General features: G+C 33.6%; 3 protein-coding genes and 1 long non-coding RNA gene across 5 annotated transcripts in view; 2 read left to right on the top strand and 2 right to left on the bottom strand.

Annotated features, from left to right (window-relative positions):
- Positions 1–4,114, top strand: part of LOC131641619 (respiratory burst oxidase homolog protein E) — a 6,946-nt gene extending 2,832 nt beyond the window's left edge. The window contains exons 3-14 of the mRNA XM_058911922.1: positions 377–425; positions 529–642; positions 874–1,296; positions 1,497–1,880; positions 1,968–2,063; positions 2,148–2,263; positions 2,353–2,523; positions 2,709–2,868; positions 2,950–3,138; positions 3,242–3,370; positions 3,468–3,546; positions 3,746–4,114. Of these exons, the coding sequence (XP_058767905.1) occupies positions 377–425; positions 529–642; positions 874–1,296; positions 1,497–1,880; positions 1,968–2,063; positions 2,148–2,263; positions 2,353–2,523; positions 2,709–2,868; positions 2,950–3,138; positions 3,242–3,370; positions 3,468–3,546; positions 3,746–3,855 (2,020 nt within the window). The 3' untranslated portion in view covers positions 3,856–4,114. The remainder of the gene's footprint in view (positions 1–376; positions 426–528; positions 643–873; positions 1,297–1,496; positions 1,881–1,967; positions 2,064–2,147; positions 2,264–2,352; positions 2,524–2,708; positions 2,869–2,949; positions 3,139–3,241; positions 3,371–3,467; positions 3,547–3,745) is intronic.
- A 32,484-nt stretch (positions 4,115–36,598) lies between these two features.
- On the bottom strand, positions 36,599–39,308 carry LOC131641620 (uncharacterized). The gene is made up of 11 exons (XM_058911924.1): positions 39,132–39,308; positions 38,855–39,016; positions 38,530–38,770; positions 38,092–38,220; positions 37,909–38,002; positions 37,688–37,826; positions 37,448–37,605; positions 37,249–37,369; positions 36,990–37,160; positions 36,850–36,909; positions 36,599–36,751 (listed from the first exon to the last, which is right to left on the bottom strand). The coding sequence occupies exons 1-11, from the start codon at positions 39,306–39,308 to the stop codon at positions 36,599–36,601; spliced, it is 1,605 nt and encodes a 534-aa protein (XP_058767907.1).
- Positions 39,309–46,334: 7,026 nt separating this feature from the next.
- On the top strand, positions 46,335–55,874 carry LOC131641622 (uncharacterized). 2 transcript variants are annotated; one of them, XR_009295578.1, is made up of 3 exons: positions 46,335–46,546; positions 48,431–48,604; positions 55,177–55,874. It is a non-coding gene; the product is annotated as an uncharacterized LOC131641622 (long non-coding RNA). The 2 variants fall into 2 exon arrangements; XR_009295577.1 differs by lacking the exon at positions 55,177–55,874 and having other exon boundaries at positions 48,431–50,482.
- LOC131641621 (probable flavin-containing monooxygenase 1) lies at positions 50,199–54,393 on the bottom strand. Its single transcript, XM_058911925.1, has 5 exons — positions 53,844–54,393; positions 52,904–53,144; positions 51,975–52,153; positions 51,530–51,879; positions 50,199–50,682 (listed from the first exon to the last, which is right to left on the bottom strand). The coding sequence occupies exons 1-5, from the start codon at positions 54,306–54,308 to the stop codon at positions 50,340–50,342; spliced, it is 1,578 nt and encodes a 525-aa protein (XP_058767908.1). The 5' UTR covers positions 54,309–54,393; the 3' UTR covers positions 50,199–50,339.
- Positions 55,875–72,089: the final 16,215 nt, after the last annotated feature.

The following is a 72,089-nucleotide window of genomic DNA, read 5'->3' as shown; positions in this document are numbered from 1 at the left end:
ATATCTATATTTGTTTACTTAATGTTTTAAACGGAATTTGGTAGGAACTTTGCATAAAATATAAAGCGCTCAAACATTTAACTTTTGAACTGAGATTCATACCTATAAGTGTTTGTTTATTTCTTTCTTTTTTGGGGTTTGACTTGTGTATCTCTTTGTTTATAAGATGATGACTTGTGCATCTCTTTTCTTTAATAATATAAGATGATGACTTGTGCATCTTTTACCTGTGCATCATTTGAATTGAGATATTATAAAAGTGTGTGTAAACTGTAAAATTGTTCATGTCAATGTTACTCCATCACCTATGGGAGAAAAGGAACTTAATTTTAAAATCATAGCTTAAACGTTAAATTAAAACGTCAATTTGCTTCAGGGCAGACAGTAATGAAGATGGAAGAATCACTAGGGAGGAAGTACAGGAGGCAAGGTTTACTAGTACTTTTTTATGGCTGAAATAATCATCAAGATAACAATTACATTATTTTGATCATTCATTCTGATTTCATTTTTATTTTTAATCAACAGCTTATAATGTTAAGTGCTTCTGCAAACAATCTGTCCAAACTAAAAGAACAGGCTGAAGGATACGCCACACTAATAATGGAAGAATTGGATCCGGAAAACCTCGGTTACATCGAGGTAAGTGAGGAAAAATAAAAGTCATTGAAAACTTAATAAAACCACATTTTACTTCATAAACATTTGTATATCTATCTAGTTAAGTCAGTTCAGTTGGTAGTTGTGCAGAGACATTTGACTGCACGGGCAAGTTTAAACTCGCGACATCTCATTTATTCACGTTTTGTGTATGCACAATTTTCATTAGTCTTTTTTTATCATTTCATAATTTTATTCCTTTCATTTTTTCAGCTGTGGCAGCTAGAAATGTTGTTACTAGAAAAGGATAGATACATGACCTACAGTAGACAACAGAGCAGTGCAAGTGTAAATTGGAGTCAAAATATGTCAAGTTTAAGGCCAAAAAATAAGATCCACAAAATCCGCAAGACACTCCAATGTCTTGCATTAGAGTACTGGAGAAGGGGATGGATTTTGTTACTATGGTTGATTACCATTGCTTCTCTTTTTACTTGGAAACTTTACCAGTACAAAAACAGATCAAGTTTTGAAGTTATGAGTTATTGCTTACCAGTAGCCAAAGGCGCCGCAGAGACACTCAAGTTCAACATGGCTCTCATTCTTTTACCTGTTTGTCGAAATACATTGACATGGCTTCGCTCCACAAAAGTTAGGAAAATTGTCCCATTCGACGACAATATTAATTTCCATAAGGTAAACAGAGACTCTCAACACATTTTGTCACGTCTAAAATATGATCTAACAACAATAAATCTAATCGATCTTGGATATACTCTAAATAGTCTTCATTATAATTGCATTATAAGTGCATTAACAATGAAAAACTCCGAAGAGAAGTGTATAATTTTTCCATTAGCATTGTGATTTGATTTTATCTCTATCCATATTTACAGATCATTGCATTTGCCATAGTTATCGGAATAACCATTCATGCAGGCAACCATCTCGCATGTGATTTCCCGCTTCTCGTGAATTCATCTCCAGAAAAATTCTCAATAGTAACTTCTGATTTCAACAACAAAAAGCCGACATACAAATCACTTTTGCTTGGCGTTGAAGGTTTAACAGGAATCACAATGGTTACTTTGATGGTTATATCGTTTACTCTCGCAACTAGCCAATTTCGAAGAAATGCAGTAAATCTTCCTTCGCCCATTAACAGATTGACAGGATTTAATGCATTCTGGTACTCGCATCATCTTCTCGGTATTGTCTACATTCTTCTGTTAATTCATGGATCTTTCTTGAATTTGACACATAAATGGTACCAGAAAACGGTAAGAACTTCGACCACAATCTTCGTAGGTATGGAATAGTGAACGATGATGAATGTACAATAACATTTTTTTGACTTTTGATGTTAGACATGGATGTATATATCTGTTCCGTTGTTGCTGTACATTGCAGAACGTACTCTACGAACTCGTAGATCGCAACATTATGCAGTAAAAGTTTTGAAGGTAATAAAAATAAATCCACACTCCATTTTCTACTTTTGGTTTGATAATAACTTCCATTTAATCTTTCTAAATTTGACTTAGCAGGTTTCAGTGCTACCAGGAAATGTCTTCAGCTTAATCATGTCAAAGCCTAATGGATTCAAGTACAAAAGTGGCCAATACATATTTCTACAATGCCCAAAAATTTCTCCATTTGAGTGGTGAGTGAGGTTCTTCTTTTAGGTCCATTTTTAATCATCGTAAATTTTACGATGCACTAGTACAAGCAAATAAGATCTTGATTTTTTAGGCATCCATTCTCCATTACATCGGCACCAGGAGATGATTACCTAAGTGTTCACATTCGAACCGTCGGTGACTGGACACGAGAACTTAAGCTACTTTTCACCGAAGATGACCAATTGGCTCCGGTAAACTTCAAAGCAACATTCGAAGAACTGATAAAAATGGATCAATTAGGGTAAGTATAGGTCAGATAAAAGTTAAAAAAAGTTTCATAATAGAACTACGATATAAGAAATTTATCAGAGTTTTCAGGTCGCATCAACCATATTTGATTATAATTCTTCACAATATCAAATATTACGACATGACTTTAAAGCTTCAACTCAATTGTAAACCATTCTAACTAGAATTTTGTTACAGACAGCCGAAGCTGCTCGTAGATGGCCCATACGGAGCTCCAGCACAAGATTACCAGAATTTTGATGTATTGCTCCTCATAGGATTAGGAATTGGAGCAACCCCCTTCATTAGTATTCTCAGAGATCTTCTCAGTGACACGAGAACAATAGACGAACAAACGGTACAATCCATACTCTTAGTTTTTTTATAATGTTGATTACATTCTGTCATCAACTGTGAACTTTAACAAGGCCAAGTGCAGGACTCAAACACAGAAACAACAAAATCAGATGAGAGTTTCAATAGCTTCACCTCTTCAAATGTAACGCCGGGAAGAAATAAGAGATCACAGAGGATTATAAAAGCTTACTTTTATTGGGTTACCAGAGAACCTGGATCTTTTGAATGGTTTAAAGGAGTAATGGATGAAGTCGCAGCAATGGACCACAAAGTAATATTCAATCTTAATTATATCATATTAAAATTTAATCTTCTATCATGAACTTGCTTAATAACTAATTCTCATTCTGTGTTTATTCCTAACCACTTGTCAGGGCCTAATTGAACTGCACAACTATCTCACAAGTGTTTATGAAGAAGGTGATGCAAGATCAACCTTAATCACTATGATCCAAGCATTAAACCATGCTAAGCATGGTGTTGACATTCTATCAGGCACTCAAGTGAGATCTTCGATACTTTAAGAACTATTATTGTTCGAGTTCATAGTGATTTCATCTCAAGCACGAACATAACCGATTTATTGTTTTTTGATTGTAGGTGAGGACACACTTTGCTAGGCCTAATTGGAGAGAAGTTTTCACAAAAATAGCTTCAAAACACCCGAATTCTACCGTAGGTAAATTGCTTGCAAAAAGTGCAGAACTATTTCTCTCAAATTATAATATTGCACTTGCAATTACAATTGCAAACTACAATAAAGACGAGATTGAGAATGTGACAAGAAGATTGATGCGCACTCGTAAACCCACATTTAATTCTGTTACTTGATGATATTAGTAAGTTTTTAACAAGAGAATGATGCATAATATTTGCAGGTGTGTTCTACTGTGGGATGCCGGTGCTTGCGAAGGAGCTAAAAAAACTATCACTTGAGCTCAGTCATAAGACAACCACACGCTTTGAATTTCATAAGGAGTACTTTTGAAATTGGAGCTTAAAATTAAAATGCTTTGTTTATTCTTATGTAACTATCAGTTAAATAATTCAAAGCAGAAAATTAAGAAATATTTGGGTCATCATAGGAGGAAAATAACCATGTAATTTGAGTATATGTAATAGAATACAAATACTTAAACAATATAGTAAGAAATCTAATAACAGAGAAAAGAATACAAAGATTTCAGTGTCTAGAAAACACCCTTCAATTTCATGATTGTTTTATACAAAGCAAATTTTTATTTTCATACATGGTGGTTCCCTATTATCATATTTGTTTCCCAAAATCATATCTCACAACTCCATTGGGAATTAACAAAACTATACACACCCTATTTGTTTCCTAAAATCATAATTCAGTTGAGATATTCAATGGAGCAATTAAAGAGCACACTTATTCCAGCCAAAATATAAACAAGAGCAGCACAAATGGATTGAAAGACTTGGCAACAAACACATAGACATAATGTTAGAGATAATTCATATCCAGAAGCATTGTTAGTCAGAAGTAGAAGTTTTTGAAGTGACTGTTGTAGAAGTGGTGTTTACTAGCTTCTGGAGTTTAGTTTATTTGTTAGCTTAGCTATTAAGCATAGTTTTTGGTGTGCCTAAGTGGCAGTTTACTTTGTCTATTTAAATAAGTTTGTAGCTAGGGTTTTCAATAATATTGTAATGTCTTTTTGTGAATAGAGTTTCTTTCTCAACAAGTTTGTTGTAAGCGTTTTTCTCTCTCTCATCTTTCTCTTTCTTCTTCCATCTTCATCTTGTTCATCTTATTTCGCTGTGCACCAACAATTGGTATCTAGAGCTCCGGTTCAGATCCACGAAAAGGGAAACACGAGTGTACGTAAGGCGTGTGTGATTGATTTCGTTGTTCTTGAATTCGCGTTGAATTCACGATCGAAATCATAGCGGAATCACATTTCTTGATTTCGAGAGATCGGGAAACTCAAGTGTTTGGTGAGATCTGAGTGATTTCTTGCACAATATCAAAGATGAATGGTGGAAACAGTGGTTTGAATACGAAACTTTTGGTGTTTGATGGAAAGAATGGAATCGGTGGATGATTTAAATGAGTGTGTTGCTTAGCGCTCAAGATGTGTTTGATCTCGTCTACGACGGTTACGTGTCGATTGCAGCGGATGCAATGGAAGCGCAAAGAAATGTGCAACAAGAAATGAGGAAGAAGGATCAAAAAGTGTTTTTCTACAACCATCAGTGTGTGGATTCGAATGTGTTTGATAAGATCTCTGATTCGACGATAGTGAAGGCTGCGTGGGATACACTAGTACGATGCTATGGCAATAACGCATCAGTGAAGAATGTGAAGCTTCAGTCTCAACGTAAGCAGTATGAGAATCTCAACATGAAGAACAATGAAAAGGTACCTAATTACATCTCTAGAGTGATTCTGATCACAAATGAGATCAAATCTTGTGGAGAAACTCTTTACGAGCAAGTAATCATTGAGAATATATTGGGATCTCTTTCTCCTCAATTTGATTACATTGTTGTAGCAATTGAACATTCTAAGGATATGAGCACCATGGGAATTGAAGAGCTGCAAAGCAATCTAGAGGAGCAAGAGTTGCGTCTGACTGAGAGAACCTCAGAAAGAGAGGTTGAGCAGACTCTGAAAGCTTCTTTTGTCAAGAAGGACCAGAAGCAGTCTTGGTCAGAAGCCAAGAAAAGACATGGGGGGTCATAGAAGTTAGGAGCTTCTAACTCTAATGAGAAGAAACATCTGAAGGAAAGGGAGAAGTTAGACAAGAAGAGGGTTCAATGCTACTGCTATAAACAGTTTGGCCACTTTGCTAAGGACTGTTGGTGAAACAAGGAAAGGAAATCAAAAGAAGCAAATATAGCTAGAGGAGATTCTGATAATGAACCCGTGCTATTGATGGCTTTTGATTCTGAGGGTAGTTATTTCATAGACTGGTGGTATATGGACAATGGCTGCTCAAATCAGATGTTGTAACATACTAAATTTGTGGAGGAGGTCCAGAAACTAACATTGTTCCAAGTTCTGTATATGATTCAGAACAAGTTCAAAGACCATAAAGAATGAGACAAATACCCAAAAGGTTTGCAGAGTTCGACATGTTACGCGTTACTGAAATAGAATCTGAAGCAAAGTCATTCAATGTGCTGTTAGTAGACTTTGAATTTGTGAGTATAGATGAAGCACTCAAGAAGAAAGTCTGGCTGAATGTCATGAAAGAAGAATTTTAGGCTATAGAAATAAACCAGACTTGGGAGTCGACTGAGCTTCCAAAGGAGAAGAAATCCATCAACATCAAATGGGTTTTCAAGGTAAAGTTGAAGCTAGATGGATCAATTGGGAAACAGAAAGCGAGGTAGTAGTTAGAGGTTTTCTTCAAAAACTTCGGCTAGATTACTTTGAGGTGTTTGCACCTGTAGTGAGACATGAAACAATCCAGCTGGTGATCGTTGTAGCTGATAATAGGAATTGGTCTATGATACATCTGAATTTTAAATCTGCATTTCTGAATGGTCCTTTACAAGAATAAATCTATGTGTCACAACCTCCTGGATTTGTGAAAAAGAATCAAGAAGAGATGATGTACAAGTTGCATGAAGCCTTGTATGGATTGAAGCAAGCGCCCAGAGTTTGGAGCTTGAAGATTGATTTTTTTCAAGAAGCAGGGGTTTTAGAAATATGAGATGGAATATGGCGTTTATGTTCAGCATACTTCTGAAGGCAAATTAATTCTGGTATGTCTTTATGTTGATGATATACTGCTGACAGGTAGTTATTCTTATGAGATAGTCAAGTTCAAGAAGATGTTGATAAATGAATTTGAGATGAATGACCTAGGAAAGTTGGTATACTTTCTAGGGATGGAGGTTTTGTACTTTGAGAAGGATATCATTCTGCATCAGCTGACGTATGAACTTGACCTTCCTAAGAGATTTGAGCTGACAAATTACTAGTCTGCAATCACACTTGCTAAGACGAATCACAAGCTGGAATCTGATTTAAAGGGTGATGATGTATATGCTACTGATCGGAAAAATAGCAAGTGTACTATTTTCACCGGTGTAGTTATAATGGGTTTTACCCCAAGTATCGATCACGAGGATTGCGTAGGAAACACAAGTTATTATGCGGAGTCAATTAAACAAAAACACATATGGTGTTGCTTTAAATGGTTACCGAAATAGATTAAAACACGATATAAAAGCTGAAATTAAAGTTGAGCTTTTGATATAAATTTAGAGTAATGCCAAGGTAGGTGTATGATCAGCCTTATAATGACTCTGTAAAAAGATCTCTTTAACAAGTTCATATGATGCAACTATTTGTCCTTAAGGGTGTTTTCCTAAGTCCTTAGTGAAAACCTTTTGGTTTGCAATCACAATGCCTAAGTCCTTAGAAACAAAGGTTTGTAAACCAATGATGTAAGTAATCAAGAATATTCAAATAACCTTACGGTATCCCTAGTCCTAGGTGATACTACAAGATTTAATTGTTTAAAAACCTTAACAACCGTAGTCCTACAGATTGTTAACCGTAGATCAATCTTGTTTTGCCGACAAAGAGAGCATTAAAAACATTAAACAATCAAATTGCAAAATACGAATACTTGATTAACGAAATACGATATTCAGAGTCGTTACAATTCAAATCAGGGACACCCCCTGGCATTGGGGGGTTTAGCCTCTCATAATATTCAAGAAACCAAAATCAAAAAGTTTAGACATTACAAAGATTAGGAGAACTCTGATCTTCAATGGTGTCCACCGTTGAATCTCTTCGTCTTCCAAAACCTTGATGAAGCTATCTTTATCTGCTCTGGGATTCTATCGTACGATCAAAAGTGCCTTCTCCTTGTCTCTCAATCCTCTTTTAATCCCTCTAGGTTTTAAGATCTCAGTCGGAATACCCAAACTGCCCCCGGAACTTTAAAATTGTAAAAACAAAAAAACTCAGAAATTCTGTCCGCACAGCTGACACGGCCGTGTCACTTGACACGGGCAGACCGTGTCACCTTCTGGTCTTAGGAGTGCAGTTCTTCAGGAGGCCTGACATGGCCGTGTCAGGCGACACGGTCAGACCGTGTCCGCCTCTGCCTCCTTGCTCATTTTTGCTTCTTGCTTCCTTTTTGCGCACCTCTTGGATATGCGATCTTCCTTCAATCCAAAGCTAACCTGAAACCATTACCAAACGAGATCAAAAGCACCTAATTGACAAGGAAAATGCACAAAAACAAATTGCAAACAAATAAACTACAACTAGATAGATTTAAAGAAAACATTAGAAAACAAACACAAAGTGTTACCAAACATGACGATTGTGTGTCGAATTCATGATGAAATTAAGTGTAAAATGGTGACCGATCACAACCCCAAACTTATCTCATTGCTTGTCCTCAAGCAATGCAAGTGAGCAAACAAAGTTCACCTTGAATTTCTTTTTGTACCACAACATAGCCGATATCATTCGTAACTTGAATCTCTTCCTTGAGTCAGCTTTTGGGACTTATCGCACCTTGTTGTCCATCACACTTCATATCAAGATGTATTTCACCTGCAAACTTGTCACACTTCTCACAAATTCTCTCGTGGTTAGAGTGTTTTTCGCTCAGATCATAATATGCGATATCAACCCTTGACTTTGCGAACGTCCTACTTCCACTACACAAAAAGGAATCATTCAATTTGAGGGCTTTTTGGGTTGTAATGGGGCTGAGGTGGAGGTTGGATAAACAAGGAGAGGGTACGCAATGGGTTTTCTGCACTTATGTTACTTTTCTCGCTTCTTTTTTTTCTGTATGTGTGGGGGGTTTCTTCTTAGACTCTCTGTTTTCACCGAAATTTCGAGTGTTAGAATCACCGAGTCTTTCACTTCTTTTTGGGCAAGTGTATTAAACTTCTTTTTTTCTTTCTTTTTTTTCTTTGTGAGGTTCACCCACTTCTTTTTCCTCTTTTGTTTATTTTTCTGTACATTTGCCCCTTTACTTTCATACATACATATAAACCACCCCAAACTTACAATTTTCACACGGTTTTGAGATAAGAGAAAAAAACGATAAGTGCTACCCGGAAATGGTGATTATGAAGGATGGAGATACAACAAAACAAAACAAGGGGGAATGGCTTAATGGGGTAAACGAGGGATATGACAAAAGTAAACAAAACAACAATGGCGGAAAATAAGGACAGGGGAACAAAGAAAAACAAACAACTGCCTCTTGTGTGATTTCACAATTGTATTATGTTGGTAGGATAGACGCAAAATTAGGGAGATAAAGACATACCTGATTTTACTCTTATGGTGATCTCTGTAAGTGTTTGGCCTTTTATAATCCTCACCAAGTAGGTTAAGTTTGCAGCTTCCACACACCCTTCATGTCGTGTGACTTCTCTTTCCGGCTTGATTTCGTCACTTAACTGCTCAATTCCGTTTACCATGTTGCGTCCGACATATTCGGCTACATCTACTTCCAAAGTGCCTTGGGAAATTAGCTTTTGGTTGTGTCGTCCCTCCATTCACCACTCATTAACTCATGCCTTCGACACCAATCTTCATCCTGTTACACTTTTGATACAACTAAAAAAAACTTCAGACGATAACAAATTAAAATGAAATACTAAAACAAGAAAACAATACTGATAAAATCCCTCCCCCACTTGCACTAAACATTGTCCCCAATGTTTTCGTACTCGCCGGAGAAGACTTACAGAACACCCTACTGAGGAGGAGGAGGAGGAAAATGCAACATCAATTGTTGCATCATGCTATGCATCTTCGTCATCATCACGCCTTGACGGGTTTGTTCAGCTCCTTGACGGTGTAACTCCAGACCTTGGCGCGCTTGCTCACCTCTGAGATCGACAAATTCGCCATGTATCCAATTCCATTCTTCACTCGTGAAAGATGAAGATTGGTTACCACCTTGTGATGATTGACCCGTCTCTCCTTGTAGGTGTTCACTCTCTTCATTCCGCTGAAACTGATAATTGCTCTTAAAAATTTCCCGATAGCGCCAATTCTCCTCACTAAGGGTGGACGTTCGTTCGTGTCAGGCACTGTGTTCAGAAAATTTTGTCCTTCTCGGATTTTCTGCTCTTTTCACTCCTTGATAGCCGTGTTTCAAAAACAACCTACAAAACAAAAATAATAAACAAGGAAAACTGGTAAGAAAAAAAATAGTGGGTTTCCTCCCACTAAGCGCTTCGTTTAACGTCGCATGGCTCGACGGACGTCCACCTCATTAGGTGAGACGCAAATGATCAATAGATCCAGCTTCTTGCCCAGCATAATAGGGTTTCAACCTCTGTCCATTGACTTTGAATATGTCCCCATTGGCTTGGTTTTTAATTTCAATCGCACCATGTGGGAATACCTTGTGCACAACAAACGGCCCTGACCATCTTGACTTCAATTTTCCAGGAAACAGCTTCAGCCTCGAGTTAAACAACAACACTAGTTGTCCTTCCCAAAAGTCCTTCTTGATGATTCTTTGATCATGCCACTTCTTTGTTTGTTCTTTGTACATCTTTGCATTTTCATAAGCTTGATCTTGAAATTCCTCTAACTCATGTAGTTGAAGGACACGAGACTCACCGGCTTTCACAATATCGTAGTTAAGGAATTTAGAGGCCCAAAATGCCTTGTGTTCAAGCTCGAGTGGCAAATGGCAAGCTTTACCATAAACCAACTGATAGGGTGACATGCCTATGGGTGTTTTGAATGCAGTCATGTATGCCCATAATGCATCTTCAAGCTTCATAGCCCAATCTTTTCTTGAGGCGCTCACAGTCTTCTCGAGAATCTGCTTGATTTGCCTGTTCGATACCTCTACCTGACCACTAGTCTGAGGGTGGTAAGCTGTTGCAATCTTGTGCTTCACATTATACTTCTTCAGTAGATTCTCCATCAACTTATTCAAGAAATGAGTACCTTCATCGCTTATGAGTGTTCGGGGAACACCGAATCTGGAGAAAATGTTGTTCTTGAGGAAATTCACCACCACCTTGGCATCATTTGTAGGAAGAGCAACTGCTTCAACCCATTTAGATACGTAGTCCACCACTACAAGGATTTAGTTCTTCCCATGGGATGGTGGAAAAGGTCCCATGAAATCAATACCCCACACATCAAACAACTCCATTTCAAGTATACCCTTCTGAGGCATCTAATTTCTTTTTGAAATATTCCCCGTTCTCTGACACCTGTCGCATTCTTTCACAATGCTTTGAGCGTCTTTGAATAATGTGGGCCAATATAAACCAGATTATAAGACCTTTACAGCCGTTCTATCACCACTGAAATGTCCGCCATATTCTGAGTCATGGCATGCTTTTAGCACATCCCGTTGTTCCTCCTCGGGTACACATCTTCTAATCAAACCGTCGAGACCCTTCTTGTATAAGAAAGGATCATCCCATAAGTAGAACCTGCAATCATGTAAAAACTTTTTTCTACGGTTATAGTCAAAATCATCAGGGATAATACCACCTACCAAATAGTTCGCATAGTCGGCGAACCAAGGTACACCAATAACAGCGAGGATATGTTCATCTGTGAACTCATCCTTTATTGGGCGTGTAGCTTATATCTCTTCAATAGGTGACATTCGAGATAAGTGATCGGCCACAGTGTTTTCAGACCCTTTCTTGTCACGAATTTCCACATCAAACTCTTGAAGGAGTAAGATCCACCTTAGCAGTCCCGGCTTAGAGTCCTGTTTAGCAAAAAGATACTTCAAGGCAGCATGGTCAGTATAAACAATGACTCTAGAACCCAACAGATATTGCCTGAATTTATCAAAGGCATAAACAACCGCTAACAACTCCTTTTTAGTAGTTGCATAGTTCATCTGTGCTGGGTTCAACACATGACTGGCGTAGTAAATAACATGTAACAATTTTTCTTTACGATGTCCCAGAACCGCCCCTACTGCAATATCACTTGCATCACACATGATCTCAAAAGGTAGAGACCAATCCGGGGCTACAACAATTGGTGCCGACACTAATTTTTGCTTTATTGTATCAAATGCTACGGCACACTCTTTATCGAAAATAAAAGCTTTGTCCTTAACTAAAAGTGTAGTTAAAGGTTTTGCTATTTTTGAGAAGTCTCTTATGAACCTACGGTAAAAACCCGCATGCCCTAAGAAACTTCAGATACCTTTTTCATTCAGGGGAGGAGGTAATTTTGCTATGACTTCTATCTTGGCTTGGTCAACTTCTATTCCCTTATGAGAAATTTTGTGGCCCAAAACTATACCTTCACGCACCATGAAGTGACACTTCTCCCAGTTGAGGATTAAGTTGGTCTGTTGGTATCTTTCTAAAACAAGAGCAAGGTTAGTTAAGCAATTATCAAAAGACTTACCAAAAACCGAGAAGTCATCCATGAATACTTCCATATGCTTTTCAAGCATATTGGAAAAAATAGATTGCATGCATCGTTGAAATGTGGCCGGTGCATTACATAACCCGAATGGCATTCTTCTGTAGGCAAAAATACCAAAAGGGCATGTAAACGCGGTCTTCTCTTGGTCCTCTGGTGCAACAGCTATCTGATTATACCCCGAGTAGCCATCGAGGAAACAATAGTAGTCATGACCCGCTAACCTTTCTAACATCTGATCGATGAAAGGTAATGGGAAGTGATCTTTTCTTGTCGCCAGATTTAGTCTTCGGTAGTCAATACAGACTCTCCACCCTATAACTGTCCTTGTGGGAATCAACTCATTCTTTTCATTCTTAATCACTGTAGTTCCACCTTTCTTTGGCACCACATGAACTGGACTCACCCATGAGCTGTCAGATATTGGATAAATCATCCCTGCGTCCAAAAGTTTTACCACCTCCTTTTTAACCACTTCCTTCATCGCTGGATTAAGTCGTCGTTGAGGTTGGACAACCGGTTTGTGATTATCTTCCATTAGGATTTTGTGCATGCAAATTGTTGGACTTATTCCCTTCAAATCTTCAATGGACCATCCAAGAGCACTCTTGTGCTTTTTAAGAACTTTGACAAGCTTATCTTCCTGAAGGAATTCAAGGTGGGAACTTATGATGGCCGGGCACTTGCTCTCAGTGTCTAAAAAGACATATTTGAGGATGTCCGGTAATTGTTTGAGTTCAGCCCCCTTCTTTGATTCATCTTTACTTCCTTCCACTAACGGTTGCCTTAGCTCCTCCCATCGATTATGGCGAGAATTTTCAACAAGTGATGTTGTTTCCATCATGGCTAAAACTTCACTATCTTTTTCATCAACTATCTCTTCTTCTTTAAAGATTGATAAACTCAAAATTCTCTCCAAAGGTAACTTTTGTTTTGTCAAAGAATTTTCTTCATCACAAATTTGATCAATTACCTCAATGTGTTGACTTGTGGCAATGTTATGTTTGTACTTCATGGTGTTTCGCACATCAATCTTTAGTTCCTCATCATAAACTTTCAAGGTCATTTTACCTTCCTCTATGTCGATCAAGCATCTCCCGGTCTCTAAAAATGGTCTCCCCAAAATGATTGGTATCTCTTCATCTTCGGGCATCTCTAGAATAACAAAATCTACAGGGAATACGAACTTGTCGATTTTCACCAACACGTCTTCTACCACTTCGTACGATCTTTTCACCGATTGGTCAGCAAACTGAAGTGTCATTCGTGTATCTTGTACTTTACCTATCCCCAATCTTTTGTAGATGGATAATGGCATAAGACTTACACTTGCTCCCAAATCAATAAGAGCTTTCTTGAAAGACCTATCACCGATGGTGCATGGAATAGTTACTGAACCTCGATCTTTCTTCTTGACTGGAATTTTCATGCCCTGCAAAATAGCACTACAAGTTTCAGTTAGAATAATTGGATCACTCTCGATGGTCCGCTTCTTTGAAATTATATCTTTCATGAATTTCGCATAGGTTGGCATTTGCTCAAGTGCCTCTAAGAAAGGAATGTTCAGCTCAAGTTTCTTGAACATCTCCAAGAACTTCTCAAAATTCTTCTCATGTTGTTATTTCTTCTTATTTCTTATGGGGAAAGGGAGTTTAACCGCCGGTTTAGGTGTAACTATTTTTTCTTTTACTACCCTTTCATCCCCCTTGACCTCTTGACTTACAACCTCATTCTCTTTAATCTCTACATCCACTTCAATCAACATATCCTCTTCATCAGAATTCTTCTCAGGTTTGTCATTGGATTTATTGCTTCTGGTAGTTACAGCGGTCACATGATTATTGTCTCTGGGATTCGTAACCGTAGCACTAGGTAGAGCACCCTGTGGTTAAGAGTTAGTCATTTGTTGTGCAATCTGACTCATTTGGATTTCCAGATTTTTGATAGAGGCCCCTGTGTTCCTCATACTGCTCCTAGTTTCTTCCTGAAATTGAGAATTTTGAGCTGCCATTTTTTCAATAGCTATCTCCCATTCTGCCTTCTTCGGTGCCTGTTGTTGAAATTGTTGAGGTGCTTGAGATTGGAACTGTTGCGGGTGGTGTTGAAATTGTTGCTGGTATGGAAGTTGTTGTTGGGGAGGTCTATACTGTTGTGACTGAGCTGGAGATTGAAAATGGGTTGGTCCTTGCTTTTGAAAGTTTCCTGGTTGGTCCTTCCATGCGAAATTAGGATGATTTTTCCAACCTGGATTATATGTATTGGCGTATGGATTATTTTGCCTCAACATATGAATCTGTTCCACCTGTTCTTGCGTTGCCACACAATGCATAGCAAAATGCGGTCCACTACATATTTCACATACAACTGAGGCGGCTGGCTCAACTTGTGCTACCTTCTGTTCACCAAGATTCATCTTCTTTAATCTTCTTTCTACTTCAGCTGCAATTTGTTCTTCCATTTTAACCACCTGATCAGCAAGCTTCAAATCAATTTTACTTTCCGGTTGGCTCATTGCACGGTCATATAACTCAATGTGCTCATTAGCGGCAATAGCTTCTATGATCCTCTTGATACTAGTGGCTGTTGAAAAATCAGTTGGGCCACCGGCTGCCGTGTCTATCAGCTGTTTTGTCTTGACTCGTAGACCATTAACAAAAGTCTGCATTTGCTCTGTTGGGTCCATATTATGAGTAGGACATGCAACCAAATATCTCTTAAACCTTTTGTATGCATCTCCCAACGATTCCCCTTCTTTCTGCTTGAAATTTACAATATCATATCTTTTTCGGATGAAAACTGATGCGGGGAAATACTCGTTAAGAAAGGTTGTTTCCATCTGTTGCCATGTGGTGATACTTCCAGCTGGAAGTGAGTAAAACCACTCTTCCGCATCTTCGAATAAAGTAAAAGGAAACATCACGAGTCTCTTTGCTTCTTCGGAATGGCCCTCTATCTTCAATGATGTTGTTGTGGTGAGGAACCTCTGTAAATGCTTATTTGCATCTTCATTGATTCTTCCAGCAAAAGGCCTGCTTTCTAACTGACGGATAGTGGAAGGATGTAGTTGGAAGTGTGCCACGTTAACCGGTTGATTTACTATGGTCATTCTTCCAAGCGGTGCATTGGCCCTTCCATAATCACCTAAAAGTCTCTCTGGAGGAGGTGGATCAGCTGTCATAGTTTCAGGCTCAGAATCTGACTGCTCGGACTGAATAGATAGTGCTTCTTCGTCTTCCGATTCTGAAACTACAAATGATTCTTCTTTCGATGCCATTCTTTTCCGCTTAACTTCTCGGAGTCGTGCTCGCAATAATCTTTCGGGTTCTACGTCAAAAAGAAGTTCAACTGAGGCCTTACCTCGCATACAAGATTAGACAATTATTAGTTGAGAGGAAACAATAAAAATAAATAAATAAATTAAAATTAAAATTTGCAAAGGAAATAAAATTTTAATTGCAGAGCAATAAAATTTTAATTGACTGAATAATAACTTATATTTTGGCAATCCCCGGCAACGGCGCCAAAAACTTGATCGGAAAAATAGCAAGTGTACTATTTTCACCGGTGTAGTTATAATGGGTTTTACCCCAAGTATCGATCATGAGGATTGCGTAGGAAACACAAGTTATTTTGCGGAGTCAATTAAACAAAAACACATATGGTGTTGCTTTAAATGGTTACCGAAATAGATTAAAACACGATATAAAAGCTGAAATTAAAGTTGAGCTTTTGATATAAATTTAGAGTAATGCCAAGGTAGGTGTATGATCAGCCTTATAATGACTCTGTAAAAAGATCTCTTTAACAAGTTCATATGATGCAACTATTTGTCCTTAAGGGTGTTTTCCTAAGTCCTTAGTGAAAACCTTTTGGTTTGCAATCATAATGCCTAAGTCCTTAGAAACAAAGGTTTGTAAACCAAAGATGTAAGTAATCAAGAATATTCAAATAACCTTACGGTATCCCTAGTCCTAGGTGATACTACAAGATTTAATTGTTTAAAAACCTTAACAACCGTAGTCCTACAGATTGTTAACCGTAGATCAATCTTGTTTTGCCGACAAAGAGAGCATTAAAAATATTAAACAATCAAATTGCAAAATACGAATACTTGATTAACGAAATACGATATTCAGAGTCGTTACAATTCAAATCAGGGACACCCCCCTGGCATTGGGGGGTTTAGCCTCTCATAATATTCAAGAAACCAAAATCAAAAAGTTTAGACATTACAAAGATTAGGAGAACTCTGATCTTCAATGGTGTCCACCGTTGAATCTCTTCGTCTTCCAAAACCTTGATGAAGCTATCTTTATCTGCTCTGGGATTCTATCGTACGATCAAAAGTGCCTTCTCCTTGTCTCTCAATCCTCTTTTAATCCCTCTAGATTTTAAGATCTCAGTCGGAATACCCAAATTGCCCCCGGAACTTTAAAATTGTAAAAACAAAAAAACTCAGAAATTCTGTCCGCACAGCTGACACGGCCGTGTCACTTGACACGGGCAGACCGTGTCAGCTTCTGGTCTTAGGAGTGCAGTTCTTCAGGAGGCCTGACACGGCCGTGTCAGGCGACACGGTCAGACCGTGTCCGCCTCTGCCTCCTTGCTTATTTTTGCTTCTTGCTTCCTTTTTGCGCACCTCTTGGATATGCGATCTTACTTCAATCCAAAGCTAACCTGAAACCATTACCAAACGAGATCAAAAGCACCTAATTGACAAGGAAAATGCACAAAAACAAATTGCAAACAAATAAACTACAACTAGATAGATTTAAAGAAAACATTAGAAAACAAACACAAAGTGTTACCAAACATGACGATTGTGTGTCGAATTCATGATGAAATTAAGTGTAAAATGGTGACCGATCAGCTACAACTTAAACAGTTGGTAAGCTCGCTGAGATATCTCTGTAATACCAGACCTGACATTTGTTACACAGTTGGAATGGTGAATGAGTTTGAGATGAGTGATCTTAGAAACATGATATATTTTCTAGGAATGGAGATTATGTACTTTGAGAAGGGTATAATTTTGTATCAGCTGAAGTATGAACTTAAACTTCTAAAGAGATTTGAGTTAACCATGAAGGATAGAAAAACACTTAGAAAAGGGGGGGTTGAATAAGTGTAGCTTTAAAACTTGTAAGATTAAAACAATTTCCACAATGATTTTTATCCTGGTTCGTTGTTAACTAAACTACTCCAGTCCACCCCCTTGGAGTGATTTACCTCACCTGAGGATTTAATCCACTAATCACACAAGATTACAATGGTTTTCCACTTAGACAACTTCTAAGTCTTCTAGAGTATACTGATCACAACCTGATCACTCTAGGAACAAACTGCTTAGATACCCTCTAAGACTTTCTAGAGTATTCTGATCAACAACCTGATCACTCTAGTTCTTACAAATTATTGTAAACAAATTCTAAGAGTTACAATGCTTCTTATAAAGTTATTATCACAACTGTGATTTTCTCTTAAGTTTAAGCTTAATCTCACTAAAATATTACAACAGCAATAAGTGAGGTTGAAGATGAAGTTATGAGAGCTTTTGAATTGAACAGCGTTTCAGCGTTTTTGGATCGAGTGTTATATTCAAAGTTCGTAACCTTGCTTCTCATCAGAACTTCATATTTATAGGCGTTTGAAAAGATGACCGTTGGGAGCATTTAATGCTTTGCGTGATCCGTACAGCATTGCATTTAATGTTTCACTCTTTTGTCAACTACCTCGAGCCTTGCTTTAGCTGTGTCTACTGACGTTGCCCTTAATAGCTTTCAACATTCCTTTTGTCAGTCGGCGTAGCCTCCCAACTAGTACTTGCTTCTGATCTGATGTTTGTGTAAACAACGTTTGAATATCATCAGAGTACAAACAGCTTGGTGCAGAGCATCTTCTTGTCTTCTGACCTTGAAGTGCTTATGAGCGTGATACCATGAGAACTTCAGTGCTTCTGCTTCTGATCTCAAGTTCTTCTGATGCTTCCATAGACCATGTTCTGATTCTGCTTGACCATCTTCTGATGTCTGGCCAGACCATGTTCTGATGTTGCATGCTGAACCTTCTGAGTCAGTGCTTCTTGCGCTGATTTTGTGCATACTCTTTATATAATTCCTGAAATGGAAATTGCATAGTATTAGAGTACCACATTATCTCATACAAAATTCATATACATCGTTATCATCAAAACTAAGAATATTGATCAGAACAAATCTTGTTCTAACAATCTCCCCCTTTTTAATGATGACAAAATCATATATAAATGATATGAATTTGCAATCAGAATATCAGACGGCTAAAGACAATTACACAGCTATAGCATAAGCATATAAACATAGTGTGTGAATATGTCTCCCCCTGAGATTAACAATCTCCCCCTGAGATAAATAATCTCCCCCTGAAATAAATACTGGAAGAAATTTATAAATAAAGGACTTCCCTGAGTATTTTCCATTTCAGTTGAGACGATCACATATGCTTAGATCTTCAGAACATTCATAGCTTCTGATTCTTGCTTCCATAGGACAGCTTCAGAGCTTGAATTTCTTCTTGAATCATTGCATGCTAGATTGTATCAGAACATTGTTGAATGTATCAGAGCATCATCAGAGCATCTCTACATCCTGAAATGTTACAGCACAAACTAAACGACAAAAGTCAGAGCATGAATGAATCAGAACATATAGTATGAATCAGAGCAAAAACAATAATGTTTCAGAGCATATTTAGAACTAAAACATGCATCAGAACATATAAGGAATAAGAATGAGTTAGAGCATATTCTATCATCAGAATATCATAACATTATTCCTTCTTGCTTCTGATCTTGAAGCTTCACAGCACTCAGCTTGCTTCAATTTCCATGAGCTTGATTCCATACATAATTGCTTTTCCCCATGTCTTTGCTTCTCATGTTGAGCTTTTAAGAAGATCTTCACTTCCTGCAAAACACTCAAAGACACAGAACTTGCAATTTCTTGTTAGAAATATGGATACTTTCTCCCAGCAACTGATAATAAAAATCAGATCATTTATCATATTTTCTCCCCCTTTTGTCATAACATCAAAAACATAAAAGATTCAGATGAAAAACAAAACAGTTATGAGAGAAAAAAGGATAATTTTCATTGATTGCAAAAGAGAGAATTATCAGAAAGTACAAGGAAGATGCATAGAAGACAGATGCAAGAAACAAAGAGAAACTACTAAGACACAAAAGGACTAAGACGACCCTAGCTTAGACATAATCTTGGTCAGCATGTCATGAATCCCAGCATTGCTCTCAGTCTGCCTCTCCATGAAAAAGCGGAACTCAGCATTGGTGTCCTCTTGCTTGTTCATACGAGAAGCTAGCTCAGCTTGGTTCTTCTGAATAACCTCTAGAGTCTTCACCAGAAGAGGGGGTTCACCAGAAGAAGCTTCACAACTTCTGTTCAGAGGGACAGCATTCTGAACTGCAACTTCCATTGTAAGATCATCATATTGATTTTCCTCAACAGGAATAGACTTAGCAGGATGATCTTCAGCATCAGCTTCTCCCATATCAACATCTTCTTCATACTCAGGAGCAGGAAGATCAGAATCTCCATTCTCAAGAGCTTGAAGAATGGCAGCAAGATTCCTTGGGGCAGAAGGACCCTCAACTTCTGGCGGGTCAACAACTTCTGGAATGACCAAATTGGGGTCTTCCTCGGAAGGATTTTCCCTTAGAAAGTCAAACAAGGACTTGAAGTCTCCAGTCAGAACTGGATACTTAGGTCTCCAGACCACAATATCCCTGCAAGGATTGTCCAGCAACTCATCAACAAACATCTTCTCCTCAAGAATTCTCCTGTTTCTGATGGGATGATAATAGACACCATTATCAACTTCAAGAAGATATCCAGCATAACCAGGTGCAGCAGCCACTAGTCTCTTCTGATAAGTTCCAGTCTCAACAGATCAAAAGCATTGATGACATGCCTTTGAATGGCTCCAAAGAATCTGAACGTTCCAATAGTCTTTAGAGAGTCCATCAAATCACTTTCTATCAGAATGTCTGAGATCATTCTGGCGAAAGGAATAGTATTTCTTTGAAGATGAGGATACTTCTCACGTTCTTCATCCCTTGACTCTTCAATAGCCATCTTCAGATTCTGAAACAGAATGTTGGAGATGTTCAGCTCAATTCTTCTTCCAATGCAGAAGAGAGTATATTTGTGATCAGGACTGATGTACATGGAGGATAATGATCTTCTTCTATGATGAAGAGATCCCAGAATGATTTCAGCCCAGACTTGATAGAACGCCCTCAATGTACCAGTTTGGTGAGATTGAAGACCAGTTGCATAAGATATTTGTCCTTCAACCTGTGGCCAACTAACCCTGGCAGGAAGTGGACCAGTACATCCTTCTTCATCATCCAGGTTGTACAACTTCCTTATCAACTTCTCGGTAATCACAACTTCATGCCATAACACGAAGGAGATGATTGCAGTTGGAGTAACCGTTGCATGAGCCCAGAAATCTTTTACAAGGGCCGGATAAATTGGTCCAACCAATCTATCAAGGTAGCTTGACCATCCTTGTGCCATTGTCTTTGCTTCAGGTTTGAAACCATGTGCTCTCAGATTTTCAAAGTCCACTGAAGACTCACAAAGAGCTTCCATCTCTGCAGTAGGAATGGAACAGGTCTTCAAAGGAGCAAAACCACGCTTGCTCAAAACCAGTTGAGTGGAAGACATTTCTGCTTGGTTTGAGGAACTTGATGAAGGATTTATGATGATATGCTAAGTTTCAGACACAAACTAGGGTTTTTGCGATGAATGCAAAAAGAGATGGATGAATGAAGAGAGAGAGTGAAAAAGATGAAATGAAGATGAAGGGGAGTATATAAAAGGTTGGAAAGAAAAAAATAACTGCAAAATGGTTTAAGTGAAATGATTAAAAAAACTGACATCAATTTGCATTTAATGAGATATGACGTTAGGAGAGATAAAGTGACAAAATGAAATGATTTGCACAGTTACCTAGGGCGGCGTCTCCTCAACTGCACGCATGCTTGTCCAAAAATAGTAAACACGTGTTCATTTTCTGGAAAACTAGTGACAGCTGTTTTACTTTAAAAGAGATTCTGAAGCAACTTAGATAATGAAACGTTAGTAATAACAGAATCAGAACTTCTAATTGATCAATATCAGAACTTCTTATATACACATAATCCCAACACATTTCAGAGTTTAACCATACATGAGATCTTCTCATCTTCTCATTCTGGGCATAAATCCATACTGATATTCTTCAGAATGAACTTAAACCTATCTTCAGCAAGGGGTTTTGTAAAGATATCACTATATCAACCCATTGATGGTCTGTATCCACAAAGTTTAAAGAGAGAACACCCTTCTGAACATAGTCCCTAATGAAATGATGTTTAATCTCAATATGTTTAGCTTTGGAATGTAAGATAGGATTCTTAGATAAACATATGGCAGAAGTATTGTCACAGAAGATAGGAATGTTACTCTCATATATTTGATAATCTTCTAGCTGACTCTTCATCCAGAGCATTTGTGTGCTACAACCAGCAGCAGCAACATATTCTGCTTCTGTTGTTGAGAGGGCAATGGTAGCTTGCTTCTTGCTGTACCAGGAGATCAGATGACTTCCTAGGAATTGACAACTTCCAGAAGTACTTTTCCTTTCAATTCTATCTCCAGCATAGTCAGCATCACAAAATCCTACTAAGTTGTATTCTTTAGATTTTCTGTAGACTAAACCAACATTAGTAGTACCTTTCAAATACCTCAGAATTCTCTTAACAGCAGTTAAGTGAGATTCTCTAGGATCTGATTGGAATCTAGCGCACAAACAAACACTGAATAGAATGTCAGGTCTAGAAGCAGTTAAATATAGAAGAGATCCAATCATACCTCTGTACAACTTCTGATCTACCTTCTTACTTACCTCATCCTTACCTAGAACACACGTTGCATAGGAGTTTTGGCTTCTTTGCTTTCAGAAAGATTAAACTTCTTCAGAAGTTCTTTCACATACTTCATTTGATGAACATAAGTTCCATCAGAAGTTTGATTGATTTGAATCCCAAGAAAATACTTGAGTTCACCCATCATACTCATTTCAAATTCAGCCTGCATAGACTTAGCAAACTCCTTTCCAAGTGAAGCATTAGATGTTCCAAAAATAATATCATCAACATAAATTTGACAAATTAAAATGTCCTTCTTAGATGTTTTACAGAAGAGGATCGTATCCACTTGTCCTCTAGTGAAACCATTATCCAGAAGGAAAGAACTTAATCTTTCATACCAAGCTCTAGGAGCTTGCTTCAATCCATACAATGATTTCTTAAGTTTGAAAACATATTCTGGAGACTTAGAGTCTTCAAAACCAGGAGGTTGGTGGACATAGACTTCCTCATCTATATAACCATTTAAGAAGGCACTTTTAACATCCATCTAATACAGAGTGATGTTATGCTGAGTGGCAAAAGAAATTAATAAGCGAATAGATTCTAACCTGGCCACTGGTGCAAAGGTTTCAGTATAGTCAATTCCTTCTTGTTGACTATATCCCTGAGCCACCAGTCTGGCTTTGTTTCTTACCACTTCTCCCTTCTCACTAAGCTTGTTTCTGAAAAGCCACTTTGTACCAATGATGTTGAATCCTTTTGGTCTAGGAACAAGATCCCATACATCATTCCTTGTAAACTGATTTAGTTCTTCTTGCATGGCAATTATCCAGTTTGGATCTTCTAGAGCTTGATCAACAGAAGTTGGCTCGATCAAAGAAACAAGACCTAATTGACATTCTGCATTGTTCTTAAGGAATGCTCTGGTTCTGATAGGATCATCTTTCTTTCCAAGGATCACATCTTCTGAGTGAGCTGAGGTGAGTCTAGAAGATCTTCTGACTGTTGGTTCTTTAGAAATTCTGAGATTCTCTAAAGATGCAGCAACTTGATCTTCTGATTCTTTGCTTCTGAGATTTTCAGCTTCTGAAACTTTGCTTCTTGGTTCTACAACTTCTGATATATCAATATCTATATCTGCAAAATTCTCAAACTGCTTTGGCTTTTCAAGACCAAGCTTATCATCAAATCTGATATTGATTGATTCTTCTACAACCAATGTTTCAGTATTGTATACTCTGTAGCCTTTAGAGCGTTCAGAATATCCAAGAAGGAAACATTTTTGTGCCTTAGAATCAAACTTACCAAGATGATCTTTAGTATTCAGAATAAAACACACACATCCAAAAGGATGAAAATATGAAATGTTGGGCTTTCTGTTCTTCCACAATTCATAAGGAGTCTTATTTAGAATAGGTCTTATAGAGATTCTATTCTGAATATAACATGCAGTGTTTATTGCTTCTGCCCAGAAGTGCTTAGCCATATTGATTTCATTGATCATGGTTCTGGCCATTTCTTGTAGAGTCCTATTCTTTCGCTCTACAACTCCATTTTGCTGTGGAGTTCTAGGGCAAGAGAAATCATGGGCAATACCATTTTCTTTGAAGAACTCCTCAAAGAATCTGTTCTCAAATTCACCACCATGATCACTTCTGACCTTTATGATTTTGCACTCCTTCTCAGATTGAATCTGAGTGCAGAATTCAAAGAACACTGAATGAGACTCATCCTTGTGTTTTAAGAACTTTACCCATGTCCAGCGGCTATAATCATCTACGATGACTAATCCATATTTCCTCACTCTGACAGATGCTGTTTTGACTGGTCCGAACAGATCAATGTGCAGAAGTTCTAACGGCCTTGAGGAAGAGACAACATTCTTAGATTTGAATGCAGGTCTGGAGAACTTTCCCTTCTGACATGCTTCACAAAGAGCATCTGATTTGTATTTCAGATTTGGGAGTCCTCTGACCAGATTTAGTTTGTTAATCTGAGAAATCTTTCTCAAACTAGCATGTCCTAATCTTCTGTGCCAGACCCATTGCTCTTCAGAAACAGACATAAGGCAAGTTACCTTCTGCTTCTCAAGATCTGAAAGATAAATCTTATAAATGTTGTTTTTTCTCTTGCATGTAAATAGGATTGAGCCATCCTTCTGACTTACAGCCTTGCAAGACTTTTGATTGAAGATTATGTCATAACCATTGTCACTTAATTGACTTATGGACAATAAGTTATGCGCTAATCCTTCTACAAGAAGTACATTAGTTATGGAAGGAGAGTTACCAATACTTATGGTTCCAGAGCCAATAATCTTGCCCTTCTGATCTCCTCCAAACTTGACTTCTCCACCAGACTTAAGCACCAGGTCTTGGAACATAGACATTCTTCCCGTCATGTGTCGCGAGCACCTAGAGTCCAGGTACCATGACACTTTGTGCTTTGTCTTCTTTGCTACTAAGGATATCTGCAACAGAAATTATCTTCTCCTTAGGTACCCACAGTTTCTTGGGTCCTTTCTTGTTAGTTTTCCTCAAGTTCTGATTGAACTTGGGTTTAGCATGATAAGTAACAGCAGGAACAGCATGATATTCTTTAGGTTTGGCAGCATGATATTTTTTAGGTTGTGTCACATGCTTCTTGGTGTGTGAAGTGTTAAAACTTTTGGCATGTGAAGTGAGCCTAATATCATGTGAGTGGCCATATTTGAACTGATCATACAATGGCTTGTATGTGATTTTCAAATCATCAACATGTTCAAATTTTTGTGAGGTATCACCCTCATAGCCAACGCCAATCCTTTTGTTTCCAGAAACACCATATATCATAGAAGCAAGATGACTTCTGCCAATACTTCTAGATAGAAACTTCCTGAAGCTCGAGTCATATTCTTTCAGAATATGATTGAGACTAGGAATGGATTTTTCTGATTCAGAAGGAGATCCAATATCTTTGGATAATTTTAAAACTTTTTCCTTCAGTTCAGAATTTTCCACTTCCAGCTTCTTAGTTTCAAACTTAAATAGCTTTTTCAGCTTTTTGTATTTGATACTAAGATGAGCCTTGAGTTCCAGAAGTTCAGTTAAACTGGAAACTAACTCTTCTCTAGAAAGTTCAGAAAATACCTCTTCAAAATCTGATTCTGATGTAGATTTTGATCCATCATCCACTGTGGCCATCAATGCAAGGTTTGCCTGCTCACCTTCAGAGTCTGATTCTGATTCTGATTCTGAATCATCCCATGTTGCCATAAGACCTTTCTTCTTATGAAACTTCTTCTTGGGATTCTCCTTCTGAAGTTTTGGACATTCATTCTTGAAGTGTCCAGGCTCATTGCACTCATAGCAGATGACCTTCTTCTTATCAGATCTTCTGACTCCAGAAGATTCTCCTCTTTTAGGCTTCTTTGAACTTCTGAAGCTCTTGAATTTCCTTTCTAATTCTAATTCTTCTTCTGAGATGGTTTACCCTTCTGGAGATCATGGACAGTTCATCTTCTTCTTCTGATTCTAATTCTTCAGAATCTACTTCTTCAGCCTAAAAAGCGTTAGTGCATTTTTTATAATTAGATTTTAACGCAGTAGACTTACCTTTCTTCCGAGGTTCATTAGCATCCAGCTCAATTTCATGACTCCTCAGAGCACTAATCAATTCCTCAAGAGAGACTTCATTCAGATTCTTGGCAATTTTGAAAGCAGTCACCATAGGACCCCATCTTCTTGGCAAGCTTCTGATGATCTTCTTGACATGATCAGCCCTTGTGTATCCCTTTTCAAGAACTCTCAATCCAGCAGTTAGCGTTTGAAATCTTGAGAACATCTTCTCAATGTTTTCATCATCCTCCATCTTGAAGGCTTCATATTTCTGGATCAAAGCAAGAGCTTTAGTCTCCTTGACTTGGGCATTTCCTTCATGGGTCATTTTCAATGACTCATATATGTCATAGGCAGTTTCCCTGTTAGATATCTTCTCATATTCAGCATGAGAGATAACATTCAGCAAAACAATCCTACACTTATGATGATTTTTGAATTGCTTCTTTTGATCATCATTCATTTCTTATCTTGTAAGCCTTACTCCTGTAGCTTTCACTGGATGTTTGTAACCATCCATCAACAGATCCCATAAGTCACCATCTAGACCAAGGAAGTAACTTTCAAGTTTATCTTTCCAGTATTCAAAGTTTTCACCATCAAATACTGGTGGTCTAGTATAACCATTGTTACCATTTCCATTGTATTGCTCAGCAGAGCCAGATGTAGATGTATTTGTTGGATTTTCACCAGACATCTTGACTTAAGCGTTTTTCTCTTCCTGAATCTTTTCTAAACACGGTTAAGTGCTTGCACCTTAGAACCGGCGCTCTGATGCCAATTGAAGGATAGAAAAACACTTAGAAAGGGGGGGGGGGTTTGAATAAGTGTAGCTTTAAAACTTGTAAGACAAAAACAATTTGCACAATGATTTTTATCCTGGTTCGTTGTTAACTAAACTACTCCAGTCCACCCCCTTGGAGTGATTTACCTCACCTGAGGATTTAATCCACTAATCACACAAGATTACAATGGTTTTCCACTTAGACAACTTCTAAGTCTTCTAGAGTATACTGATCACAACCTGATCACTCTAGGAACAAACTGCTTAGATACCCTCTAAGACTTTCTAGAGTATTCTGATCAACAACCTGATCACTCTAGTTCTTACAAATTAATGTAAACAAATTCTAAGAGTTACAATGCTTCTTATAAAGCTATTATCACAACTGTGATTTTCTCTTAAGTTTAAGCTTAATCTCACTAAAATATTACAACAGCAATAAGCTTTCAACGTTCCTTTTGTCAGTCAGCGTAGCCTGCCAGCTAGTACTTGCTTCTGATCTGATGTTTGTGTAAACAACGTTTGAATATCATCATGTAGCAACCTGCCCTAAAAATTAATATTTAGAGTCGCCACCTATTCTGAAGGGCGAATAGGAAACCTTACGCTGTTAAGAGATTCGGGGTAAGTTATTATAATCAGGTCGAGGGAAGGTGTTAGGCACCCTCAACCCTTTCCTATTTGCTTTGAATCTAAGGGTCAAGTTTTATGGCTAAAAGTTAAGGTTAATAGCTAAGGAATTGAAAAGGGGAAAAATTGAGATTTTAGGGAGGGGGACTCGCCTTGGTTATCCAAGTGCCTACGTATCTCCTTAGGGAGAATCAGAGTCAACGTAGTTCGGGCACAGGGTTGTACGCCTTTGAGTTTGAATTGATTGTTTGAAGGCTTTTTGAATGGCCTATCGTAGTTTGAATTTGATTTGAAAGGCATTTTGAATTGCCTGATTGAAAAGGATGAAAATCCGTGGTATCGTGGTTTAGTGTTTTTTAGATGTTTTGGGCGTACAACCCTGATTTGATATGGCACCGTTAGATGCGATGACCAATAGATTTGGTCAGTATAGCTAACAGATTAAGGGGCATTGCTGGTTACTCAGATCGATAGATTCATCGTCGCGGGCAGCAAATTAAATGTGTTTTGGATTTTATGTATTTTTTATCTCTCGTCTAAAGCGACTAATAGATTTAGTCGGGTCGAGGAGAGAATTAGTAAGAATTAATTAAATTATTAAATAATCCAAAAGATTATTTCTCGTCTACTACGACTAATAGGTATAGTCGGTCCGGGAAGAAAATTAGATTCAATTATCAAAATAACGAACAATTAAATAATTAGAATTTTTACAAAATTAATTAATTAATTTTATTTTTTTTTATTTTATACAAAGGGGGTGCATATTGTTCTTGGTAGTAAAACCTGGGGGTGTTAATGGCAAAGGGCCTGGCCCAATTAATATTTGCATTCGTTTGGTTGAATGTGTGTGTGTATGGTGTTAAGATATGTTATAGAATGTGAAACGTTGGATCTCAGCTTAGACTGATCGGACGGTCTGCATGTGTTGGTGTTGAGGGCGCATGGTATGGATGGCATACTGGATCATGTCCAGTATTGTAGTCAAGTGGCCATGGGAGGGCCACTTGTCATCATCTGATGACGCCTCACGTGATACAAAACGATGCCCCTCTACTTCCCTTCCCTTTTTTTCGTTTCTTTTTCTCTCCCTTCTTTCTCCGCCCTCTCTCAATTCTCTCTTCTCTGAACAACAACATAACAATAACCTTAGGCTCAACCCAAAAAACCACCACCTTCAAACGCCGTACGCCACCGCAAACCACCCCCATATCCAGATTCCGATGAAGATTCTGATGAATCTTCATCGTTCCTACCCCTTATCTTCATACCCAAACCCAATTTTCTTCAAAAACCCATGAACCCTAACAATTTTAAGAACCCTAACCTTTATTATAAACCCTAATACCTTATCAATTCAAACAAACAGAAACGTAGCAATTGCGGATGCTCATGCAAGCGATACAAGCTTAAGCTAAGTTCGATGGCATTTACCTTCTGGTCTTGCGTTTCTGGAACGTGTAAGCTCCACTCGATGCTAATCCTTCTCCGATTTTTGCAGGTTTCCGATCAGAGATCCAAGCTTCGAAGAGTTCGTATTCGCGGTGGTGCCTCAAGATTTTCTCCAGAAAAATTCTCCTCCCTGGCGTCTAATTTCTTCTCTCCTTTTATAGTTAAGGTTCTGATTAAATTAGGTTAGATTAGATTTAGGTACTATTAGATTTGATTGTAGTTTTGTTTTCGATTGGATTCCGAATTTGTTTGTAATTGATTCTGTTTTAATATATTTCACTTGATCATTTATGGATTTGATTCTCGTTTAAGTTGATTTTATTGGATTCAATTCAGATTGCTTAATTTCGTTAAGATTCGATTGCATTTGATTCAATGGGCCTGGGCGTTGATGGAGGTTAGGTTGGTGGTTGGTGAAGAGGGTGGCCGCCGCTGCTAGGGTTTGGTTTGGACAAGATGATGAACAGGGCTGGGTCGGTTTGACCCGCCTGTTGCCCCAACGCCCGTTGGGCTTGACCCGGTTCCGTATCCAGTTTTGTTTGGCCCAATGACAGCAACAACAAAAACCAAAAACCCAATTAACCTCAATTTATGCACTTAATTAATTAATTAATCAATGGACTAATTAGTTAATAATATTCAAATAATTCTGATAATAATAATTAATAATAACATTCAAAACAATACTAACTAATATTCTAATAATTCTAATATTAACAATAATAATAATCTTGTAGTTAGCAATAATATCAAAAAAATAAAAAAATAAAAAAGATAATAGAATGGTTAAATGAAATAAATGGGCCCAAAACAAATTGGGTCTCAAATATTTGCTGTTCACACCTCCATTTTGTTTAACCAATTTATAAGGGAATTTTATAAGAGATCGGGTTTAATAATAGATATATTAAATCCTATGGCTCTTAATTTTTAACCCCCTTAATAAATTAAAAGACGTGAAGTAGAACGGGTAAATTTTGGGGTATGACACATCAGAGTACAAACAGCTTGGTGCAGAGCATCTTCTTGTCTTCTGACCTTGAAGTGCTTCTGAGCGTGATACCATGAGAACTTTAGTGCTTCTGCTTTTGATCTCAAGTTCTTCTGATGCTTCCATAGACCATGTTCTGATTCTGCTTGACCATCTACTGATGTCTTGCCAAACCATGTTCTGATGTTGCATGCTGAACCTTCTGAGTCAGTGTTTCTTGCGCTGATTTTGTGCATACTCTTTATATAATTCCTGAAATGGAAATTGCATAGTATTAGAGTACCACATTATCTCATACAAAATTCATATACATTGTTATCATCAAAACTAAGAATATTGATCAGAACAAATCTTGTTCTAACAAACCAAAGTTGTCTCATTACCAAGTTGTTGTTGGGGTTTCGAGGTACGTTATGGGAACTATGAAGTTTGGAGTTTTGTTCCCTTCTGGTATTGAATGTGAGTCAGAACTGATGTGCTACTTAGATTCTGATTGGTATGGTGATAGAGTTGATAGAATAAGTACTTCTGGATATTTGTTCAAATATCTGGTAAGTCCCATTTCTTGGGGCTTCAAGAAGCAACCAATGGTCGCGTTGTCAACTTGTGAAGCTGAATACATTGCAGGTTCTTTGTGTGCATGTCAAGCTGTTTGGATGATGAACTTATTGTAGGATCTGAAGATCAAGGTGATCAAGCCTGTGAAGCTGTTGATTGACAACAAATCAGCTATATGTCTTGCCAAGAATCCAGTGGTATATGGAAGGAGCAAGCATATTGACACGAAGTTCCATTTTCTGAGGAATCAAGTCCATAACAGAGTGCTAGAAGTTGTCAACTATAACACTTTATCCATGTGAGGGATGAAATTGGTGTTGTAAATTTCGGAATATGAATTAAGGGATGGTGTTAGAAGTAATTCATATTCAGAAGCATTGTTAGCCAGAAGCAGAAGCTTCTGAGGTGACTGTTCTAGAAGTGGTGTTTAGATTTTGGAGTTTAGTTTATTTGTTAGCTTAGCTATTAAGCATAGTTTTTGTTGCGCCTATGTGGCAGATTACTTTATCTATTTAAACAAGTTTGTAGATAGGGTTTTCAATAATATTATAATGCATTTTTGTGAATAGAGTTTCCTTCTCAACAAGTTTGTTGTAACCGTTTTTCTCTCTCATATTTCTCTCTCTTCCTCCATCTTCATCTTATTCATCTTATTCTGTTGTGCACCAATGCACAACTCCATTGGGAATTTTTATTAAACGTCTTAAGATAAAAATCATCCCAATATGGAACGGAAAAAGGTTAATTAGAGAGTAATTGTTTCTTAATAAATATTGGTCAAACCTTTAATTATGTATATTTAGTTTCCCTAAATAGACTAGTAACAATATTTGTAATTATATGTTATAAATGTCTATTAGGGATGATGTATTTATATAGTGGAGAAGTAAATGAAGAAAGTAAAAATGAGAAAATATTGACATTGTTCAACGCATTTATATGGTGGAGAAGTAAATGAAGAAAGTGACAAATGAGAAAATGTTGACATTGTTCGATCAAACTTGTGCGAACCTAATTCTCATTGGTGTTGTTCAGTGATCCCCATTGGATTGCTCTGGAATTTCTTGGTCTTTGTTCGGTGATTATTCTTTTGTAAACCTTGATTGTGTTTTATTCATGCTTTTGTGGTTTTCTAATGGTATCGTCTTTACAATTTATCGGTGATTTTCGATTCTCATTCGCGATCCTCATTCTTTGTTGTTTGGTTTCTTCAAGATTGTAATTTGATTTTGATTGTGGCATTTGAAATCATGACAACTAATGAAAAAGATAATTTTTATGTTCGCTTTACCAGCAAGAATTATCCTACTTGAAAACTTCACTGTATGTTAAAGGGAAAGGATTATGGAGTCACATGGATGGCGTCTCTATTGCACCGACAAATAAAGCTGCTTTAAAGGAGTGGGCAATGAAAAATGCTCAAATTATCACTTGGATTCTCTGTACTATTAATTCTCATTTGATCAATAATTTAGATTTTTTTCAATTGCCTAACAAGTATAGAACTATTAGAAGCGTATTTACAATCAACAAAAATGCATCTAACGTTTTCAATTAGAGTTATAGATATTCAATTATAAACAATGTAATTTATCCATTTAAGCATATACTTTTTAAATTTATGGACATAACACCCTACTATTATACATGTTGATGTTCCTAAGTGTCATACCCCAAAATTTGCCCGCATATATTTTTATATGTCATTTTATTTTCTAATAATTGACATAGCCCAGTCGGTAAGGAAGTAAGGTTTGCAAGTGCAAGGTCCCGAGTTCAAAGCCCACTTCTAACATTTTTCCTTTTATTTTTTTTATAACTATAGTTTTAATGTTATTTTTATTTTACATTCAAAAATCACAAAAAAAGACATTTTTATTATTTTAATTTTTAATTTTTCGTATTTATTATTTAAGTTTTTTTTTAAATATTAATTTTTCAATTTTTCCATTTTTATTTATAAAATAATTATAAAATAAAAGATTTGAGAAGATTCTACACCTTTTTACATTTTAAGATAGTTTTTTACTTTTAGAAAAAAAAAATCAATGAATTGACTAAATATATCAAGAATTAAAATTCAAATCAATTTGGTTTAAATACTTGATTATATTAGTTAATAGGTTGATTTCCTATTTTATTTAAGCTAATGTTTTTTTCTATATAAGACAACTAACAAATCCTATTTTCGACAGTATTCACGGTGCATACACCATACCAAGAACTAACCCTCATTCCTCCACCGTCACTCTCGACCACGTACAAACGCTTACCCTCTCACAAACAATTTTCACGGCCAACTTTCTTTCATTCACCCTAACTTTAACATATAAACAATGAACCCTTATTTTACCCTCCACTCTGTGACACGTACAGTACAATAACTTGTCCCTTCCCCTAAACCACTAATCCTAATTTTCATACACTCCCATCCATGTACAGTAAAAAGCCATCATCTTGTCCAACTATTTCGCTCGATTACAAACTTTAACATCCTTGTTACAGACTAACAATTACCTGATTCTAGCCCCAAATTCACGTGCACTTTTGTTCAACACAAACTCATTTCTATCACTCACAGTGCACATATTTTCAATATTTGTAACTAATATTTTTTTTTCATTCACAAAGACTCACACTTGTACAGGTTTATTATAAACAAATGGTGAGCAGAATCTAAGAGAAAGGGGAACCCGATCGGAAAGCAACAACACCGGACCTGTAACACCTCCAGTCGTGAAATCAACACCAGTCTCCGATGCGACATGCTAACCATGTCTCCGACGAGACCTCTCCTCCCGCGATGACCCAGTACAGCGCTGCACAAATCCGATCTTGAACCGTCGTCGGTGATGCTCCGATCTCAGCTGTGCATCCTCCCCGACGGCCAACCATGTACGGTATCTTCACCTTGTTGATGCTCTTGAGTTTGTGTTGGTTTTGATTTGTGTTTATCGATCATGATTATGAATATTTTTTTTTGATTTTGAAAAGAATGTGGTAAGAGAAGTGGGTTGTGTTGCTATGTTCCTATTGTTGTTTCTTTAATCATATAGAGAAGAGAAATAAGTGTATTGGAAAGAAGAATTTGAGTTTAGAGAGGAAGAGAATATTGGGACTGTTTTAGATCTACTCTTCCATTCTTCCATCGTTAAAACAACTAGCGGGAGACCCGTGCTATCGCACGGGGCCGGTTTGTTTTTTTTTACGTGGTTAAGATAAATTTTATGAAGTTTTTCCGTATATACTTAGACAAACGGCATATTAATTGGATCAACGTGTTTAATATATTTAAACATGTAGTATGCTATATAAGATACAGCAATAAAATATACGTGTATATATATATATATATGTATATATACACGTATATATTGATTATCATTATAAATTTGACGCGTTTGAATGTCCACATTATAAACAATGCATATAAGAATAACCTAAATTGACAAATAAATAAAAAAGACGTTTTAATACTTGTAAAAAAGTTTATGGTATTTGGTAATTTAAAACACTGTATATAATAATAAAAAAAATCTATTAGTAATAATAATGATAATAAAAATAATAATAATAGAATCTAATTAGAATACACTGACAGTGTAAAGGAGTTTTACACCGTCATTGAATCATAGTCGTTAATATGCTGGAAGTGTTTGACTTTTATTTTAATTTTTTAAAAAGTAATATAATTGAGTGGTTGTGATGTATTGATAGTGTAAAAAATTTTACACTGACAGTGCATAGCATTGGAACGCATACTAATAATAATGTATATATATATATATATATATATATATATATATATATATATATATATATATATATATATATATATATATATATATATATATATATATATAAATAATAGAATATATGGATTTGTTAGGCTAATTTGTTAATAAATATAATATATTCATAATCACAGCCTTTTTAATAGGCCAATCTGTTGAAGGCCCAATACAAAATAAATTTTGTGATTCAAACAATCAAGATATGAGAGAAAATAAAATATAATGGGTTTAATAGGAGAAACCGTGTAGTAGAAGAAACATAAAATGTCTGCAGAGAAGTATTAGTAGCTTTGGAACTTACAACAATTAAATAATTGTTGCATTTGTTATAGGAAACGTCCCAAAGTACTCTCACCTCTCCATTCTATTTTTTTTTCGTATTCCTTCTCTGTAGCTTCTCACTTCTTATCTCTTGTAACTTTTTTTCTTCCTTAAACAGGTTGAAGACGTCATCGAGTACTCAGCGAGTCGCCTCTCAATTGATCATAGCGCGCGAGAATCCAATGGTGAATCGACGAAGAAATGGTTGTCATGGTTGGATCTCAGACGACTCCGTTTCAGGCGACAGGTAATTAGAACTTAAACTTGTTTTTGTCGAACACCGTGTATCTATGCTGTTAACAAAGAAAAAAATTTAGTTAGTTATCAATTTGTATGTATTAGGGTATTTTTATTTTCCTGGGGTTTATTTGGGTCGATTAGGGCTTTGCGTTTGAGATTCAACGAATACCCCATATTTCATAACTGGAGGTTAAAGTTTGGAGTATTTCTTAGAGACATTGAATGAAAGACAATATGAATGCTATTGGTTTGTATGTCTGTTGATATAAGTTATGTCCCAATTTGAAAATTATTGCTGCATGTATCTTTTTAGTATCTGTTTGCTGGATATGTTCATACCTGTAATCGATGGGTCTTTTGTCCGTTTATATTATACGTTTTATAGTATCTTAGTATACGTATCTTTCTGTTCAGTGAGGAAGCTGCAATGGAAGTAGTTAAGGAACTTGTGGATGAGGTGGGAGAATCATCCGGAAAAAGGAAATCTGTCAAAAAAAAAGTTAGGTTTGCAGAAGCTCATGAAACATCAGCTTTAGTTCGACCAGCGAAGAAAGCAAGTGTTTTTATCAAGGAAGTCAAGGTCGAAGAAGTTGATTCTGATTGTACTGGCAGGCAGGAAGCTCGCACAATAGAAGGAATTAAGAAGCAGCCAACCAGTTTCGTTGCCAAAAGAGCTTGTAACAAAAAAAATGGTGGAAAGATGAGTACTACAAGGAATGGTTCTGGCGGTTCAGACCCTGCTGCAGTAGTGGGGAATGGAACTAAGAAAGTGCAGTTGAAAACTGGGAGGAAGCGATTCAATCCATTTAAAGTTAAGGTAGCAACGAATGGGGCGAAGAAAACATATTGTTGGGAAATTGCAATCACAAATGGAAAAACTAAGAAAGGAAATGTTCAGGTAATTTAAATATGGTATCGAATATTGTCTTGTAATCATAGCTGTATTGTATGGAACAATAAATATGATTTCATAGCTGTATTATATGGAACAATAAATATGGTATCATAGTTTATTCTTTCTATGAAAGTTAACTTATAAGATGTCTTACCCAAATATATAAGCATCGTATTTGATATGTGAATAACACGGGAATCAATATATTTTTTAATAAATATCACCACGTAGCAACCAACCAGATTCATCTAAAATCTCTACATTGTATGATATGCCAGCCAATTAACTCAACTGTAAATCATCCCATTGTATGATATGCTGGCAATAATGGGTAGATGTATAATTTGCAATCACTCAGATACAGTTTGCTGAAGTGCTCTGTCCAGAGATAGAAAGAGTTGAACCAAATAGTGTTGCAATATGTTTTAATAAGAAAATCACCTTAAGACAAAATATGTTTTAATAAAAAATCGAAATAGGATAATACTATAATAATTAGATAATGCCCTGGTTGTATGCAATCTACATAGCATGTGAAAAAAAAAATTAAAACAGCAACAAAAGACAACAATAGTGTATGGCGATAAAACATACAAACTTAATATGTTTAACATATTTTTATCCAATATTCAAATCGTACTTCCATTAAATATTGAATCACGACGCATCCTTAGAGGCATAAAGCATATAGTAATGGGATTTTTTTTTGTAGTGCAGAAGAAACATCTCATTTGAGACAAATTGATCATCTCAATTTTAAGATATGCCATGAGTCTTGTACGAAACATTTTTATAGGTCGTTAGTAAACAACGTATCGATAAGAATCTAAGAATTTTGTTAAAGTTTATTAAATAAAAAGCATAATCCTTTATTTTTTGATCCATATAGAAAGGTTAAATACAGAAATATTCTACACGTTAAAACCAAATTATATATAAATAACAATAATTAGACAACTCAAGAAATCAAATTTCCTAATTAAAAAAGCCGTTGTTAAAAATAGTTGCTGCAATTTCTAATTTGCAAGAAATACAATAACTTAAAATTCAAAACTTGATTTGTCCCATAAGGTTCAAATATTATAAAATACACCAACATAAAGTGTTCATCGGAAACAAAAAAAACAAATCCTACAAACTGGGTACAACACATACTCCTTGCTCATCGTCCACTACTCTTCCTTCTTGATATCTTTAATTAACTTCGTCGACGAAAGCTGTACACCTTCAAATTCCTCAACAGATTCGCTCAAAATTCTCTTGGAAGGGGTAAGGTTAGTATTTGAGGCAGAAGGATCATAATCGGCTGAGACAGACAGAGGTTCCTGAAATCATGCGCATGGAAAAAAAGTTATTGTCAAGCAAAACATTTGCAGACGATAACAATCAGATACATTCAGCAAGTGAATTATGCAAAACTTACAGAAACACTTGGAAATTCGTCCTGGGATGTTGGTTCAATTATGCGCAGCACAGATGTAGGCTGCATGAGAAATAACAATTCATCAGTATCTTACAACGTAATTAAATGTCCAGTTAATAGCCACAGCAAAACAAATTTACCTCTTCAGCTCTAAAATTTTCCTTGACTATGCTACGGGTTTCCGGATCATCTCTGAAACCAATCACAGAAAGGCGTCCATTTTTGGGTTGGAACACAGCTCTGATGGCCAGCTCACGCTTCAATATTGAATCAAGTTCATAAGGAAATTCAAGCGGATCATACTCCCCACTCTTGTTTCATAAAAAAAATAAAAAAAATATGTTAGAATACATTAATTTGAATTATGGACAGATAGAATGATGATGGGAGGTCATGTACCCTTTTTAGACCATTTATAATCTCAGCCGCGGATTTGCCTACCAACTTAACACAGTCGACGTCCCAAAAAATGAACTTTACATTGCATTTACCGTCAACAGCCAGTATTTCCAGTTTAAACCTACAACATGTTAAATTATATCATAAGCCATAATAAGATATAGAAAGAAAAAAAATTTTGAAATAGCTTAAACAATACCTGGGCACGGGAGAAGGACTTATATGCTTTGCATAACACTGAAGCTTTCCATCCCTCAGAGTCACACTCTTTGTACAGTCAACACAACTATCATAATACCATCCAGATTGTCCAACATCAAATTTATCCAGCGTGGCAACAGTTACGCACGTAGTTTCCTAACATACAAACACCATATAAATATTTAATTATGAGCGGTAGAAAATTAATAATATACATTCAAAGTACGTGATCGCTTGCCTGCTGCAAACCCCCTATTTCTGCAAGACTTAAAACTTCAGCTTTCCATAAAAACTTATCGAAATCCGAGTATTGTGAATTCTGTGATGCACTAACTTGCACGACTGTATCTAATAATTTTGGGAAATCACCTTTAAAACTGCATCAGTAATAATAAGGTAATGCATGTTAGAATTATATTATATATCAAACGGTCCATAAAAAAAAGACGATGCAAATACCTTTCTTTTAGCTTAGAAACCTGTTCAAAACCTGTATCATTAATAAACAGTTTTGTGCCATTCCACGCATTGGATACGTTTAAAGGAAAGTTGCCTACAAAGTCAAATTAAATAATGTCAGAATGTCAAATTATTTATAGATCTATTATATCACATAAAAAACACCAAATCAGAAGCATATACCTTGAGCCTCCTTTATCCGAGCATTAATCAGAAGTACAACCATATTACCAGCATCCTTATTTTTTTGTCCAATACTCATTGAATTGGATTGCAAATATTCCCCATAAGGTACACACAACCATGGATTTGCTACAATACAATGAAACAGATCCGTTAAAAATATAAAAAGACCACATGCATATGAATAAGAGTGGCTGTATATGGATCTCACCTATTATCAGTAATTGAAAAAACAACTTTGCTCTTGTTGTTATTAGAACTGACATGCGATTGAGTAATCTCTACAACTCCACCAAGAACATCTGAAACATAAGGAGGTGCAACATAAGATAAGCGCGTATATAAGTCAAAATTAACACAGGTATAAACTCAGATAATAAAAATTCAGAATTAGTCCAAGACGACGGTTACCAACTAAAATATTTGATTGGAACTTGCCATCTACAATGTCAGCCAGACTAAGTAGATTGAGAACATTAACAGGAATTTCTGGGTTTTCCGTTTTCTTCAGGGAAGTTGAACCACAGAACACCAGCTTGTGTTTGTGATCGGTGGACTTAAAAGAGAAGTCATTGGAACCTACTTTAAAATTCTGCATTACGTATGAACAACCATGACAGAGATATTGCTTGAACTTGGCAACCAAGTAAGGAGGCACAACAGCTTGAATCATAGATCCCTACATTGATAAAAAATTATGGAATCAGGTTCTGGTCCAAAGTATATGTAAAATAAGTGTACACAAAAGAACATGAATGCAAACCTTAGAATCCACGAGAATCATTTCAAGGTGTTCCTTCTTTGAAGCACTTGTGACCGACCAAATATGTCTGCACCTAACAGAAATCTTCCATAGGTCCTTTGAGTCATTGATATCTCTCACATACTCAATTGGACGCGCCATGAATTTCTTTTCACGTTTTACCTGAATAAATAGATATAGATATTAATATACAAACTAACAGCAACAGAATGTTAATATTAATATACAAACTAACAGCAACAAAATGGTAATATAAATGAGAAAACATATATAAAACCTTGAGTAGTTTTGGTAGAACGATTTTGGAATGAATGGCATGCAGGTGAGGGTATTTATAGTGGAGCTGGGCACAATGCAGCATGGAAAGTTGAAAGGTTTTGGTTGTAGGAAGTTGTCCTAAGTCCCTTGCGTGATGATGCAGCTGCCGTCTAGGGTTTTTAATTCCAACAAACATTCATAAATGCAGAAAAGCACACGCAACATATATCATAATTACATTTGGATTTTGCTTTAAACGTGATAAAAGGTGAAAAAAAACAGGACAATTTTGGAGAATGCTGTGCTTGTGCCATGTCAGCAAAATTTGAATTAGAATCAACCATGATCCAGTATTTAATACAAAGACTAATGTGCCCTTAATTGTTAGATTAGATTAAGCTTAAGTCAGTTAGGGCATACGTGGAAATTTCAGGTACTTTAATCTTTATATATTGTTAATAGATGTGTGTGTTTTATTTTTTTATTATTTAGATTGAACTGCCATGTGTCGGCCGCTGTTTGGTTTAATTCATATTAGAAAAGTCAAATATCATGTTTATTACTATCATTTAAGTGATTGTCTTTTTTATTTTATTTTTTTTATAAAAAAAAAAAACAACAAAAAAAACAACAACAAAAAAAAAAGCAAAAAGTGAAGTCAGGATGTGAAGTGGTATAGTTTCCACCTCTCACGTTTAAGTTTTCTAATTATTTTGTTTTGTACATAAAGAAAAAATCTAAAAATATTATTATAGTTTAACTAGTTTTTTTATTTAGAATTTAGTTTATAAAAATAAATACAAAAAAAAAAAACATATAAAATTTTAAAAAAATACAAAAAAATATTAATCCTTTTTTAGTCAATTAATTTAATCATTAGGTTTTTAAGTCATTTTTTCCCTTTGAAAAATACCAAAAAAATGTAGTTTGTTTTAGTTTTAATTTCCTTTCAGACTTAAATATGTTTATTTCTAGATTAATACTTGTTAATATTTTTGTCATTTATTTATGTATTATTACACACATATCACGTTGCTAACATTTTTTTATTTTTGTGAGGTACTACCATTTTGAGCATTGGACTATTCGGTGGGCACTTACAATTTTATTTTACATATATTATTTCCGCTTAAATTTTCATTTTTGGGTTTGTATAATTTTTTTCTTTTATCCCGGTTTGGCAATTTGTAATCCCCTCCCCGAAGCCATGTAATAGTTTAGGACTTTACATTCCGCACTTTATTTTTGCTATATATTTAACTGTTAGTAATTAGGATTGTATGGCAAGATATTAACTGAACGTTAGCTCACTAAAAAATACAAGATAAATTATAATTGAATCCAACACACTTGCACTCACCCACCCTTAGGGTACGCCCCTCTTGGTTGCCTTTGATAAAAAGGTTGTGTCCCTCGAAATGTAGAGGTACCCACTAGCAAAAGTCCCTCGATATAAAATCGTCACTAAGTCCCTCGATGACCCTCGATTGTTGCCTATGAAAAAGTGACGATCGTCCCTTCGAACTTGCTAAAGGTACCTCTACTTGTTGCCTTCAAACGACCTCGATGACCCTTCGATGACCCGCACGTCCAATATAAACAAGGACTACCTACTTCTATATAGTATGGATAGTCCTAGGAACTTTAAAAAGTACAGAAAAAGATCAACTATTTAGGGTAGTGCTCTTAATCGGCCCAGCTCAACTAAAAAACATCTTTTCGATATTCTTTCAAAGACTAAGGCTACGCATTTACGCTAAAGTCCTTAAGTCCCTTTTCAACTTAAATCAAACAAAACAAACATTGAGCTAAGTAAATTAAGAGCCCGTAGATAACTACGGATGAAAAGGGTGCTTACACCTTCCCTTTTCATAACTTACCCCCCGAGCCCGTTTTCTTTTAAAAAAAGGTCTTTTTCTGTACTTTTTACCTTTCCTAAAATTGGACAAAATAAAAGTCGTTGGCGACTCATGCTCACCGCAACATTGTTGCTTATAAAAATAAAAGTCAGTTCACCGAGTTACACTAAGACTTCTCTTGTGATTGCCCAAGAGGTATACAATACTAGTAGTCGACATCAATTTTTTATGAAGCTTTATATAGAACTTAAGGTTGTTAGGCATGCTTTGTTGAATAGGAACCATGTTCCTTATTTAGATACCTATGTTTGAAAACTTCTTAGGGAGGAACGTCTCTTTATTCAAAAAACCATGTCTCATGATGCTGTCATTTTCAAGCCTATAATTGTTGCATATGTTGCTCAAAGTCAAGGTAAAGGGTGTGATATGTGAAAGGTTTAATGTTTCTCTTGCAAACAATTTGGACATGTTGCTCGTAGTTGTAATAAAAAAATTTCTAATTATTGCAAACAATGAGGTCATATTATTTATGACTCTCCTACACATCCTCCACAACCAATACAATGTTCGGTGTAAGCATTCCATTCCTTTTTTGTTTTACTTGAATTCTCCTTTACTCAGGGTCAATATAATATGACACATTTGTAATATACCTTTTTTTCTCAATCTTAATTAGTGGGCTAAATTAAAAGCATGACATAGGATATGGATTTGGATAAAAAGGCAAAGAAAATGAGTAAAGTCTTAGAGTAAGTATATAAGTGAAAAACCTTAAGAAAAACTCATTATTTATTTATTTTTTACTTCTCATAACAGAAAAATTGAGAGAGAATGAGTGAGGAAAGAAAAACATGTAGTTCAAAGTGAAGAAGAAGGAGAAGTTTTTGGATGCAAGCATTTGCATGAGAGATTTTGACTCCTTTGAAGAAGAAGCAAGCTAGGATCCATCATCATCATCATCATCTTCATCATCATCACCATCTTCATCATCATCTTATCACCTCTTTCAAACTCAGAAATGTTGATCAAAGAGAAGAGGGATTTAATCAAGGTTGAAGAGAACTCTTTCTATGTGTAGAATTCTAGGGAAATTGGAGTGAATCACTAAGTCCCCATTATCATCAACATCTCTTCACTTAAGTTCAAGTTTGATTAAAGGTGGGGTTCCATATCAGGTCCTGATTTGGGGATTAGAACAAACTAGGTTTGATACATGATGGAGGTTTAGGAAATTCATATCATGATATGAATCCAATAGTAGGTTTAAAAACTTATTCTAAATCTTATCGCTCGATTATTTATATTCTCAGGTGAGTATAATATTTCTAAAAAAGAGTTATATAAATGAAATCAAAATCATATACATAAAGAATATATACCGTAATTAAAGATTAAATTTTCATATTAAATAAAATAATTAGATCAAAATTCTATATAATGATTGAAGATTATATTCGTATAGACTACTATTAGTTTTAAAAATTAATTAGATTAAAATTTTTATATCAAAGATTTATATTGGTGAGTGCACTTTACTTTTGTTAAAATAACATTTAAAAAATTATTCCATTTGGTCTTATTTATAAGAGACAAGTTATTTTTTAGATTCATTCAACAATCAATGAATCTGATATTAGGGGTGTTCAAAATCAAATTGGTCCAATACAAAACCGCAAAACTGAACCGAACCAAATCGAAACCGCAAGAAACAACATTTAGTTCGGATGTGTTTGGACGACTTTTTAACAAAACCGCGCGGTTCAATTCGGTTTGCGGATTGTAATTTACAAACCGAACCAAATCGCATCCAACCCAAACTCAAACCTATTATGCCTTAGTCTTACTATTACGAATGATCTCCCCTTTCTCACACTAAAGGTTTTAGTTTAAGTCTTCTCAAACCTAACCTAGCGTATCACATCTTTTTCTCATCTTCTTTTTCAAGTACATATCACCTCTTCTTCTCTAGTCTCTCATCACTTAAATCCTTTCTTTTTCATCTTATTATTTTTATTATACTAATTATATTTTTAATGCTCCTCTTATTCTCTAATTTCTCTTCTCTTTTGTTCTTTCTTTTTCATCTTCTCTAATCTTTCACTTCTCTTTTTTTTTTTATTTCATTATAGTTTTTGATATTGTTTTATGCTACTATTTTATATTTTTTATTCCACTTTTATCTAATCTTATTTCTGGATATTAAATGGAAAGTTGTTGTTCAAATATGGTGAGTTTTGTTGTTATTTGATAACGCATAAAAGATTAAATACAAAGTTATGTTGTCATCTATATGTGTATGTATGACTTAATAATTTAAAAAAAAACTGAACCAACCCAAACCGCATTTGATTGAGTTTGTTTGGTTCGGTTTTATTTCTAAAAGCCAACCGAATCAAACCGAACCACACTTTTTTTCTCTTGCGGTTTGGATATTTTTTACGTAAAAACTGTACAAACCGCACCTCGAACACCCCCTATATGATATAAAAATAGACCAGATACATTAATTATTTAATAGATTTAAAAAATAACGTGTCTGATATAAAAATGACTTGAGGTAGTAAAATCTATTTATATGATAAAAAAAATTAATTTAAAATATTAAATATAAAGAAATGATACTTATAAACTTTTTTTTAATCCTAATAGCCAACAAGCTAAATCTAACTAAATGAATCTAATGATTTGAATCAATAATTTAAATTATCTTTAAATGAGTCGAGTTTAAGTTAAAAATGAGTCGAGTTTAAGTTAAAAAAAGTTCATGTCAAACTCGAGTAAGATTTAGAACTAAATCAATTCTTATTGAATCGAATTGAATAAGAACGAGTTCGACTCTATTCTATTCATTTTGAGCCTAATTGTACAAATAGTTGTATAGTTATTGATGTAAAAGATGGTGTACATTGCTTATTTTAAAATAACTTATACAACATAAAATATATACATTGAATTTTAAAACTATTAGGGTACGTTTGGTGCGTAGGATATGATAGAGACATGATATATATATATATATATATATATATATATATATATATATATATATATATATATATATATATATATATATATATATATACCTTGTAAAATAATTATATATTTTTTCTAAACTATTTTGTAAAATATTTTAAAATTTATAAATTGGTAAAAAAAATAATATTTTTCTTTAACTAAAAAAATTTATTAACACTATTGAGTAGATAATTTCAAATAATTTATATATATATATATATATATATATATATATATATATATATATATATATATATATATATATATATATATATATATATATATATATATATATATATATATATATATATATATATATATATATATGCCCTTGTAAAACAATTATATATTTTTGTAAAAGATTTTGAAATTTATAAATTGATAATAAAAATAATAATTTTCTATAATTAAAAAAACTTATTAACACTGTTGAGTATATATATATATATATATATATATATATATATATATATATATATATATATATATATATATATATATATATATATATATATATATATATATATATATATATATATATATATATATATATATATATATATATATATATATATATATATATATATATATATATATATATATATATATGAGGGATCAAATTACACCCGAAGAGTTACACCACGAGTTACACTCATTCAATAACTACATTTTGAATTAATATTTTTTAAATTCAACCGTTGGATTGAAACATAATATCATATAGATCATACCTATAAAGTTTGAGCTTAATCTATAATGATTTACTATGTCATTGAATTACATCAAAATTAACGTTATATGAAAGCTCATTTTGACGTTAATCTTTGGATATCTTGATTGTATAGTAAATCATTATAGATTAAGCTCAAACTTTATAGGTATGATCTATATGATATTATGTTTCAATCCAACGATTGAATTTAAAAAATATTAATTCGAAATGTAGTTATTGAACGAGTGTAACTCGTGGTGTAACTCTTCGGGTGTAATTTGATCCCTCCTAATATATATGAGGGATATATATATATATATATATATATATATATATATATATATATATATATATATATATATATATATATATGGGGACGACTCAAGTGAGAACACTTGGTTATTATGAGAAATGAGAATAATGAATCACGACCATTAAATTTAGATTTGTTGATTTTAATGGACTAGATTGGTTTCTTTTCTTATGATCCTTAATATTTATTTTAAATCAACATAGAAAAAGAAACCAATCCAGTCCATTAAAATCAACAAATCTAAATTTAATGGCCGTGATTCATTGTTCTCATTTCTTATAATAACCAAGTGTTCTCACTTGAGTCGTCCCCTATATATATATATATATATATATATATATATATATATATATATATATATATGAGAAAAGGGTGATGCACTGACAGTGTAAAATATATTTACACTGTCAACCAATCACCACCCATGTATTCAATTAAACCATTTTTTTATTTAAAAAATCTTAATGACATGACACATTTAAGATTTTCTATTCGATGACAGTGTAAAATTATTTTACACTGTCAGTGCACTATTGAGTAAATAATTATATATATATATATATATATATATATATATATAAATGACAAAATTACTCTTTCAAGAATTTATTTAAAATTTTAATAATTATTTTATTTTTAAAAATTCTAATTTTTTATATTTTATGAAGTTAAAAAATTATCCTTATGACATTCATATATATATTTTTTAAAATTATTTATTAATATTTTAATTTAATATCAAATTAAATTTTATATATATTTTGTCATATTTAATTTTTTATTTTAAATTATATTTTATATGGGTAAATTAGTAGATATTTTTTTATCCTATACTGCTGGATTCTAACCTAACTCATAACAATTTAAACTAGTGAGACAAGAAAGGATAAGTTTCAGGATTAATTTATCCTTTCCTGTTGTGTCAGCAAACACTGGATTGAGATATGATATGATACAGTTATCCTATTCTGTCTTTTATCCTGCGCACCAGACAGACTCTTAAAGCTTAAATACTCTTTTAGTTTTTATAAGTTAACACCTTTTTGATTTTTGTTATTGTATTTTTTTTTATTTTGAAAATGATTTCTAAATATTAAAATTTTTTTAATTTTAATTCTTAAAATTTAAATTTAATTTTTTAAATTTTTTTTTACTAATTTTATAAAATTTTATAAGATTAAAACGGTTTAGTCTTATAAAATTAAAATTAAAATTAGTAGATTTTGATTTTATTTGGTTTTAGTAAAACCAAATAAAATTTAACATTTAAAGATTTTATAAAAAACACCGTAACTCTGCCAATTATTTATATTCTCTTGTAAAAATAAATAAATCTCTATACGATTTCTTCACTCGCGGCTAGCCTTCTCAGTTTCTTCCTTTTCACACTCTCATATTGTTTACAATCGCATCCTCTCCGTTTCTCCGCCGTCGTCAAGTTATATGCCGTAGCTATTCCGTCCGTTTTCCGCTGTCGTTTTTTCCAATTCCTCCCTGCTCGCACCTTTAGAAGCCGCTCCTTCCTTTACCGTTCGGTAAGCATCCTTCTCCATTTTTTTGTTGTAAATTCATGTCTTGGTTGTGGCGGTTTTGTATTAGGGCTTGAGAGTTTGCAAACGAAAGAGAAGAAAACTCAGTTTACGACTGTGGCATTTTCCTTTGTATTTAGTTGATGTAATCATACATTTCCTTCAATTAGAACTATGATACATGTGTTCGAAATGTGATTCAGTTAGTTTTGATCTTCCGTGAAATTGTGGAAAAACTAATTAGGGTTTTAATTCAAATTGTGTACCATAGTGTTTGAATCATTTGATTTATTTCTTGCAATGCTATTGTGTTTTTACTTCTATTTGTACACCCAAATGGAGCTAAGAATCCCTCTAAGTCCTATGAAGCTCGGACACTGACACTGATACTACCACGTTGACACCTGTAATAATTTGAAAAATGAATAAATTCAACGTAATCAAAAAAAGTGTCAGTCCAACACCGATGGACACTGATATACATTTTTTTCCAGAGGTGTCGGTGCTACATAATCCAAGTCTGTCAAGTATGGAAAATCAGTTTCTTAAATCTATCGCTGGTTATCATTTCATGCCTTTTGGATCTTTTGCATAGAGTATCTTTGAATGTGGGACGTTGGTAACATGTTATTGTTAAAGAGTCTCATATTGAATGAGATATGGCTTAAACATAAGTTTACAAGTGAGGGAACTCTTTAAGTTTTGTAAAGTTGAACTAGACCAAGCCAAGTTCTAACATTATATTAGAGCCTATCCAAGATATCTTTGGCCACTTGCTATCAAGGTCACTGGCAGGTCAAGCTCCAGATGTCCAGTCTTAGGTGTGAGTGTGTGTTAAGGGTCTAGTTTTGTATGGAAGGTCAAGCTACAGATGTTCACTCTTAGGTGTGAGTGTGTGTTAAGAGTCTAGTTTTGTTAGGCTGTGTAAGGCTTAACCCAAGTTCTAAGGATTATTAAGATTTTGACAAACCATTTCAAGAAATATGCAAGTTCTAAGTATGTTTCCGATTACAATCATTACAAAAACACACATTCTAAGGGTAGCCATAGTCACAACGCTCTCTATCTTCATATGGATAGCTCTATATGTTTAATTTTCACCATCCTTGGTTCATGAATCTGCTTTAACAAGCAGAGAATTTTTTCTGGTGGTAAAGTTCTATCAGTAAGAGGGAGGGAGTTATTCTATTCACTGTCTTAAAAATTGGGTGCAGGTCTAGTACTTTGTTGGCTGTGGATTGTTAGTGTGTTATGGTTCTATATTCAATTTCTTTTATGATATAGTGATGCATCAGAGTTTAGTATGCACTAATCTTTGGGGCATTGAATGCATGTACTTGAAGTGTTAAAGAATACTAATAGAAGCAGCAGCCACCATTGATCTTCAATTATGTTTAGGGAGATGAGAATCTGAAACACAAGAAGTTTAACAAACAACAAGTTGTGTAGACACACTAGAAAAATTTAATACCAAGTTTTTATGAAATACATGGCAGTAAGGAGAATTTGTAAAGATTTGTAAAATTTTAGTACCAAGATTTTTCTGCATAACTCTACTTCCTAGGCTCAGTTTGCAACACTATATATACATATATCTAGTTTTTATCTGTAATACAAGTTGTATGGTGAGGACATGCTCTGTCCATTCCTCCCCCTCATTGATTGGTTTCTTACTTATTTCCAACCTATCGTAGTCATGTATTGTCGTTGCTTTCCTCGACATTTAGTATTAGTGTGCAATTACATTTTGTTATGATTGAATATATTATATCGCCTTGCAGTTTATTTCGATGTTCTGCTCTGATGAAGGCCTTCTTTAAACCTTTAGCTACGATAATGTTTTGTTTTACCACATACTTGTTTAATTTATTTATATGTTTCAACTTGTAGATATTTAATGACCAGTCAATATGTGAAAAAGATGCAATTGAAAATATCAAACAACTTTGAGTTCAATTCTTTTTACAAATTGTTTAGAGCAACAAAAAAGACATTGCTCTAACAACAAAATAAAGAGAAAGATTCAGACATTGCTCTAACAACAGAATGAAGAGAAAGGTTCAGGTACGACAAAACAATGTCAATTAAGAAAAACCTACTTATATTGTTGAATATATATGTAGCATAATTTGTGTATGAAATGTGAATTTATGAGCACATTTGATGCTAATTGTTGTCAAAGTTTGGTTTTTCTGGGTAGGAATAATATAAGCAAGCTATTCGGTTTTCCATAATGTAAGATGTCCACTCTTTTTTTTAATACCGTTCCATGCGTGTTATCACTGATTGTAAAAGTTACATATTTACCACTGATTGTAAAAGTTACATATTTACCACACTGGAAGCTTATTCATTGGAATCAAAACCAATGTTAAATGTCCAAAATAAGTGGTGTAAATCCCCTTTTGATTCATAGGAATCAAAACCAATGTTAAATCTGCAAAATAAGTGGGGTAAATTCTCTTTTTCCCCTATTGCTGATAGGAGTTATGTTTCGAAATCATTTGTAACGGTTAAGAAATGTGGTTGGACCTAACTCAACCCTACAAAACCGGCTTGTAGGGTGAGGATTGCCCCCACTTATAAGGACATGTTCAGGCCATATATTGTCCGATGTGGGACTCTTAACACACCCCCTCACGCCCAGGATTAGACAACTGGAGCGTGGAAATAAATGGCGGGTGGCCATATAACGGAAACCATAGAAGATGGTCCACCGGATCTTGAACGAGGCTCTTGATACCATGTTAAGACGTGTGGTTGGGCCTAACTCAACCCTACAAAACCGGCTTGTAGGGTGAGGATTGCCCCCACTTATAAGGACATGTTCAGGCCATATATTGTCCGATGTGAGACTCTTAACAGTAACAAATTCACATTTGTTCATGTATAAAGATATGAACTTAGAATTGAGAGACTTACCTTTTCTTTTCCCTTGCAACGGTTTCTAGCTTCTACCGTTCTTCCCTATAGCAGAGGTTGCAATTAAAATTTTCTCAAACTCATCACCATTTGATGTTTGGTAGATAGGGAAAATAGCTTTATGTTTCATTTTCTGGAATCATTCAAACTATCCATTTTCTTAGCTTGTAGTTTCCTGTAGTATTTCATAATAATTTCCCAGACATCATATACTTCCCTGTAGGGTTTTTGGTCCTCTATTTAACATGTTCTAAATTTTTTGGTCCTTTCAGTTTTGCTGACGAAACACCAAATAAAAAACCAGAGTTGATGCAGATTATAATGAAAAAAATTGAAGGGATCTAGAAAATTCTAAAACATGTTAGTTAAATAGGGGAACAAAAGGTTGAGTTTTAAAATGGAGGACTAAAACTCTAAAGAGAAAAAAAAAAAATAGAGGATAAAAAATGCATTTAAGGCTAAAGGTTAACATATATCTCCTCCATTTCAAATTAATAGTTAATTTCTGCATAGTTATATTGGGCCTGAAACTCATTAAAGCAAAACAAGCCCAATCTTTTGAATAGTCCAATGGGCTAATCCTGCACACGCTACCCAAAATAATATAGAGAGTTTCTCAACCCACCCCCTCAATATAGTTTCAGTTGGAAAGCTAAGTATGCATTATAACCAATGTCAGTTAAACTTATCTAACCGATCCCTGAAATAATATGCTCAAAAATTGAAGGGTAAGAAGTTATTATATGAAAAACTAGTCCTTCATTTATTCATTCTAGTTTTAAAGAACACCAAACACACATCAGTTATTTTTCTTACACAAATTCTTATTATAAAATGCGACAATAAAATAGCATAGATTAAGAACCAAATAAAAATCTCAATCTTCCTTCTTATAGTCACCAGCAGTGTAAGGAGTGAATGCCTCTTTAATCAAGTTCTTCTTCCTCCAAGTATGCCAACCCAAATCCTCACAAATTTCATCATTATGGTTGATACCAAAAGTTGTGATGCAGTTCCTTTTGTAAAACCTAGTAGACTTTTTCATAGTTTCCATGTCCTTAATTGTCTGCGAAAGCATCTTATCAGCAGTTGGGAGCTTAAATTTGTTATCAATTAGTCCAGATAGCCACATGGAACGTATCTCTGAAGTGTACAGATTTGAAACACTCTCAACATAACCCACAAAGGCCATGTTTGGAATCAATGGATGAACAGTCCCCCTGCCATTAAAAAAATGAAACTTGACTATACATTCTTAACTATAGAGAAGTTAAGGAAATGAAACTTGGTTCAAATAAAACGATAAGAGTGGCAAATAGGCATGCACGCCTCGCATAAGCCGCAAGAAAACGGGGGTGAGGCGGACATTGTGTCGAGCGCATGTCTAAAACCTTGACCCGCCCTGAAAAAAATGAGGGTAGGGTGGACCTGCAGGCACGACACCTTGAAATGTCCGTTTTGTCTATACGTTTTTGTATGGTGGGTTAAGTTTTAGGCATAAATCCTCTAATATGTCAATCTTATTCCACCCCATTTTTCTCTGTCTTATTTAATAATTCTTGTTTTAATAATTTGCTTGTGTCAAATTATTTGTTGTCATTATTTTCTTTTCAATAATTACTTTATTTATTAATATGATAACTTGTCATGTACTAGTCAAAAGAGCTACTTAGTACAAGCAAATCTTTATGAAATAGTACACACTAATGTCATTGTCAATTGTATATAGAGGGGTCAAACTATTGTTTTTTAGTAAATGGAAAACATAAGTGATGAGTGAAAAAGTTAATCAATCATAGAGTTCCATGTAAAAAATAATCATTTTTCTATATTAATCAGTGATTCTACTGAACTTTTACTACAGAAGGACTTCTTATAAAAAAAAGTTGCTCTATTTTGGAATTTAGTAATAATTAACAATTTTTTGAAGATATCCATATTATAAGGACAGAGAAAAAAAGACGCAGAGACCAAAATGTAACTGACTACTGAGAGAGTTGATAATGTTTTATTTTTGAATAGAAAAATGTAAAATAATTCTGTGCAAAATTAAAAACTTTTACTTACCTGTACAGTGGCATGGTACCAGAAGGGTATTCCAACAAGCTACAGAAAGGTTCAGGCAAAATGGATTTGAGTTTCTTTTTCCCATCATAACCAGTTGCAAAAATAACAACATCAGCATCTATTTTAGTGTTGTCATCAAATTCAACTCCATCATTTGTAAACCACCACTTTGATGCTCTTTTGAAGATGATTTTCCCCTTATCAGCCTCATTGAAAAAACTTTCTGGGGTTATAGCTATTTGACAAGATGCAAAATCTTCCTCAAAAGGGTGGTCTGGTTTCAATCCATACTTCTCCATTGGCTGCTTCCAAAGCAAGTAGGACTCTATGAATTTTGAAATCCCACGCCTCTGTTTAATGTCATTAATTCAATAAAACAAATTAAGTAAATAAAGCTTTGGTAATTACTAAAAAAATTCATAATCAAAATACATCTCTAATTTACCATTGGAGATAATAGGAGGCATAAAAGGGATTTGAGTACGCTCTGATTTGGTGTTTGATGGAGGAACTGTGCAGATCTTGTTGCATAGAACAAGAAAAATGGTACTCCCCACATCTGATAATGGGGAAGTGTCCAATGCAAACTCCTTATTATCATTGTGCATGGTTGCCCATCAGGTCCTTCATAACAAGTTACAACAACCCTTATTATCATGTTTGAAATTTTACAGTGGAAAAAAGGAAATTAAATGACTTTTAAAGAACAAACTCAAAAATAAACCAATGCATGTATTTTTGGGCTGAAATTTCAACGATCAATAAGTGAGATATCCTGATATTGCAGGTTCAAACTCACACAATTGAATTTAAATATTTTTACATAGCTACCAACTTTAAGGGATAAGCCAATACATGTTAGATTGAAAGAAAATGATGATTACTATTTTTGAATTGCAAATGTTTAATAGAAGATTTACATATCAACATAGATAAATTGTTTTTTGATCAAATCTAATTATTTTATTAATGATTAGATACACAATCCAATCAATTAAAATAAATGTCCTGGCCAGTTAACTATAAAATAAAGAAAAAACCCTGAGAAGACATTAACAAAATATCTAAAATGCATAAACTTACAAAATTGTAATTATTTAAGTTAACGATAGTTTGTTAAAATAAAAGTTAAATTAAGATATTCTAAAATTAAGGATCAACCCCCTTAAAGTAAAATACATAAATAAAATATGACAAATAAATAATTGTTATAAAAAATTAATAAAAAATTAATTTTTTTTTACCAATAATAGTTATATTGCCACTATGATTTTTGTGCTATTTATTTTTATGTACGATTATGTTATTCACATTATATATTTAAATTATGGTCCGTAACTGCGATTACAAGCATGTTAGAGCATTTGTCGTTACCTTGGTTTGCCTGGGCACACTCCAGAGCTAGATCAATAGCTGATTTTTTGTAACCAACCACCACAACCTTCTTTCCCTTAACAAGGTCACTAGTAGCTTCTTTGTCAAGTTTACAATAATCAAGGCTATGTAGAACCTTACCATTGAACACCTCAGGTCCCTTGTTCTTTGGAAATGTTGGCATCAATGGTATATCACCATATTTTCCAGTGCAAACCACTAAAAACTCAAAGTGGTACCTCTGTAAAATCAAGTATGCAAAGTAAAATTCTTAGTTTTCTCAATTAAACCATTTATACCAAATAGCAAGTAAAAGAAATTAAAGATTTTCTATTTTAAAACAAGGATGTTTTTAAAAAAAATCTTGTCTATGTAAAAGTGACTTTCTTTTCTTATTTTATCTTTCAATTTGTTACCAAATTTTACCCATGCATGTATTATGTTTCTATCAGAGAAACAGGGAAGGACACCTGAAAAGGGACAAACAATGTCAATTGGTTCATATATAGACAAATTCAAAATACTTTTATTCCATGCATGTTTACTCTTTTATGTAAAGTTTTCTTTTTGTTTCATACTCTTCATCAATCAATTATCATCCAGATTTTATCTTACAGCTGTGTCACGATTCTTGTTGCTGTCAAAATCGCAATCAAATGCTGCTAATGCTCGTTGCTGTCAGAATCACAATCAAATGCTGCTAATGCAATCTTAAAACTTGATCTTGCGGCTCAAATTGTTATGACATACATTTTATTTTCAAAATTTTAGTCAAGTAGTCTTCAGTTTTTAACCGCGATCACGTCTTGGTCACAAATCATCATAAATTTTGATATTGTGACTCATTGTGATCGCAAATATTTTTTTCTCAATTTCTCGATTAATGTTATAGGTTAGAATAAGTTTAAAATTAGATTATGAGTTAAAAGTAAATAAAGACCTGAAAAGTGTTCAATTCATTAGTCTGAACTGAAACCTCCCAGACGGGACGGCCAGGAAGCGGATTTCCATGGTCATTAGGCAGACGTCCGAAATCAAATCCATCTTTGTCCCGAATAAACTTGATTTCCACCACCTTAGAGTTAAACTTAACATACTTAAACAAATCGAAACGCACTGCATAGAGATGCAAGTACTCCAGAATCTCAGCATGAGTAGGGTAATCAGAACCCTCTCTCTCTGGCCAAGGGAAATCACTGAACTCATAGTTCCATGTTTGGGATTGAAGCTTAGTACACCTATAGGAACAATGTCTCCAAACACCACCAATTGAATCAGTGGCTTCAAAAACAACAGGGTTGTAGTTTGATAGTTGTTTTGCTACGGCTATGCCACTGACTCCAGCACCTATGATGCCAATTCTAGACACCGTAATTGGTGGGTTGGTATGATCTTGAGTGGCCATAATAGGGCTTGTAGTGGAAAAAGAAAGTTGGACTTAATTATTTGGTTGCAAAATGTGTGTATGTTTGTGTGGGGAATGAAAGGGTATCATTATCACACTATATATAGAAGATAAATTATGTCATAATATTTTTATCATATTCTTTTTTTATTACTTTGAGATTTTAATGATTTTAGTGACTCACTAAATTTATATAAAATGCATATATTATATGTGCATGTATTTTTTTGACCCTAAGATATATGGATGATATTTCATTTCGCCGCCTAGGTTCAAAAGCACGTGTGCGAATTTACGTGGTACGTGAACATGAAAAGATGCATGAATAGTATGTGGACTGTGGTAGCAAACAAATGTGTATTCAAGCTCTATATTGGATTTGATTGGTTATAATATTGAAATAAACTTGTCTTGGCATATTGCTCTAATGATTTTTTTATAAACAATAATATATTAAAAGGGGTTTTACCAAAAAAAAAAACTAACATAGGAAAGGGATTTAATTCGTTAATGATTAATAGCATTATCGTGTAATGTGATTGTTAGGGAAGTTTGACACGTAGCTTATTGTGAATATTACTATTTATAATGATTCTATTTTGTTTAAACTTTAGAGAACTTATTACTATTAAATTTATGGCTCAATATTTTTTTTCACTTATCTTTTAAAAATATTAATTTGATGTTTTCTCTCTTCAAAATGTGTTACATTTGTCTTTTCTGTTAGATCTGTTAGTCAAAATTAAATTAAATGGCCATATGATGCCGATGTGGAAATAAATTAGGTGGTGTGGAGATTAAATAAAGTTAAAATTAGATTGGCTAAGATCAATTATTCATTTTGTTCGTTTTCATTTCAAAACCATAGGAGACAAACAAAAGAGACTTTGAAGGAGAGAGTGACTAGAAGAGACAATGTTTGGAGGATCTTTGAAGGCAAAATCGTTGTCAAAGATGAAAACGATTGGAGGCAGCTTTGAAGATGAAGACGCCATTGAAGAATCTTTGTTGTATACAATTAGTATCTTCATTTTGTTCTCATTTAAAAACCTCTGTAGAAATGAACTCTCATTTATTTTTGTATTTAGGGTTTCATCTTTTTCTAGTGTTAGGATTTTAGGGTTTCAATGTTATTTATGTTCAAGCACCAATGAAACCGTTAATTATTTAGGGTCTCAATTTTAGGGGTATCCTAAATTTTGCTCCATGGTAAATTATTGTTTTAGGGTTTAGGGATATCCTAATTTTTGTCCCCTTTTCTAATTTTAAATTTTTAAGTAGAAACGAAAGAGTGTCTGAATTTAAAAATTCATCATGGTGGTGAGCTTATGGATAGTAAACAAACGGCTTTGGCTAATATGCATAAGGATTTTACTTATGCACCATGCATACGCCTACATAAGCCATTGGATCATGTTTTTAATCCAGTATTGAGTGATGAGTATTAAGTATTGAGTAATAACAATTGATGTCTACAATTTGATCCAATGATCCAAAGGTCCATAATAATCTATGCATGGTGCATAGATTTTTATCTATGCACGGTAACTGCACCCGTAAACAAACTATGTATGAAGGAGGAATATGTGATGATTCAAAAATTGATGTTGATAAGTGGAGTTATTTTGAGTTGGTAGGTATACTAAAGGAACTAGGTTATAATGAAGTAGATACAATTTATTATAAGGACCCCACTTTTAGGATGATTGTTCTGAAGGATGACAAAGGTGCATCAGACACTGTTGATCTTTGTAAGATGCATTTAAGTGTTCATGTTTATATATACATTCAATGTCTTAGCTAGAGTATTCTAAGGGTCCTCTTGTTGAAGAAGAAGATTTAAATAACGAGGACATAGTAAATCTTGAGAAAGAAGATTTGATAGCTAAACTGTAAGAAGTACTTAGGGTACTTAGGGAGGGTTCTAAAATGAAGAGTGGGGAGGACTTCTATGCATGACATAGGTGACCCATCTTACTGCATTAGTCCAAAAATGTTTGGGAACATTTTTGCATTATAATATACTTTTGACCATGTTCATAAGCGTCGTGTGTTTCCTCTCAGATTCTCCATTTTGCCGTGTAGTATATGAAATAGTCAGATGTCTTTTAATCCCCTGCAAGCTACAAAAATCATTAAAAGCAATTGATGTAAAGTCTCATCCTCTATCAGTTATGAGATATTGAATAAAGTAACTAGATTCTCTTTCAACCAATGCCTTGAATCTTTTGAAAACCTCAAATGCGCCAAACTTTCTTTCAAAAATTAGATCCAAAATTTCCAACTAAAGTCATATGTAAAGGTGATGAAATACATATTTTCTCTAAGTGACCCATGTTTGATTGGCCCACAAATATGAGAAGGAACATGTTCTAGTTTCAAAATTGCTCTCCAATTTTATTGTTTTGGAATAAGATCTCTATGATGTTTCTTTACCAAGCAACCAATGCATTTTTCTTCTATGTTCATCAGGTTTGATAAGCCCCTTACCATTTCTTTCTCATAAGTGTGTCAAGACCCTTGATTCTCAGTTGTGCATATTATGTCACAATTAAGGTTCTATTTACATAGTTGTCTGAAATCACATTGGCATGATAACTGTTTCATGAATTACATACATCATATTCTTTGATATTTGAGTGATTAAGATTAAAACTTTCTTTTCATGAAAGATTTAGCAAGAATCTTGCTTGAATATAATACTTAGATTCTTCTGTTGGCAGTTGTCCAATGTTGATGAGATTATTTCTCAAGCTAGGTAGATAGTATACATCAATAATTACATGTGTCATTTTACCAATGCATAAATTTGCATTCCCTTTCCCCAAAATTGACATCTTAGAGTTGTCTCCTAATTTGAATTTATTCTAAAATTTCTATCGAACTTAAAAAACTAAGCTTTAACTCAAACCATATGGTTGCTGCAACCAAAGTCAAGATACCATACTTCCTTATTAGCATATTTTCTTACCTCACTTTTGACCATCAAATTCAATTCTTGTTCACCATTTAATTCAACATAGTTGGCATTTTCCTCCTAGCTAGGAAACTCACTTGGGCAGTGACCTAGCTTAAGGAACTTGTAGAATTATACAAGTTCTCTATTTTTTCACCTCTTATACAAACTCCAATTGAGAATCTTCCCATGCCTCTCCCATCACCTCTTCATGCATTGGAAACTTTTAAGGTTTGTTCTTCAATGAAATATCCTTTTCTCATGCACAAGTGAACTAGTTTACAACTCATCAATGGAAAGATTTGTCACATAATTGGACTCTTCAATGGAGCACACAACATAGTTGAATATTGTTTTCATCGACCTCAATATCTTCTTAACAACCAACACTTGCTCCATTTTTTTTTCATGTGGAGTTATTTGATTGGCAATAACAAGCGTTCTTGCAAAGTACTCCTCAGCTATTTCAATATCCCCCATTGCAAGAACATTAAACTATCATCGTAAATATTATATGTGTTCCATTTTGACCTTCGAACATCTATGATACTTGCGACACATAGCATCTCAGATATGCTTGGCTGTGTCGTGCACGAGTATGGTTTCCATGATCGACCTTAAATAAACTGGAATAAGTAATTCTTTGCTTTCAAAGATTTCAAACTTCTCTCCTCAACACCTTTCAAATGTTCTTGAGTTGCATCTGTAGGTGCTACCGCTATGCCATTCTGGATCAATACCCAGTACTCCTTTGATCGAAGCAAATTCTCCTTCAACATTGACCAATGGTCATAGAAACAATCAAATATTGGAATTACCAGGTGAATGAATTTTGAAGATTCATTCATGGTGAAGAGTATCAAAGGTAAAAGTGTTTACGGTGATTTCCGGTAAACAACCGCTAGTCTTCCAAATTATGAATATACTTTGGTTACTCGCAGGATCGACTAGATTGATCCTAGGACATGTGTCGAAAAGTCGTCTTTTATGATATTTTGGTTCATGTTCTCTTGGTTTTTTATTCTTTTTATAACGTGATGGTATAAATTGATAAATAACTTGCGAAATAAAACTAAGTACAAATACATCGAAACATAAATTGGTTAGATGATAAACATAAGTGAACTTCGATGATAATTTAAAGGAAATGTAAATTGCATATATGAAAAGACTTGGCGAAAAAGTATAGGAAATTAAAAGATACTTCGATTATGTAAAGGATATACAAACATATGTAAGCTGTTGGTGTTACACGTATATTTCTCAGCGAAAACTTTCTCTCAACGCTTGATACTTGAGTGATTTTTGAGTAATTTGTACAAAATGAACACCCTGGATCCTATCACTAAGACCCTTATTTATACTAGTTCGACCCTAACGGTCCTACGCTAACGAACTGCCATGTTGCTCGCATGCATGCGCTTTGAATCCCTGGGGCTCCACCTGTCCTCGTTGTTTCAAACAGATCTTTTCAAAATTCAAACCTTCTCGCTCGAACCCCACTTGATTCGTGACAACGTGTCCTTCGTGTGAATGTGTCAAAATACTTTAAGTTTCAACAACTTTGTATTTCAAAGGCCATTCAAGGTTTCAAAGACTACCTATCTCGATTCAGCTTCGATGTTAGGAATCTCCAACATACATAACATTATCAAAAATAGCCATCTAAAGCCATTCTTCAAACCCTATTCCAGGGGTGGTGAGGTAGAGAGAGGAAGCCCCTACCCCTGAACGAATGATGCCGTAACCTTATTCATTAATTGAAAGATTCATTACATCTCCAAAGCTTAAGTCTTCGAAGAAGATATATGTTATTCGAAATCTCCAGCTAACAAAAAGATGAGGAACAAGCATGATTCAAACTAAGAGAAAACGTGGAAGCAATGGTGCGAGAAGAAAAAAATGGTTGATAGTTATAACTAAAAAGCCACGGTTTTCCAATTTGAGAAGATTAGGATATGAACCGGGATGATGATACCTTTGATTGAATACAATAGAATTGTCTTCTTTCATTCAATTGCTCACTTGCTTTATATACAATGCACTTGTGATCATTACTTGTTATGCAAGTAATTAACTTATTCACAACTAACTAACTAGCAAACTTATACAACACTTGCCACATTCTATAATAATTTTGCCATAATTAACCAACTATAAACCAAGTATTTGCCATGATTAACCAACTATAAACCAAGTACTTGCTATTTGTTAGTCGAAGTAGCCTATCAATTCTAGAAGACAAGGTTCAATAAATTTGGGAAATTTTTTCGAAGTAGAGACATATTTTAATTTTTATTAGACGAATGCAATTAAGAAACAATGCTTACAAATGAATGCAACCCAAAAATTATAATACTAAATAGGGAACCCAACTATTAATACTCTAATTGATTAAGATAATCAATTAGGTTTTTTTTATTTGACCAAAATAACTAAGAAAAAAATTATGATAAATGACTAATACTAAGCGAAATTAATATTACAAGAACCATAGTCTAAAAATCTAAGTAAAAAAAATTAAATGTTTGTAATTTAGCATACAATTATGTTTGCTAACACTTTAAAACTTTGGCATTTAATTCAAATGGAAATTTTTAAGAAACGTTTTTTTTAGAAAGCAACAAATCAAGAATAGTAACATAATTGTTTGAGGCAAATGAGTATTTTGTACCTTTTGATATACTATTTTATACACATTTTGAGAGATATTAATTTCGAATCAAGATTAAATTTTCTATAGAAATAGAGAAAAATTGAATTACTACATTTGTAAGAATTAAAGAGACAGGAATATAAGAATAATCAATATTGTCCTTACTATTGGATTTATAAGAGAGGTGACTTATATTCCTATTGTATTATGGTTTTGGGTGAATATATAACGTCAAGGTCTCTTGGATCCATGGAAAATTAATTCATTGACATATTCGGCACTCCTCGGACTCCCCAATAACTGATATTAAGAGCCTTGATTTGGTAGTGTATAATTATTTTAGTATGATATGTGAATGCAGTTTTCGCTGATCTTCCATTTCAAAAAAGAAATTTTGTACTCTGTGTTGGTTGGAAAAGTATTATTTTGTTGCGGAAAAGATTTTGGCTACAATGTCAAGTTTTTCAAATGTAGTGAAGATTGACTTAGAGAAATTTGATGGAAAAAATCAATTTTGGCTTGTGTAAAATTCAAGTTAAAGATGTTTTGATACAATTAGGATTACACAAGGCGTTAAAAGGAAACATTTTCAACATGGACAACAAGAAGTGGGAGGAACTAGATTTGAGATCTTCGAGAATAATCCACATGTCTTTGGCTAAGAATATTCTTGCGAATATTCTTGGTACGTTGTCAGCCAAAGAACTTTGGGAGAAACTTGAAGAGCTATATCAAGGAAAGGTATATCAAATTATTTATTGTTGAAGTAGTAGTTTCATAGCTTGCATTTGGATGAATATAGTATTTGATCATCTAAGTGTTCTAAATGGTATTGTTTTTGAATTAGAAACTATTAGAGTCAATATTGATGATGAAGATAAATCTTTGAGACTCATATGGTCTGCTTCATCTTCCTATGAGCATATTAAACCTGTTTTGATATATGAGAAGGAAACTATGAGTTTTGAAGAAGTTGCTAGTAAAATTATTTCTGAAGAAAGAAAATTAAAAGGTGAGAATAATACTTCATCAAACTTAGTGTTGGTTGATAAATGAAGGTCGTATGTGAATAAAAATAATGAAACATTTGTGAGATGTTGGAAATGTGGAAAGATTGAACATATAAAGTATAAGTGTCCTGATGGGGCAGCATTAGAGAAAGGCATTAAATCAAATGCTAGCAATGTCTCCACGCTGTAGGAGGTAATGGTCTTCTCTGATAATTGAGAAATGCTTCCTCATAATATTTTCATTGTAATGGATACAAGTCATTGCTAGAAGATTAACACATGAGCATTGATGCAAAGTGTGTTGTGAGATTATGTCGATGGTTGAAGAGTTTCCTACAAACATATAAGTTGTAACATAAAGTTTCAACTTGGTTTTCAACATGTCAAAATTTCTTTAAGTGATTTAGATTCAAGTTAAGTATACTCTTCTTTAGGTGGAGATAGTTTATAAAAAAATGATTGTCAATGAGGACAATGTGAAAATTATTTAAGTAGTGTAGGTTCAAGTGACTATACTCTTTATAGTGGAGTATGATTATCGGTGAAGACGATGAAAATTAATATATTATTTTCAATCAAGGTGAAGATTGTTGGGGTTAGTTGAAATTCACATGTTGAAGAAGTCCCACATTGCTTAGTTTTATAGAGAAAGAGGGAGTCCAAGACTGTATATAGGATTCATGTTCTACGAAGTTCCACATCTCTTAGTTTTATGAACGAAGAAGGAGTCTAAAGCTATATATAATATTCAAGTTCTTCGATCACTCAAAAGCACTTTAAACTTGTATTTGGCTTTTATATTTTCTTATAAACTCTTATTTTAGAGTATTGTGAGGGGTAGTTAAATATTTTCTTTGGAGAGTGCAGATGTATTGGGGGTCTTTGGGTGGTTGAGGGTAGTCTATGTGTTGTAAAAATTTTCACATAGTGTTATTCTCTAGTTGTCACTTGACAATAGTCATGCCTTTTTTTTTTTTCCGGTTTTGGAGTTTCCATGTTAATCTCCTGTGTTTTTATTTTCTTCCTCTTTTTTCTCTATGCTTTTTTACCCCAACAAGTGCTATGAGAGTCTGGTTTGAGTAAGAGACTGTCTCCTAGTATCGATAGTCCTCCTGACATGGTGGTGGTCAGACGACATGTTCCGTTGTAGTGCCTATGATGAGTAAGGGGTTTTGTAAACGATGATACAAGTGTTTGTGGATGAAAGAGCTTCTGCTTGAGGGGGAGCATATTCAAGATACTCACCGATGAGGGGGGAGATTATTGAGAAACAAGTGTGAGTTTTAAGTCGCACATTATTTAGAAAAGTGAAGTTTAAACACTTCATAAGTGAGGGGCCCATACACCTATTAGCTCAAGATTTGGGTTACTATGTGGTGTCTCTCTCAAAATTGATTCTTCGATCAAATTTCTCTAAGTCAATCTTCAATGTACTTGAAAAATTTGACATTGCAGCCAAAACCTTTCCTATAGCAAAACAACATTTTTTCAACCATCACAGAGTATACAATTTCTTTTCTAATAAGGAATATTAGACAAAACTGCAACACAAAGTATTGTGAGGGGTAGTTAAATATTTTCTTTGGAGAGTGCAGATCTATTAGGACTTTGAGGTGGTTGAGGATAATCTATGTGTTGTAACAATTTTCTTGTTATTTTCTAGTTGTCATTTGACAACAGACGTGGTTTTTTCTTTGATTTTGGAATTTTCATGTTAATCTCTTGTGTTGTTATTTTGTTCCTCTATTTTCTCTATGCTTTATTTTTTCCCACAAGTGGTATCAGAGCTTGGTTTGAGTAAGGAACTGGCTCCTTGTAACGATAGTCTTTCTGACATGGTGGTGGTCAATCGGCGTGGCCCGTTGTATTACCCATGACGACTAAGAGCTTTTGTCAATGGCGGTACAAGTATATGGATGAAAGAGCTTTCACTTGAGGGGGAGCATAGTAGATGGACTCACATTTTAGGGGAAGATTGTTGAGAAAGAAGTGTGAGTTCTAAATTGCACATTGCTTAGAAAAATGGAAGTTGAACACTTTAAAAGTGAGAGGCTCACACACATATAATCTTAAGGTTTTGGGTTAATATGCGGTATCTCTCTCAAAATTGATTCTTCCATCTTATTTCTCTAAGTCATTCTTCAGTACACTTGAAAATTTTGACATTGCAACCAAAACTTTTCATGCAGGAAAACAAATTTTTTTCCAACCAACACATAGTATAAAATTTCTTTTCAGATGTGGAAAATCATACAAAACTGCAGTCATAAAGCATACTAAAAAAATAATACCCCACCAAATCAATGCTCTTGATACCACTTGTTGGGGTGTCTGAGGAGCGTCAGAAGTGTCAATGAACTAAAAGACAATGAATCAAAGAGACATTAACGTCACATATTCATCCAAAACTTTAAAATAATAGAGATATGAGTCACCTATTTTATAAACCTAACATTTCCTTCAATTTTAGTCGATGTGAAACTTTATCAATTTCATTCTCAAACTCCAATCCTTACTAGTGGCTTAATCTAGTTCTAACACTAACACTCTATGTGATGGAGTTTTTTCATTTTATACGCACCGAATGTTTGACGAAATATTTACAAAATTAAAATGGTTCCTTTAAGTATATGAAACTAAGTATAGTCCATTAATATATAATTCCGTATACTAATCTTTATAAACACCAATACCATGTTCCTCATACCACAAAAATAGGTCTTAGAAACTCTAACGGTCTTGGTTCTTATATAATTAACTAAAATATATTTGAAGCATTTATATAAAATAAAAAAACATATAGCTAATTACATCTAATCTAAACAAACAAAAAGTGTTTATACAATATATATGAGGGATCAAATTACATGTAAAGAGTTACAATCGCTTAATAACTTCATTTCGAATAAATATTTTTTGAAATTAACTGTTAGATTGAAACATACTATCATATAGATCATACTTATAAAGTTTGAAATTATTCTATAAAGATTTACTATGTCATTGAATTACATCAAAATTAACGTTATATGAAAGTTCATTTTAAAGTTAACTTTTACATATCTTGATGGTATAGTAAATCATTATAGATTAATCATTATATATATATATATATATATATATATATATATATATATATATATATATATATATATATATATATATATATATATATAATATTTCAATGCAACAGTTAATTTAAAAAAATATTTATTTGAAATGAAATTATTGAGCGAGTGGGTAACTCGTCGGTGTAACTCTTCGGATGTTGTAGATTGATCTCTCATATCTCTCTCTCTCTCTCTCTCTCTCTCTCTCTCTCTCTCTCTCTCTCTCTCTCTCTCTCTCTCTCTCTCTCTCCTCTCTCTCTCTCTCTCTCTCTCTCTCTCTCTCTCTCTCTCTCTTCTCTCTCTCTCTCTCTCCTCTCTCTCTCTCTCTCTCTCCTCTCTCTCTCTCTCTCTCTCTCTCTCTCTCTCTCTCTCTCTCTCTCTCTCTCTCTATCTATCTATCTATCTATCTATCTATCTATCTATCTATCTATCTCTCTCTCTCTCTCTCTCTATATATATATATATATATATATATATATATATATATATATATATATATATATATATATATATATATATATATATATATATATATATATAAGAAATCATTCTAAAATTTAAAAACTAAAACAAACTATTTATTTAAATTAAATTATAATCTATTCATTTATATTAAAGGATACAATTAATATGTTTAAATAAAGTATGAAATAATATTCAAATCCATATATATTAACAAAATATATTTTTTATATAAAGTATGAAATAATATATCTAATCAATTATATATATATATATATATAGTATATATATATATATATATATACTATATATATATATATATATATATTATATTATATATATATATATATATATATATATATATATTATATATATATATATTCCAATCAAATATTCTGATATTTCTTAGTCTTGCTTTATAAAATCTTGACGTGTGAAAAGAAAGTCTTTATTAAATATCTTGCTACTATTTTTTTTTCACAAGTCTATTCATCAAGTAAGTTTTTCTTCTTCTTTTATTTTAATTGCCATTGACTACTTTTAGTTATAAACTTTGTATTGTTATGAGAACATTTAAATGTTTATGTTATTATATTATTTTTTGGTTTTAGTTTAGTTTTGTATTCTTATAAATATAGGTAGTTTTAATTTGAGATGAAAAATAGTTGTTGTTTAGTTTTTTATTTTTATAAATATATGTACTTTTAATTTGAGATGAAAATAGTTGTAGTTTAGTTTTTTATTCTTACAAATATGTACTTTTGTTTTGAGATAAAAATATTTGTAGTAATCGTTGTAGTTTAGTTTTTTATCCTTACAAATATATGTACTTTTATTTTGAGATAAAAATATTTGTAGTTTAGTTTTTTATTTTTGTAAATATATGTTTTTTATTTTTATTTAAGATAAAAATAATTGTATACTTACAGGAATCAAATGTATATTTAAGTTTTAATAGAATATTTTTTTATAGATAGAGTTAATTTTTTTATATGATGGAAGAGACTATTTTGGATGATGAACTTGAATCAAATTACAACTTTTGTGATGAGCCACAAATTAATATTGTTGCAGAAGAAGAGAATATTGAGGCTTAGGTAGGACTGAAATTTGATTCTTTGGAAAAAGTTATAGATTTTTATAGATTATTTTTTATGGAGAAATGATTTGAAATTCATACTCGATCAAGTAAGACAAATTATTGCATTTTAATACGTGTTAGGGAGGATAAACTACCAGTGAAAAGTAAGAATGATGATAACGTGAAAGTGAAGATAAAATGTTCAACCATGCGCATGGGATGTCAAGCATCACTTACAATATCAAAAGAAAATAATAGCCATATATGAGCTGTAAAATCATATGACTATAATCACATCATGGCTAGTCCCAAAACTGTATCTTATTTGAGGTGTCATAAAAATATGAGAAATGATGCAAGAAATCTTGTTGAGAAGTTTAGTGAAGAAGGTTTGCCTACTGAAAAGGTTGCTACAATGTTTAACAAAAGTGATTTAGCTTTTTCTAATAGAGATTGTTGGAATCACATGAGAAATGTTCAACGAATATTTTGGATGTTGGAGATGCACAAGCTATTTTTAATTCTTGTAAGCACAAGCAAGCTCAAAATTCTATTTTTTTCTAGGCAATATAGTGTGACAATGAAGCTAGAATGGTAAAAAAAACTGGGTTGATTTCAGATCAAGGTTAGCTTATCAACATTTTGGAGACGTTGTTACCATTGATACCACTTATAAAACCAACAAATATAGTATGCCATTTGCCCCATTTACTGGAGTAAACCATCATCTCCAATCAATTTTATTTGGTTGTGCATTATTACAAGATGAATAAAATATATCTTTTACACGGTTATTTGAAACTTGACTTAAAGCAATGAATGGAAAAAAACCAATATCAATAATAACTGATCAAGATTTAACTATTGGAGTTGCGGTGGCTAAGGTATTTCCACAAACCTGTCATCGTTTATGTTTGTGGCACATAAGAAAGAAGTTTCCAAAAAAGCTTTCACATATATATCACAAAAATTCAAAGTTCAAGCATTATCTAAAGAGATGCATTCGAGAATCACCAACCGTAAATGATTTTGAAGTTGACTGGCAGCGAGTAATGGATATGTACAATTTACAAGAAAATTAATGGCTTCAGTGGTTGTTTGAAATTAGAGAGCCATGGATACCCGTTTATAACAAAAAAGTTTTTGCGGGTATGAATACTACACAAAGAAGTGAGAGCATAAATTCTTTGTTTGACGCTTTTGTTAATTCAACCACAACACTACAAAAATTTGTGGTAAATTTTGAGAAGGCAGTTAATAGTCGTTATGAATCTGAAAAGAGAGAGGATTTCGAGTCTAAACATAAATCATGCATTTTGAGTATCAAATCAAAAATAGAGTAGCATGTGGCATCACTTATACTAGAAATATGTTTGGGAAATTTCAACATGAGCTTGCACTTGTTAGCCAATTTACGAAGCATAAGATTGAGAAAAATGACTCACAATATAGGTATCAAATATCTAATTATTTTAAAGATTGTGACAAATTCATCGTTGATATAAACTTAGTCTCAAAGTGTCAACTTTTTGAATTTATGTGAATATTATGCAAACACATTTAAACAAATTTTCAAGCTAAAAATATACTTCAAATTTTCAGTCAATATATATTGCATCGCTTGACAAAAGAAGTTAATGGATACATGGAGATTAGTGTTATTGATTCTCATAATGATGAGGTGGATACTTTGATAAGCGTACACATGCATCAATAATTTAGAAAATTGTCAAATTTTGATAAAAAAATCAAAAGAAGCATATGAGTTTAAACATATTTATAATACTTTGAAAACAATGGGATTAAAATTGTCAAATATAAATGACGCTCCTAAAGATTTGCAATAACAAGATGTAAATGACACATATGATAATGTTTCGAATTTTAATATCCAAGACCCCCATGTATCACAAACAAAAAGTAGAAAGAGATGATAGTGCACGTGTACAAGAAAGATATAGAAATGGTCTTGAATTGTCGATGGATAACACACTAGTTAAAAAAAAGGGCATGTAAATATTGTGGAGAATATGATCACTATCAATCAACTTGCAAAAATAAAACAACTTAACATGTTCATTTTATAAGTAGGGTTAATGAACGTTTTGGTCCCTTTAAATATTGCAAATTTCGTTTTTAGTCCCTCCAAAATTTTCCTTTAAGAAATCGTCCCTTCAAAATTTTTTCGTCTAAACTATTGGTCCCTAACGTCAAATTTGCTAGAGATTAGCTACGACTTTAGCCACCGATTAGCTACGATATTTGACGTTAGGGACCAATAGTTCGGAAGAAAAATTTTGAAGGGACGATTTCTTGAAGGAAAATTTTGGAGGGGACTAAAAACGAAATTTGAAATATTTAAAGGGACAAAAAAAGTTCATTAAACCTTATAAGCATTTGAATATAATTTGGTTTGATAAAATATTATAGAATTATAATAGTACAAACATGATATTATAGTTATAATGCTTCATATTATTTTACAGATCTTTATACAAGGACTAAATCAAATAACTCGTATACACTTATCAAGAAAGATGGAGAAAAGGAGGCTAGCAAATGGAGATCGAAGATATTTATATTTATTACTGTAGACATTATTACATTTTCTTGTTTCAAAGCATTTTAAAATGATTTTCTAGCACACTACTATGACATCTTAATTGTTTTAAATTTTAGAATGAGGTCTTATATGCATATATTTTTTATTTTCAATTAAATTATTTTGTATTTATTATTTATATATATTTTTATGTACATTTTATTATTTAATTTAAATTAAATTCAAAAAAAACAATGAGAATTTTTTTAAAAACTAAAAGAATATCTTAGATTCAGTGTTTAATTTGTACGCTTAGAGGGGGATCCAAAAAAATATTCCAGGAGATAATTCAAAAAAAGAAATTTGAAGGAAGGTAAAGCGAAAATCGCAAACATTAGAGGGAGTAAAGTGATATTAACCCAATAAAGTATCTACCTTAAAAGATTTACACTAAAATCCTACATTCGAACGACTCAGATTCTATCTAACCAATCATCACCATCAAAATTAAGATCAAAGATAAACCTATCTATTTTTCGAAAAATACATTTTTAGTTTTGTATATTATTTCTCAAATTATTAAGTTATGTCATTAAATTTTACTAAGATGGTGTGAATAACCTTATTGAAATAGACGATCTTTTATCTTTTAATCTTTGGTGATATTTTTAAAAATATTGGAATAAAAAAGAAACGAAAATATAAAACAAAATTATTGAAAATTTGAACTTTGATGATTTGTTGCATAGAATCTGAGTTGTTAAAATATAGAATTATCATCGTTCATAAAATAATGAAGATTTAACATTTTTGAAAATATTGGAAAAAAAGAAAGGAAATATGAAAATATTGACTTGGATGATTAGTTAGATAATATCTAAGTCGTTCGAATGTAGAATTTCTCTTATTCACAAAATAATATAAGATTAAACATTTTTAAATTGTTGAAAAAAAAGGTAATATAAAAATATTATTGAAATTTTTTTCCACTTATTTCACATTTTAAAATTTAAATAGCAGCGTTTTATTTATCATTTCTATAATACAAACATCTCTCTCTCTCTCTCTCTCTCTCTCTCTCTCTCTCTCTCTCTCTCTCTCTCTCTCTCTCTCTCTCTCTCTCTCTCTCTCTCTCTCTCTCTCTCTCTCTCTCTCTCTCTCTCTCAATTACAATGCTTATAATACTAAACAAAATTTAAAATATATATATATATATATACAATTCTATATTACTTAAAAAACATCCATCAATGTCCCGCGCATCGCGCAGGTCTCACTCTAGTTTACCATAGTTCTTATATATCCAACTCTAATTATATGTATAAAATTTATTTTATGTCAATTCAAGTTACTAAATGCGTCTAAAATTATAAGTGAAATAACACTACAACAAAATATCACTATTACAAAAAGTGCTTCTAATGTCAGACGCAAAATACATTTTACCTCGGCAAAAGAATCGAGGTAACGAAGAGTGTCATAAAAAGTCATGACTTAACACCTCAATTTTTAAAACATTGAGGTAAATGTTTATTACAATATGGATTCAAACCCCGACAAAAACTACCGCATTTTTTTTATCTTGGTTTGTCAAAAAAACTGAGGGTTAATTATATAATTTTTTTTAATAAATCTCATTACAGTGTTTTCTGTAATATTATATTTTTTGATAAAACTCGTTACAATGTTTACAAATATTATTACATTAATTGTCCATGAAGATCATATGTTGGATCTTCAATTCCTTGATATTCTAGACAAGATCAAATACTGGAAAACTCTTTTATGTACAGACCTTGCATGTATTTGTTTCTGGTGAAAATAAAGATAAGATAATTAAAATGTGTAATCAAAATTATTTTTGGTACAAATAAAAATTTAATAGAACAAATCTTGAACCGGGATGATTTTCTGTTCTTGCTATCTATCGAAGAAAATTTTTCCGAGTTTCCTTAGGTTTCATATGTTTCATTTGGATTTCTAATATCATAAGAGAACTTATATAATGAACTTACCTTAGGTTTCACGCGGATCACTGATGGAGGATTCTTGACGTTGATAACCTTTAAATGGACAACAAAGATTAGTTTAAGACCGTTGAATGAAAATGTGAAAAAAAACACTCAACTATCATCTCGATTTTTAAAACAACCGAGGGATTAGAATAAAATATTTTTTTTTCAAAAATGGTCACATTGTTTACCAAGAATATTGAAAGTACATTTTATAAAACAAATCTTCGCATAATATCAAATTGTTTACCTAGAATAGTAAATTTACAACATGAGCAGTCCCATACAATATTTTTTTGTATACAATGTATTTTTTAATATTTTGGGTAAACAATGTAAGCATTTTAAAAAAAATGTTTACATTGTTTATCTATAATGTAAAAAATACATTGCATGCAACAAATCTTCGCATAATATCAAGATTGTTTATCCAAAATATAAAAAATGCAGCATGTCCAGGACCCATACAAGGTAGTAGATATATGTCTTGAATATCAGACATGCCTTCACCAAGATTGATTGTTGATGCTATTATTATCACTTATTTCACTAGCGTATATGCTTGGAATGCACCCAACTTCTAATCAGGTGTTTGTTCAAAAAAGTGGAAAATGTTTTTTCAACACTTGCAATCCATCAGTAAAGACTTTTAAGTATAAATCATAGTTGTTCAAAACCTTCAACAACAACAACATCAACATCAATACCATTGTTTGAGAAGGATTGAAAAAGTTGAAAAAATATTTTGTTCAAGATAGAAGAACATTTTTTTCCAGTTTTGCAATCCATCCTAAAAAAATGATGCATTTGACGGTGGAACGGCTACAAATAAGATAGTATTAAGGTAAAATCTGTTCAGCGAGTGTTTTATAGTAAAATCTGATTATTTTAGCCCTTGGTTTAACAAAGAAATCTAAGTGTTAAATAATTTATTTTACAATTCTTAACAAATAAAAACATAAAGTGCATTAGCTAGGGATTCGAAACATGTTCTGAATGGTATGTCACCTTGGTTGTTATAAAAACTGAGGCAATATGTTGTTTATATATATATATATATATATATATATATATATATATATATATATATATATATATATATATATATATATATATATATATATATATATATATATGGTGCGCCTTGGAATAAAACTTTGTCATGGAAAACTTTATTTGTAGTAGTGTATACATTTAATAACATCATATTACTACGACCATTTTGTCAACCATAATAATATCTCATTTTTAACGCGTCTGATTATTTTATTTCATTAAAAAATTTTCATTACAGTTCAAAATAGCAACCGTGATCTTAGATTAAGGGTTACAAGCTTTAAATCTCAATCTCAATATTTATTTTAATAAAAAATTTCCGTGTCTGTTAACATGTATTGTTACATAAAAATTGAAAAACTTTTAACTACAATTGTTTTTAAGAATCGTGGTAATATGTTCCATATTTTACTACGGTTGATTTTTCAACCGTTGAGAAATTCTTTCATACAAAATTAAAATACAACATGTTATTTATTTCCTTCATAACACACTAGGGTGGCCTATGAAACCAGACGACATCGATAATAAAATCTTTACCATCTTCATTCATTTCTTAGAACAAAAATCTTTTCTCCGTCTCTTCATCCTCGTCGAAGTACGGTTTGTTAACTTTCCATGTTCGTTGTTCATTGTTCATATTTTGGTTTCTCTCTCTCTCTCTCTCTCTCTCTCTCTCTCATGTGATTTTCCTTTATGTGGTGTGGATTTTCGTTTTGTTCCAATTGGATTACTTTGTGTTTTGGTTTTATTCAGATTTGTGATGTTTTTCTTGTTTTAATGCAATATGATGTTGTCTTGTGTCATGTTCTCGTGCTGTAATGTTTTTATTCTTAAAGGGCTATGTTTTTGTTTTTCTTTTATTTTTATAACTCTATTGCAAATGAAGAAAGAAA

The sequence above is a fragment of the Vicia villosa genome, unplaced genomic scaffold, assembly GCF_029867415.1.
Source record: "Vicia villosa cultivar HV-30 ecotype Madison, WI unplaced genomic scaffold, Vvil1.0 ctg.003888F_1_1, whole genome shotgun sequence".
NCBI lineage: Eukaryota > Viridiplantae > Streptophyta > Magnoliopsida > Fabales > Fabaceae > Vicia > Vicia villosa.
The sequence above is the reverse complement of the archived record's forward strand: the minus strand, read 5'-3'. Positions and strand labels throughout refer to the sequence as shown.

Bases quoted from the DNA above. Each gene is read 5' to 3' on its own strand.
- LOC131641620 (XM_058911924.1), bottom strand. From the start codon at position 39,308: ATGTTTGTTGGAATTAAAAACCCTAGACGGCAGCTGCATCATCACGCA. The intron at 38,221-38,529 runs GCAAGTTCCAAT...ATTGTATTGTAG, and splicing joins TCTGGCTGACATTGTAGATG to CAAATCCATGGTTGTGTGTA. The intron at 37,161-37,248 runs GTACATGACCTC...TTATGAAACAAG, and splicing joins TTATAAATGGTCTAAAAAGG to AGTGGGGAGTATGATCCGCT.
- LOC131641621 (XM_058911925.1), bottom strand. From the start codon at position 54,308: ATGGCCACTCAAGATCATACCAACCCACCAATTACGGTGTCTAGAATT. The intron at 51,880-51,974 runs GTAAATTAGAGA...GACATTAAACAG, and splicing joins GCCTCCTATTATCTCCAATG to AGGCGTGGGATTTCAAAATT. The intron at 50,683-51,529 runs GTAAGTAAAAGT...TTTTAATGGCAG, and splicing joins GGTACCATGCCACTGTACAG to GGGGACTGTTCATCCATTGA.